We start from the raw sequence: 72089 nt of genomic DNA on the forward strand, positions 1-72089 counted from the left end.
CTCCAGTGATTTTGGAGCCCAAGAAAATAAAGTCTGAAAAAAAAAAATAGTTAAAAAAAAAGAAAAGAAAGTCTATTCTTCCCACAATTTTCAAAATATTTGAAAACAGTGATGCTTTTATGAGCAATAACTATAATTACCACCTTCCATCATAAAGCAAAAGCATCTCTTGCCCACTTTCTACCACAAAAAAACACCAATATCTCTTATCTCGTTGCTAGTGATTATCAGAAACATTAGCTTATTTACTCAACCAATAGCCTTAGCCTTGTAACTGATTATATATATATAAAAGATCAGATCAGTTGCTCAGTCATGTCCGACTCTTTGCAACCCCATGAATCGCAGCACGCCAGGCCTCCCTGTCCATCACCAACCCCCAGAGTTCACTGAGACTCACGTCCATTGAGTCAGTGATGTCATCCAGCCATCTCATCCTCTGTCGTCCCCTTCTCCTCCTGCCCCCAATCCCTCCTAGCATCAGGGTCTTTTCCAATGAATCAACTCTTCACATGATTGGCCAAAGTACTGGAGTTTCAGCTTTAACATCATTCCTTCCAAAGAAATCCCAGGGCTGATCTCCTTCAGAATGGAAAGCTCCAATAAGGCAACCATGTTATGTGTCAAAAAGTTACAACAAAATGCTCTGAGGATATAAAGATAGACAGCATTACTTCAGTTGAGAAGATACACACAGACAGAATCTCTTTATTTTGCCTAAATATGCATTATATGGGTCACACAAACCAATTGACAACATGTTTGTGTTCACAAAACCCTGATATGTTTTAAAAATTGTCTGGCTTCCTACTTTCATAAGAAGTGAATTCACCTATATATTCAACATGCAAAATAAATAGTTAAACTGAATTTTTATCCTACCTATCTTCCAGCATATATAGTCTTTATTTTTATTTATTTATTAATTTTTATTTTGATTTTTTATTTATTTTTAGTTTACAATATTGTATTAATTTTGCCATACATCAACATGCATCCACCATGGGTGTACACGTGTTCCCCATTCTGAACCCACCTCCCACCTCCCTCCCCAAACCATCCCTCTGGGTCATCACAGTGCACCAGCTACAAGCTTCCTGTATCCTACATCGAATCTGGACTGGTGATTCGTTTCTTATATGATATTAAACATGTTTCAATGCCATTCTCCCAAATCATCCCCCCCTCCCTCTCCCACAGAGTCCAAAAGACTGTTCTATACATCTGTGTCTCTTTTGCTGTCTCGCATACAGGGTTGTTGTTACCATCTTTCTAAATTCCATATATATGCTTTGGTATATTGTATTGGTGTTTTTCTTTCTGGCTTACTTCACTCTGTATAATAGGCTCCAGTTTCATCCACCTCATTAGAACTGATTCAAATGTATTCTTTTTAATGGCTGAGTAATACTCCATTGTGTATATGTACCATGGCTTTCTTATCCATTCATCTGCTGATGGACATCTAGTTTGCTTCCATGTCCTGGCTATTATAAGCAGTGCTGCGATGAACATTGGTGTACATGTGTCTCTTTCAATTCTGGTTTACTCAGTGTGTATGCGCAGCAGAGGGATTGCAGGGTCATATGGCAGTTCTATTTCCAGTTTTTTAAGGAATCTCCACGCTGTTCTCCATAGTGGCTGTACTAGTTTGCATTCCCACCAACAGTGTAAGAGGGTTCCCTTTTCTCCACATCCTCCCCAGCATTTATTGCTTGTAGCCTTTAAAAATTAGAAATTGTTACAAGGTTTTTCTACATGAGTTATTTATATATATAGATATAAGAAAATGTCTTACATTATCTAAAATATAATGAAATATATTTTATGTAATATATAAATATATATATTTCATAAAATATATTATATTATTATGAGTGCCAAATTGCTTCAGTCATGTATGACTCTTTGTGACACCATGAAATATACTACCCTACCAAGCTTCTCTGTCCATGGGATTTACCAGGTAGAATACTGGAGTGGATTGCTATGCCCTCCTTCAGGGGATCTTCACAACCCAGGGATTGAATCTGCATCTCTTATGTCTTCCGCATTGCAGGCATATTCTTTACCACTAGCTGGCAGGGAAGCCACGGGATAGTATAGGTAAATACAGTATAATTTGTTGCAGAGCAATAATAGAATAATAAAACAATAGTATCTAACATATATTGAATGCTTTCCTATATGCCTGACACTTCTCTAAGTGCTCTGTATCTGCATCGTATCTATTCATGATAAGACATTGTGAGTTTGGTTTTATTGCTATCTATATTTATAGATGAAGATTTAAAGTCAGTACTCTGACTAGGCAGTCTAATCACACGGGCCACAGCCTGGTCTAACTCAATGAAATTAAGCCATGCCCTGAGGGGCCACCCAAGATGGGCAGGTCATGGTGGAGAGGTCTGACAGAATGTGGTCCACTGGAGAAGGGAATGGCAAACCACTTCAGCAATTTTCCTTGAGAACCCCATGAACAGTATGAAAAGGCAAAATGATAGAATACTGAAAGAGGAACTCTCCAGGTCGGTAGGTGTCCAATATGCTACTGGAGATCAGTGGAGAAATAACTCCAGAAAGAATGAAGGGATGGAGCCAAAGCAAAAAGAATACCCAGTTGTGGATGTGACTGGTGATAGAAGCAAGGTCCGATGCTGTAAAGAGCAATATTGCATTGGAACCTGGAATGTTAGGTCCATGAAACAAGGCAAATTGGAAGTGGTCAAACAAGAGACGGCAAGAGTGAATGTCAACATTCTAGGAATCAGCGAACTAAAATGGACTGGAGTGGATGAATTTAACTCAGATGACCATTATATCAACTACTGCGGGTGGGAATCCCTTAGAAGAAATGGAGTAGACATCATGGTCAACAAAAGAGTATGAAATGCAGTACTTGGATGCAATCTCAAAAACGACAGAATGAACTCTGTTCGTTTCCAAGGCAAACCATTCAATATTACAGTAATCCAAGTCTATGCCCCAACCAGTAATGCTGAAGAAGCTGAAGTTGAATGGTTCTATGAACATCTACAAGACTTTTTACAACTAACACCCAAAAAAGATGTCCTTTTCATTATAGAGGACTGGAATGCAAAAGTGGGAAGTCAAGAAACACCTGGAGTAATAGGCAAATTTGGCCTTGAAATACAGAATAAAGCAGGGCAAAGGCTAATAGAGTTTTGCCAAGGGGATGCACTGGTCATAGCAAATACCCTCTTTTAACAACACAAGAGAAGACTCTACACATGGACATCACCAGATGGTCAACAGCAAAATCAGATTGATTATATTCTTTGCAGCCAAAGATGAAGAAGCTCTATACAGTCAGGAAAAATAAGACCAGGAGCTGACTGTGGCTCAGATCATGAACTCCTTATTTTCAAATTCAGACTTAAATTGAAGAAAGTAGGGAAAACCACTAGACCATTCAGGTATGATCTAAATCAAATCCCTTATGATTATACAGTGGAAGTGAGAAACAGATTTAAGGGATTAGATCTGATAGAGTGCCTGATGAACTATGGATGGAGGTTGGTGACACTGTACAGGAGACAGGGATCAAGATCATCCCCATGGAAAAGAAATGCAAAAAACCAAAATGGCTGTCTGGGGAGGCCTTACAAATAGCTGTGAAAAGAAGAGAAGCGAAAAGCAAAGGAGAAAAGGAAAGATATAAGCATCTGAATGCAGAGTTCCAAAGAATAGCAAGAAGAGATAAGAAAGCCTTCCTCAGTAATCAATGCAAAAAATAGAGGAAAACATCAGAATGGGAAAGACTAGAGATCTCTTCAAGAAAATTAGAGATACCAAGGGAACATTTCGTGCAAAGATGGGCTCAATAAAGGACAGAAATAGTATGGACCTAACAGAAGCAAAGTACATCATGAGAAACGCTGGACTGGAAGAAACACAAGCTGGAATCAAGATTGGTGGAAGAAATATCAATAACCTCATATATGCAGATGACACCACCCTTATAGCAGAAAGTGAAGAGGAACTAAAAAGCCTCTTGATGAAAGTGAAAGAGGAAAGTGAAAAAGTTGGCTTAAAGCTCAACATTCAGAAAACAAAGATCATGGCATCAGCCCCATCACTTCATGGGAAATAGATGGAGAAACAATGGAAACAGTGTCAGACTTTATTTTTGGGGGGCTCCAAAATCACTTCAGATGGTGACTGCAGCCATGAAATTAAAAGGTGCTTACTCCTTGGAAGGAAAGTTATGTCCAACCTAGATGGCATATTCAAAAGCAGAGACATCACTTTGCCAACAAAAGTCCATCTAGTCAAGGCTATGGTTTTTCCTGTGGTCATGTATGGATGTGAGAGTTGGACTGTGAAGAAGGCTGAGCACCAAAGAATTGATGCTTTTGAACTGTGGTGTTGGAGAAGACTCTTGAGAGTCCCTTGGACTGCAAGGAGATCCAACCAGTCCATTCTGAAGTAGATCAGCCCTGGGATTTCTTTGGAAGGAATGATGCTAAAGCTGAAACTCCAGTACTTTGGCCACCTCATGAGAAGTATTGATTCATTGGAAAAGACTCTGATGCTGGGAGGGATTGGGGGCAGGAGCAGAAGGGGACGACAAAGGATGAGATGGCTAGATGGAATCACTGACTCGATGGACGTGAGTCTGGGTGAACTCCTGGGGTTGGTGATGGACACGGAGGCCTGGCGTGCTACAATTCATGGAGTCGCAAAGAGTCCATCACGACTGAGCAACTGAATTGATCTCTGACTTCAGAGGCTGTACTTATGTTTGCAAAAATTTTAACAAGATACATGAGCTAGCATTTTCTAATGAATGCAGGTTGTTTGATTTTTTTTTTTTTTTCAATCAGTTTATTACAGAGTATCTGGATATGACCATAGACTAAGTAATTCCTTTGTGGCAGTTGCCTTACTTTACATTACTAAAAGAAGCAAAGCATATCATGTTAGACCCTCATGTTAAGAAGCCCAGTTAATTAATTACTAAATCGCTTAGTCAACTAAATGTTATTGAGTGTTAACTGCTGTGATATTTATTTCCAAGGTAATCTAAGATTGAAGCAAATCTGAAGTCAATTAACTTTTTTTTGAAAGAGAAACAATAAGGATGGGCCTGAGGTCAGAAAAGCAATAATCTGCAAAATATTCTCCTTTCAGTTCAGTTCAGTTCAGTTCAGTTGCTCAGTCGTGTCCAACTCTTTGTGACCCCGTGAATCGTAGCACTCCAGGCCTCCCTGTCCATCACCAACACCCAGAGTTTACCCAAACTCATGTCCATCGAGTCAGTGATGCCATCCAGCCATCTCATCCTCTATCGTCCCTTTCTCCTCCTGCCCCCAATCCGTCCCAGCATCAGGGTCTTTTCCAGTGAGTCAACTTTTCCATGAGGTGGCCAATGTATTGGAGTTTCAGCTTTAGCATCAGTCCTTCCAATTACAATTGACAAAATTCAGGACTCCAAACTTGATCACTCCAAAGGGCAGGCAGTTAGCTCACCTTGATGTTTTGCTGGACTCTCTTTAATAGATACAATTGGCTTTTGTCTTAAGAAGGGTGGTAGTGATGGGGGAAGTACATTGCAAACTCAGTGGAGATGATTTCTTAAAAATAAAACCACACAAATTCTTGTTAACTCAAATGGAGCCAGACTGCCACTAATTAAATTGTTTTCTATGTGAAAAGTTCTACTCCAAGATCCCTTCAACTAAAAACTCTGATTTGAAGCTGTTTAAATGGAGGTCTTGAGTATATCCCTATAAATGCAATGTGGAAAACCCTATATTATGACATTTTATTAAGCTAACTACAGTGAGGATAATGCTAGAGGCAGAGCAGTTATCCAGGAGGAGAGAATCAAAGACGGTATTTTCCACCCAGCTAAATCCTGTGTTCTTGCTATTTTTTAAATACAATTGACATTATTTTTTTAACTCTACCTATAAGAAGTAGACAAGCAAGTAAGCAAGGCAAGATCATAGATAAACACACAAACATGCAAAATCATAAGAATAGTTATGAAAACTTGACCACATATTAAGTGGTAGCTATGGTGATTATATGGAATTCCCAGTAGCTCAGCTGGTAAAGAATCTGCCTGCAATGCAGGAGAGCCCAGTTCGATTGCTGGGTTGGGAAGATTCCCTAGAGAAAGAATAGGCTACACACTCCATTATTCTTGGGCTTCCCTGGTGGCTCAGACAGTAAATAATCCACCTGCAATGTAGGAAACCTGGGCTTGATCCCTGTGTTGGGGAGATCCCCTGGAGAAGGGAATGGCCGAGCGGGCTACGCTCCATGGGATCACAAAGATTGGGACACAACTGAGCAACTTTCACTTTCTTTCACTTACCTTGATTATATATGCTTTACACATTTTACATATATTATTTCTATAAACCATCCTATGGTCTGTATATTATGATCACCTTCATTTTATAGATGCAGAAACTGAGCCCTGAAAAGATTACATAATCTCCTTTACACTGTGAAGCTTTTATATATCACAATCAAGATTTAAATGCTTGCATTCTGATTCTGGATCAGGACCTCTCGACCACTACCCACATTGTTACGAATACTTTTGATATATTTTTTATTTAAGCATCATAAAGATCATATATAGAAGGTTGTTTAAAAGTCCAGAGTAGCTAGGTAACTTGCCTACTAGAAGCAGAGTTCTAAAGTCGTGATTACCTATGTAAAACCCATTATCTTTTCTCAATACCTCAGTACCACATTCACAGTAACACTTGTTCAGTCACCAAGTTGGGTCCAACTCTTCATGACCCCATGGACTACAGCATCCAGGAAGCATGGATTCCATGTGAGAAGTTTCAAGGCAAAGGCTGACCTGAAAGTCTTCCTTCAATACAATGGCAGGGCTTATATATTCTGAAAGGAGAATGTTTGGTATCACTTGTAGTAAATCCCTTGTAGCAAACCCGGAATGCATAAAAGATGTATTTTAGTAAAGAATATGGCATGTTCCAGAGCTAATGATAATTGAAGTCTGAATCTTTATACTCTTCCTTGAGAAATAATTTGCTCAATTTGGCAAGGTGTTGGCCATTTTACAGAGAAGGCAATGTCACCCCACTGCAGTACTTTTGCCTGGAAAATCCCATGGATGGAGGAGCCTGGTAGGCTGCAGTCTATGGGGTCGCTAAGAGTCGGACATGACTGAGCGACTTCACTTTCACTTTTCACTTTCATGCATTGGAGAATGAAATGGCAACCCACTCCAGTGTTCTTTCCTGGAGAATCCCAGGGATGGAGGAGCCTGGTGGCTGCCATCTATGGGGTCACACAGAGTCAGACACGACTGAAGTGACTTAGCATAGCATAGCATGGGCATTTTAAAAGGCCATTAGATGCTTAACATCTAAATGTACTAGTGTTAAGGCAACGTTCTGGAGTCAAACTAAAGTAGGGACAAATTCCAGGTTAGAGCTGTTACTAAATATAGTTCTCATAGCCCAACATGCTGAAAAACAAGGTAATTGTGTTTTCAGCATCTTACATTTTTTGTTATGTTCTCAGTTTGTGACTCAATAACATCTTAGAATACTTTTACTCAAAAGAGATACTCAGGCAATCATTTCCTGTGATGTAGTTATGGACTGTATTAATTCTAAAAAGCAGTTGTCTATACCTGTTCTAACTGAATTCCATCACCATTAAATAAGATAATTTCTTTAAATTGCCAAGAACCATTTTAAAATGCAATTTACTTATAGCCTTTCTATTACAATCCAAACAATATTGCTGCAACTGCAAAATTACAGCTGGTATAATGAATTGAATCACACTGCTTTTTTTGTTTGTTTGATTGTTGTCAAAACTTAATTCATGGTTTGTAATTTAATTCTGTGATTCTAAAATGTATGATGAGTCGATGATATTCATTTACCTTTAAATAAAATCACACTGATGAATATATATTAGATATTAGTTACTTTCCAACTTTATGCAGCTCTTGTAGAATCCAATTTGTAGCAATTAAGCCAGAAATACTTACTGACAAGAATAGTTTAAGAAATAGAGCAAATTCTAGAGAAAATAATAGGGAGGGACATAGAGCTCAGCTGAGCTGAGTTTAATTAAGCAGGTTAAAAAGGGTGATTAATATGTGGAGGCAAAATAAATGAAATGTCCTATTGAGGTACATAGGCATGTATGGATGTGAGCGTTGGGCTATAAAGAAAGCTGAGCACCAAAGAACTGATGCTTTTGAACTCGGGTGTTGGAGAAGACTCTTGAGAGTCCCTTGAACCCCAAGGAGATCCAACAAGTCCATTCTAAAGGAAATCAGTCCTGAATATTCATTGGAAGGACTGATGGTGAAGCTGAAACTCCAATACTTTGGCCACCTGATGCAAAGAACTGACTCATTGAAAAAGACCCTGATTCTGGGAAAGATTAAAGGCAGGAGGAGAAGGGGAGGACAGAAGATGAGATGGTTGGATGCATCACCGACTTGATGGACATGAGTTTAAGCAAGCTCCGGGAGGTGGTGATAGACAGGGAAGCCTGGCATGCTGCAGTCCATAGGGTTGCAAAGAGTCAAACACAACTGAGAGACTGAACTGAACTGAGGTACATACCATATGAATTGAGCAATATACTCTAACTAGATACTTCCTCTAAGCCATAAACCAGGTTAGGAACAAGAATTTTTAAAATGTTATGCCTGATGTTTGGGGGAAGCTTTTGGTTTGCTGTCTTTGAATTGTATTTGTCCCTATTAGAAGACATCTGCAAAATTATTTTCCCTTATCAGCTTTGTCACTTGATGGTAAAGGAAAACTTGGCCCTTTATTCTGCCATACCTGACTTCCAACTGGAGTTCTTTCTAGCTTTCTAATTTACTTGGCACTAAGCAAGTTTCCTCTGGCACAAAGTGAGTGACTCAATGTTTGGAACCTGACACATCAGCAAAATCCAGATTGAACCTTGAAATCACTTTGATTCAGATAATGTGAGACACCTGTGCATGAGAGAAAATTACTTATTACAAAAGATGATACTCTCTAAAATAGAGAAAACCAGATAAGGAGCTCTCAATTAGCTTAAGAAAGAGAACTTTCATTGTAGATACCGTTGATGTGTTCCAGAAGATAATCTATATAGAAAATATATTTAAAAGAAATATTAGTAGAAGCCTTGGAAAAGTACAAATTAGATTTTTAAAACTCCTACTAATGTTACTTATTATTTAATTAAGACAAATTATTAAATTCTTATAGACCATATAGGCTGGAATATATCTATCTATCTAGGTAGGTAGATCTATAGACAGATGCAGATCTCAATGTTTATGTCCTACAATATAACTAAATTGATTTTGTCCTGCTGGTATTTAAAGCAGAAGGTGAGAAATAGGGGAAATTACTACTTGTCGGGAGCCCCATTAGGAATTACTGACAAAATGGAGGCACGGCCCCAACCCCCTCTCCTCATCTCGCAGGCATGGCCCCAGGATGAAGGAGTTAGGCCTTGTGATTCTGACTTGTTCTTTCCTTTCTTTGGTTGAGTTGGCTGGAAAGAATGTTAAGGTGCTTGAGAGAAGCATGAGAAAGCACAAAGGCTTCTACAGTTGTGCCCAGAAAATAATCTATAAACCATTGACTTTTGTTCAAGGATCTTTACAAAGAATGTCCCAGGATGAGCATGTAGGCTGCAGCTTGAGGCCATGGGAAGGATTATTATCTGAGACCTGTTTGTGAGGGGAATGTTTATTGCAAAAGAAGTTTGCTGAGTTTAGAGTTTAGGATTAATTAAGAATAGCTAGTACTGGATGCTTGGGGCTGGTGCACTGGGACAACCCAGAGGGATGGAATGGGGAGGGAGGAGGGAGGAGGGTTCAGGATGGGGAACACATGTATACCTGTGGTGGATTCATTTTGATATTTGGCAAATCTAATACAGTTATGTAAAGTTTAAAAATAAAATAAAATTAAAAAAAAAAAAAAAAAAAAAAAAAAAAAAAAAAAAAGAATAGCTAGAAGCCTTTTTAGGAGATAATGATCTTAAGATGCTAGGGGCAAACAGGATTTAGAAAGATAAGAAATAAACTGAGGAATGTGGCATGAGTTACAATGTAATCACAAGTTAAGTACAGTAAATCTGGGTGGGGGAAACTAAAAACATTAAACCTCTGACCTAATGCTTTTGTCAAAGTATAAAAGAGAACCTGAAGCTTGAAATAAAAATGTAGTTCCATACTTTGAGTCAGAGGCTACATCAAGATGTAGTTCCATACTGAGTCAGAGACTACATCATTGTCCTCTGGATGTAGTCCCATACTATGAGTCAGAGACTACATCATCGTCCGCTGATGTAGCTCCGTACTATGAGTCAGAGGCTACAACATCATCGCTGACAACGTCCATCTCTTCAGGTTGAATCCCTGGCTGCTGGAGATGGACTCCGGCAACTACTCTTAACTAATCGATTATTTAATCAATCTATCTATTTATCTGTTTATCCTCCACTCATTCTTTCAGTTCAATATACTTTACTGAAAGCACACAATATCTGTGTAGAGGATAATGAAGCAGGATAAAATCAATGCTCTTTCATGAGACATATAACTTCGTAGAAGGGAATAATATGTAAACAGTAATTTGCAATACAGACGTGTCTGTAGATCTGCATTCTTTATGTAAGCAGTAAAATGAAATTGTCTTGTTGCAAGAGAGCCTATCTAAGGCTACTCGTGCATCAGCATTCAACTTCTGCATATAATCTCTTACACATATGCCCTTGCAGAGACACTAGCTTCAGCATCATCTTTAAATTCTTAATCAGTATGGCAATATAGTTGATAATTTTTCATTCTTATAGCTGGATGGCATCACTGACTCGATGGCTGTGAGTCTGAGTGAACTCTGGGAATTGGTGATGGACAGGGAGGCCTGGCGTGCTGCAATTCATGGGGTCGCAAGGAGTTGGACATGACTGAGCAACTGAACTGAACTGAACTGAATGCTGTGGATTACAATATGCTGCTGTTGCTCAGTCTCTTCAGTCGTGTCTGACTCTGTGTGACCCCATAGACGGCAGTCCACCAGGCTCTCTCATCCCTGGGATTCTCAAGGCAAGAACACTGGAGTGGGTTGCCAATTCCTTATCCAATGCATGAAAGTGAAAGGTGATAGTGAAGTCTCTCAGTCATGTCCAACTCTTAGTGACCCCATGGACTGCAGCCTACCAGGCTCCTCCGTCCATACAATATGATGTATAATAAAAATTCAATCAAGTTAAATATATATAAGAGGAACATATAGGTTTGGCTGAGACTATGAATTGCTTTGCATGAAGTTACAAGAAGCATTTAATTATAGTTACTCTTATATAGTTACTACTCCATGGAAGACAGTGACTCCTAGGCAGCAGATCAATCCCAGGGTAGCCAGAAAGTCTGGAACAGCCGATTGGCTCTAGGTTGGCAGCGGCAGTGGTGAGGCTGGGGTGCTCTCCACTCCTGGACATCCTCCACCCTTCCCTAGATCCCCTTTCCAGCCACCCCAGCAGGGTCACAGCCTCGACGCCCAGCCTCACATTGACCAACACCCAATGGCTAGTGAAGGTTTACATGCTCGGTGAGGACCACCAGTGGGACAGCCAGTGCATCAGGCATGTCAGCAAGCTACTCTGAGTGGCTGAAGGGCATGTTCATGCTAGGTAGGGCCTGACAAAATGTGGTCTACTGGAGAAGGGAATGGAAAACTACTTCAGTATTCTTTCATCAAGAACCCCAGGAACAGTATGAAAAGGCAAAAATATATGAACTGAAAGATGAAACCCTCAGTTTGGTAGGTGTACAATATACTACTGGGTAAGAGCAGAGAAACAACTATGGAAAGAATTAAGATGATGAGCTAAATCAGAAATGATGCCAAGGTGTGGTTTCATCTGGTGGATAAAGAAAAGTTCAAATCTATAAAGAACAATATTCCATAGAACCTTGGAATGTTAGGTCCATGAAATTGAAAGTTAGTCAGTCGTGTCTGACTCTTTGTGACCCCATGGACTATATAGTCCATGAAATTCTCTAGGCCAGAATACTGGGGTGGGTAGACTTTCCCTTCTCCAGGGCATCTTCCCAACCCTGGGATCGAACCCAGGTCTCCTGCATTGAAGGCAGATTCTCTACAAGCTGAGCCACCAGAGAAGCCCAAGAATACTGGAGTGGGTAGCTTATCCCTTCTCCAGCAGATCTTCCTGATCCAGGAATCAAACCAGCCCATAAATCAAGGTAAATTGTGTATGGTCAAACAGGAGAAGGCAAGAATGAACATTGATGTTTTAAGAATCAGTGAACAAAGTAGATTGGGTGAACTTAATTCATATCACCATTATATCAACTACTGTGGGGAAGAACCCCTTAAAAATGAAGTAGACAACATCTAAACATGAGTCCAAAATTCAGTATTTGGATGCAATCTCAAAAACAACAGAGTGATTTGTTCATTTCCAAGGCAAGCCATTCAATATCGCAGTAATCCAAGTCCATGCCCTGGACTTGAAGAAGCTGAATTTGAATGGTTCTATGAAGATCTAAAAGACAGTCTTCTTTCTAGAACTAACACCCCAAAAAAGATGTCCTTTTCAATATAGGAGATTGAATGTAAAATTAGGAAGTCAAGAGATACCTGGAGAAAGAGGAAATATGGCCTTGGAGTATGAAATGAAGCGGGTCAAAAACTATCAGAGTTTTGCCAAGAGAATTCACTGGTCATAGCAGACAATTTTTCCAACAACAAAAGAGAAGACTCTACACATGGACATCACCAGATGGTCAATACCAAAATCAGACTGATTATATTTGGAACTCTGCAAATACTTTGCAACCAAGGATGGAGATGCTCTATCAGTTCAGTTCAGTCACTCAGTCGTGTCCGACTCTTTGCAACCCCATGAAGCTCAGTACACCAGGCTTCCCTGTCCATCACCAACTCCCGGAGTCCACCCAAACCATGTCCATCGAGTCAGTGAGTCCATCCAACCATCTCATCCTCTGTTGTCCCCTTCTCCTCCTGCCCTCAATTTTTCCCATCATCAGGGTATTTTCCAAGGAGTCAGCTCTTCGCATCAGGTGCCAAACTACTGGAGTTTCAGCTTCAACATCAGTCCTTCCAATGAACACCCAGGACTGATCTCCTTTAGGATGGACTGGTGGGATCTCCTTGCAACCAAGGGACTCTCAAGAGTCTTCTTCAACACCACAGTTCAAAAGCATCAATTCTGTGCTGAGCTTTGTTTATAGTCCAACTCTCACATCCATACATGACCACTGAAAAAACCATAGCCTTGACTAGATGGACTTTTGTTGGCAAAGTAATGTCTCTGCTTTTGAATATGTTGTCAAAATTGGTCATAACTTTCCTTCCAAGGAGTAAGCATCTTTTAATTTCATGGCTGCAGTCACCATCTGCAGTAATTTTGGAGCGCCCCCCCCAACCCCTCCCCACCCCCGCCAAAAAATAAAATGAAATAAAATAAAGTTAGCTACTGTTTCCACTGTTTCCCCATTTATTTAGCATCAAGCAATGGGACCAGATGCCATGATCTTCGTTTTCTGAATGTTGAGCTTTAAGCCGGCTTTTTCACTCTCCTCTTTCACTTTCATCAAGAGGCTCCTTAGTACTTCTTGACTTTCTGCCATAAGGGTGGTGTCATCTGCATATCTGGGGTTTTTTATATTTCTCCCAGCAATCTTGATTCCAACTTGTGCTTCTTCCAGCCCAGCGTTTCTCATGATGTACTCTGCATAGAAGTTAAATAAGCATGGTGACAATATACAGCCTTGACATACTCCTTTTCCTATTTGGAACCAGTCTGTTCTATGTCCAGTTCTAATTGTTGCTTCCTGACCTGCATACAGGCTTCTCAAGAAGCCTCTTGAGACCACCATTCAGGTGGTCTGGAATGCCCATCTCTTCTAGAATTTTCCAGTTTATTGTAATCCACACAGTCAAAGGCTTTGGCATAGCCAATAATGCAGAAATAGATGTTTTTCTGGAACTCTCTTGCCTTTTTGATGATCCTGCAGATCTTGGCAATTTGATATCTGGTTTCTCTGCCTTTTCTAAAACCAGCTTGAACATCTGGAAGTTCACGGTTCACGTATTGCTGAAGCCTGGCTTGCAGAATTTTGAGCATTACTTTACTAGCATGTGAGATGAGTGCAATTGTGCGGTAGTTTGAGAATTCTTTGGCATTGCCTTTCTTCGGGATTGGAATGAAAACTGACATTTACCAGTCCTATGGCCACTGCTGAGTTTTCAAAATCTGCTGACATATTGAGTGCAGCACTTTCACAGCATCGTCTTTCAGGATTTGAAAGAGCTCAACTAGAATTCCATCACCTCCAATAGCTTTGCTCCAAGTGATGCTTCCTAAGGCCCACTCGACTTCACATTCCAGGATGTCCGGCTATAAGTGAGTGATCACACCATCATGATTATCTGTGTTGTGAAGATCTTTTTTGTACAGTTCTTCTGTGTATTCTTGCCACCTCTTCCTAATATCTTCTGCTTCTATTAGGTCCATACCATTTCTGTCCTTTATCGAGCCCATCTTTGCATGAAATGTTCCCTTGGTGTCTCTAAGTTTCTTGAAGTGAGCTCTAGTCTTTCCCATTCTATTGTTTTCCTCTATTTCTTTACATTGATCACTGAGGAAGGCTTTCTTATCTCTCCCTGCTATTCTGTGGAACACTGCATTCAAACGGGTATATCTTTACTTTTCTCCTTTGTTTTTCATTTACTTTCTTTCCCCAGCTATTTGTAAGGCCTCCTCGGACAGCCATTTTCCTTTTTGCATTTATTTTCCTTAGTGATGGTCTTGATTTCTGGCTCCTGTACAATATCACGAATCTCCATCCATAGTTCATCAGGTATTAATCTATTTCTCAATTCCACTGTATAGTCATAAGGGATTAGATTTAGGAAATACCTGAATAGTCTAGTGGTCTTCTCCACTTTCTTCAATTTCAGTCTGAATTTGGCAATTAGGATCTCATGATCCAAGCCACAGTCAGCTCCCAGTCTTGTTTATGCTGACTGTATTGAGCTTCTCCGTCTTTGACTGCAAAGAATATAATCTGATTTTGGTGTCGACCATCTGGTGATGTCTATGTGTAGAGTCTTCTCTTGTGTTGTTGGAAGGGGGTGTTTGCTATGAGCAGTGTGTTCTCTTGGCAAAACTCTATTAGCCTTTTCCCTGCTTCATTCTGTACTCCAAGGTCAAATTTGCCTGTTACTCCAGGTGTTTCTTGACTTCCTACTTTTACATTCCAGTCCCCTATAATGAAAAGGACATCTTTTTTGGGGTGTCAGTTCTAGAAGGTCTCATAGGTTTTCATAGAACTGTTCAACTTCAGTTTCTTCAGCATTACTGGTCGGGGCATAGACTTGGGTTACTGTGATATTGAATGATTTACCTTGGAAATGAACAGAGATCATTCTGTTATTTTTGAGAAGCTCTACACAGCCAGCAAAAACAAGACTGGGAGCAGACTATGGATCAGATCATGAACTCCTTATTGCCAAATTCAGAATTAAACTGAAGAAACAGGGAAAATCACTAGACCATTCAGATATGACCTAAACCAAATCCCTTACAGATATACAGTGGATGTGACAAATAGATTCAAGGGATTAGATCTAATAGAGAGCCTGAAGAACTATGGAGAGAGGTTTGAGACATTGTACAAGAGGCAGTGATTAAGACCATCCCCAAGATAAAGAAATGCAAAAAGTTAAAATGGTTGTCTGAGAAGGCCCTACAAACAGCTGTGAAAAGAAGAGAAGCTAAAGGCAAAGGAGAAAAGGAAAGATATAGCAAGTTGAATGCAGAGTTCCAAAGAATATCAAGGAGAGTTAAGAAAGTCCTCCTCAGTTATCAATTCAAAGAAATAGAGAAAAATAATATAAAGGGAAACACTAGATATCTCTTCAAGAAAGTTAGAGATACCAAAGGAATAATATTTCATGCAAAGATGGGCACAGTAAAGACAGAAATTGTATGGACCTAACAGAAGCAGAAGATATTAAGAGGTGTCAAGAATACACAGAAAAACTATACAAAAACGATCTTCATGACCCAGATTAACCACAGTTGTGTGATCACTTACCTAGAACCAGATATCCTGGAATGCAAAGCCAAGCGGGCTTTAGGAAGCATCACTTGGAGCAAAGCTAGTGGAAGTGATCAGATTCCAGTTGAGCTATTTAAAATCCTAAAAGATGATGCTGTGTAAAAGCTGTATTCAATATGCCAGAAAATTTGGAAAACTCAGCAATGGCCACAGGACTGGTAAAGGTCAGTTTTCATTCCAATCCCAAAGAAAGGCAATGCCAAAGTATTTTCAAACTATCACACAGTTACACTCTTCACATGCTAGCAAAGTAACACGCAAAATTCTCCGAGCCAGGCTTCAATAGTACATGAACTGTGAACTTCCAGATGTTTAAGCTGGATTTATAAAAGACAGAGGAACCAGAGATCAAATTGCCAACATCCATTAGATCATCAAAAAAGTCAGAGAATTCCAAGGGGGAGGGGGATCTACTTCTGCTTTATTGACTATGCCAAAGCCTTTGACTATGTGAGTCACAACAAACTATGGAAAATTCTGAAAGAGATAGGCATACCAGACTACCTGAACTGCCTCTTGAGAAATCTGTGTTCAGGTCAGGAAGCAACAGTTAGAACTATAAATTGAACAACAGACTGGTTTGTAATAGGGAAAGGAGTATGTCAAGGCTGTATATTGTCACCCTGCTTATTTAATTTATGTGCAGAGTACATCATGAGATAGGCTGGGCTGGATGAAGCACAAGCTGGAATCAAGATTGATGGGAGAAATATCAATAACCTCAGATATGCAGATGACACCACCCTATGGCAGAAAGTGAGGAAGAACTAAAGAGTTTCTTGATGGAAGTGAAAAATGAGAGTGGAAAAGTTGGCTTGAAACTCAGCATTCAGAAAACTAAGATCATGGCATCTGGTCCCATCATTTCATGGCAAATACATGGGGAAACAATGGACACAATGACAGACCTTTTTTGTTTTGTTTTGGACTCCAAATTCACTGCAGATGGTGACTGCAGGCATGAAATTAAAAGACGCTTGCTCCTTGGAAGAAAAGTTATTACCAACCTAAATAGCATATTAAAAAGCAGAGACATCATTTTGTCAACAAAGGTCCTTCTAGTCAACGCTATGGTTTTTCCAGTGGTCATGTATGGATGTGAGAGTTGGACTATAAAGAAAGCTGAGGGCCAAAGAATTGATGTTTTTGAACTGTGGTATTGGAGAAGACTCTTGAGAGTCCCTTGGGCTGCAAGGAGATCCAACCAGTCCATCCTAAAGGAGATCAGTCCTGGGTGTTCATTGGTAGGACTGATGCTTAAGCTGCAACTCCAATACTTTGGCCACCTGATGCAAATAGCTGACTCATTTGAAAAGACCCTAATGCTGGGAACGATTGAAGGCAGGAGGAGAAGGGGACGACAGAGGATGAGATGGTTGGATGGCATTACCGACTCAATAGACATCGGTTTGGGTGGACTCTGGAAGTTGGTGATGGACAGGGAGGCCTGGCGTGCTCTGGTCCATGGGGTCACAAAGAGTTAGACACGACTGAGCCACTGGACTTATTATGCTGAAACATGTAATTGTGCATATAGTCTCTTGTCCCTAAAGATTCAGGTCCCACTCTCTTTCCTTCTATTTTCCTGGGTGGTTGAACTTTGTATGGATTTGTACATACAAATGTGTGCATACTTTGTATGTATTGCATCAATGAGAGCCATTAGCTAGAAACTGGAGAGCAGAAAACAACTGAAGCCAACATATTTATTCTTCCAGTCTCCATTTTGCTGAGTTGCTGCAGAGTTACTGCCATGGCTTAGTCCTTGTTGCTGTTGTCTTATAGATTTAATGATAATCCATGGTTCCCTTAAGTCTTAGGATGGAAAGGATAAACCACTACTGCTAATGCTAGGAAGTTGTATTATATACCATTTTACTTTCCCTAAATCTTATTGACATCACTAAAAATAGTTTCTTTATTAAATTATCTTCAGTTATCAAGTATCACTATGCTATCAGTTTCCTGCTGTGACCCTAAGACTAGAGGCATGTACAAAGTGACAGGGGTAATTAAGTGAGACACATGAGTGAGGACCTAGAAAATTCTGATGAGGCAGAGACCTCTAAAATTCCTCTAGTATCTATGAAAGAAAGAAAAAAAGAAATCCTTAAAATTTGAGAGTTAGTCTTTCTCAAGGCCTCAATGCATCAAATGTCATACTTTGTTGGAAGACAGAGAACTGTAAAAATTAAAGCTGGTATGTAGTGCATTTGAAATACAATTAACAATCAATATTCTTATATAAAAGTAAAGAACGAGCTATCTTCTAGTAGGCTATATGCCTGTAAATATATTAAAAAATAAATTAAAAGTTTATCCTTGTGGTAGCACCACCTGACACAGGCTAAGGCCAGATAAGGTTCATGGAATTAACTACTGTAGTTGCCCCCTGAAGGACATTAATTTTGGCCCAGTGAGGAAAAGAGTGAAAATGTGTTCATCCTAAGTCCAAAAATGGTCTTAATTGACATATTCCGTCACACAGGGCAAAACTGGATTCATTTAATATTAGAGAATAAGAACAGATTGCAAAATATTATTTGGAGGTAACAAGGGCTAGGTACCATTCAGGGGAAATAATCTTTCTTTTAGGAGGTAAGCAGGCTTCCCCAGTAATGGCCAATAGACTGAAATACAGAAATAGACATGGCTCTTGTTGATGAATGTGCATGTATATGGGGGCAGTGGTGGGGGAGAGTGGGTAGGGATTGTGGTGTGGATTCTAGACTAGGTAGTAGAAAAAAGAATTACTCATATCCAGGGAAGAAAGCTGGTAAAAGTCAAATGCAGGGCTGATCTAATATTGAAGTGAAGAAGTAGATAAGGAATGATAAACACTAATTCAGTTTAAAAGATGACACTATTCTCCAGGATCAAGACCTCAATAATAGGAGCTTAGATTTGTAGTCATCAAAGGATGGGATGAAAATTGATGTCTGGGTGTATTAGAGGTAAAATTCTTATGGCTCAAAACTGAGGCAGAAATTACAATCACTTTGTTTCTGTTGGAGTGGATCAAAGAACTTTAAAGATAAGCCAAGTACTCAGGTAGGGGACATAGTACAAGACAGTACACACCACCAGTAAAGAGATAAGCTCATACATTTGCAGACATTTATCTAATCACTCTGATGGACATGCTTCTTTAATGCTTGGCTTATTTGGAGGACAGTAGGTTGTATTTCAGAAAAGGTAATGGCACCCCACTCCAGTACTTTTGCCTGGAAAATCCCATGGATGGAGGAGCCTGGTAGGCTGCAGTCCATGGGGTCGCAAAGAGTTGGGCACGACTGAGCGACTTCACTTTCACTTTTCACTTTCATGCATTGGAGAGACCTGGGTTCAATCCCTGGGTTGGGGAGATCTCCTGAAGAATGGAAAGGCTACCCGCTCCAGTATTCCAGAGCTACCCCATGCCCAAGGTCAGGGGCGGTGGCCGAGAGGAGCAACCTAATGTCCAAGGAGTGCTGGTTGTGTGGGCGCAGGAGGGCCAAGAGGAACTAACTCCACATTCAAGGTCAGGAGGGGCGGACCTGAGGAGATACCCCTCGTCAAAGGTAAGGAGCAGTGGCTATGGTTTACTGGAGCAGCCATGAAGAGATACCCCATGTACAAGGTAAGAGAAACCAAAGTAAGATGGTAGGTGTTGCAAGTGGGCATCAGAGGGCAGACACACTGAAACCATAATCACAGAAAACTAGTCAATCTGATCACACGGACCACAGCCTTGTCTAACTCAATGAAACTAAGCCATGCCCTGTGGGGCCACCCAAGACGAATGTGTCATGGTGGAGAGGTCTGACAGAATGTGGTCCACTGGAGAAGGGAATGGCAAACCACTTCAGTATTCTTGCCTTGAGAACCCCATGAACAGTTTGAAAAGGCAAAATGATAGGATATTGAAAGGGGAACCCCGGGTCGGTAGGTGCCTAATATGCTACAAGAGATCAGTGGAGAAATAACTCCAGAAAGAATGAAGGGATGGAGCCAAAGCAAAAACAATACCCAATTGTGGATGTGACTGGTGATAGAAGCAAGGTCCGATGCTGTAAAGAGCAATATGGCATAGGAACGTGGAATGATAGGTCCATGAATCAGAGAAAATTGGAAGCAGTCAAACAGGAGATGGCAAGAGTGAACGTTGACATTCTAGGATTCAGCGAACTAAAATGGACTGGAATGAGTGAATTTAACTCAGATGACCATTATATCTACTATTGCAGGCAGGAATCCCTTAGAAGAAATGGAATAGCCATCATGGAGTCTGAAATGCAGTACTTGGATGCAATCTCAAAAATGACAGAATGATCTCTGTTCATTTCCAAGGCAAGCCATTCAATAACAAGGTAATCCAAGTCTATGCCCCAACCAGTAACACTGAAGAAACTGAGGTTGAACGGTTCTTTGAAGACCTACAAGACCTTTTAGAACTAACACCCAAAAAAGGTGTCCTTTTCTTTATAGGGGACTGGAATGCAAAAGTAGGAAGTCAAAAAACACCTGGAGTAACAGGCAGATTTGACCTTGGGATACGGAATGAAGCAAGGCAAAGGCTAATAGAGTTTTGCCAAGAGAATGCACTGGTCATAGCAAACACCCTCTTCCAACAAGACAAGAGAAGACTCTATACATGGACATCACCAGATGGTAAACACCAAAATCAGATTGATTATATGCTTTGCAGCCAAAAATGGAGAAGCTCTATACAGTCAGCAAAAATAAGACCAGGAGCTGACAGTGACTAAGATCATGAACTCCTTACTTCCAAATACAGACTTAAATTGAAGAAGGTAGGGAAAACCACTAGACCATTCAGGTATGACCTAAATCAACTTCCTTATGATTATACTGTGGAAGTGAGAAATAGATTTAAGGGACTAGATCTGATAGATAGAGAAACTGAAGAACTATGGATAGAGGTTCGTGACACTATAGAGGAGACAGGGATAAAGACCATTCCCATGGAAAATAAATGCAAAAAAGCAAAATGGCTGTCTGGGGAGGCCTTCCAAATAGCTGTGAAATGAAGAGAAGCGAAAAGCAAAGGAGAAAAGGAAAGATATAAGCATCTGAGTACAGAGTTCTAAACAATAGCGAGGAGAGACAAGAAAGTCTTCCTCAGCAAACAATGCAAAGAAATAGAGGAAAACAACAGAATGGGAAAGACTAGAGATTTCTTCAAGAAACTTAGAGATACCAAGGGAACATTTCATGCAAAGATGGGCTCTAAAAAGGACAGAAATGGTATGGACCTAACAGAAGCAGAAGATATTAACAAGAGGTGGTAAGAATACACAGAATAACTGTACAAAAAAGATCTCCACAACCAAGAAAATCACAATGGAGTGAACACTCACCTATAGCCAGACATCGTGGAATATGAAGTCAAGTGGGCCTTAGAAAGCATCACTACTAACAAAGCTAGTGGAAATGATGGAATTCCGGTTGAGCTATTTCAAACCCTGAAAGATGATGCTGTGAAAGTACTGCACTCAATATGCCAGCAAATTTGGAAAACTCAGCAGTGGCAAAGGACTGGAAAAGGTCAGTTTTCATTTCAATTCCAAAGAAAGGCAATGCCAAAGAATGTGCAAACTACCACACAATTGCACTCATCTCACATGCTAGTAAAGTAATGCTCAAAATTCTCCAAGTCAGGCTTCAGCAATACGTGACCTGTTAACTTCCAGATTTTCAAGGTGGTTTTAGAAAAGGCAGAGGAAACAGAGATCAAATTGCCAAGATCTGCTGGATAATCGAAAAAGCAAGAGAGTTCCAAAAAAACATCTATTTCTGCTTTATTGACTATGTCAAAGACTATGGATCACAATAAACTGTGGAAAATTCTGAAAGAGATGGGAATACCAGGCCACCTGACCTACCTCTTGAGAAACCTGTATGCAGGTCAGGAAGCAACAGTCAGAACTGACCATGAACAACAGACTGGTTCCAAATAGGAAAAGGAGTACGTCAAGGCTGTATATTGTCACCCTGCTTGTTTAAGTTATATGCAAAGTACATCATGAGAAAAGCTGGGCTGGAAGAAGCACAAGCTGGAATCAAGATTGGCGGGAGAAATAACAATAACCTCAGACATGCAGATGAAAACACCCTTATGGCAGAAATGGAAGAGGAACTAAAATCCTCTTGACGAAAGTGAAAGTGGAGAGTGAAAAAGTTGGCTTAAAGCTCAACATTCAGAAAACGAAGATCATACCATCCAGTCCCATCACTTCATGGGAAATAGATGGGGAACCAGTGGAAACAGTGTCAGACTTTATTTTGAGGGGCTCCAAAATCACTGCAGATGGTGATTTCAGCCATGACATTAAAAGACCCTTACTCCTTGGAAGGAAAGTTTCACCAACCTAGACAGCATATTCAAAAGCAGACACATTACTTTGCCAACAAAGGTCCATCTAGTCAAGGCTATGGTTTTTCCAGTGGTCATGTATGGATGTGAAATTTTGACTGTGAAGAAAGCTGAGAGCCAAAGAATTGATGCTTTTGAACTGTGGTATTGGAGAAGACTCTTGAGAGTCCCTTGGACTGCAAGGAGATCCAACCAGTCCATTCTTAAGGAGATCAGCCCTGGGATTTCTTTGGAAGGACTGATGCTGAAGCTGCAACTCCAATACTTTGGCCACCTCATGCGAAGAGTTGACTCATTGGAAAAAGCACTGATGCTGGGAGGAATTGGGGGCAGGAGGAGAAGTCGAGAATGAGATGGCTGGTTGACATCACTGACTTGAGGGATCTGAGTTTGAGTTATCTCCGGGAGTTGGTGATGGACAGGGAGTCCTGGCGTGCTACAATTCATGGGGTCACAAAGAGTCGGACACGACTGAGCGACTGAACTGAACTGAGCTGAACTTATACCACTTTCTGAGGATTCTCAACCTTTCTGAAACCTTCAAATTTCCTGTTTGGAATAACTTTTAACAATATACAGGTTCTTCATCAATATTTTAATAATTTCAGATGTCTTTGTCACTGCACACGTGTGAAAACATTCTGAAGGACTCTGCCTGTTCAACTGGTAGGAAATTTGATATGAATGCTAGTTGTCATTGTCACATGTGTTAACAACATAGTATGTTTAACACCTAGAACCAGACATGCTAGAATGAGAAGTCAAGTGGGCCATAGGAAGCATCCCTAAGAGCAAAGGTAGTGGAGGTGATGGAATTTCAGTTGAGCGTTTTCAAATCCTAAAAGATGATGCTGTGAAAGTGCTTCACTCAATAAGCCAGCAAACTTGGAAAACTTAGCAGTGGCCACAGGACTGGAAGAGGTCAGTTTTCATTCCAATCCTAAAGAAAGGCAATGCCAAATAATGCTCAAACTACCACGTAATTGCACTCATCTCACATGCTAGCAAAGTAATGGTCAAAATTCTCCAAGCCAGGCTTCAACAGTCCATGAACCATGAACTTCCAGATGTTCAAGCTGGATCTATAAAAGGCAGAGAAACTAGAGTTCAAATTGCAAACATCCATTGGATCATCAAAAAAGCAAGAGAGTTCCAGAAAAAAAAAAATCTATTTCTGCTTTATTAACTATGCCAAAGTCTTTAACTGTGTGAATCACAACAAAGTGTGGAAAATTCTTAAAGAGATGGGAATACCAGACCATTTTGGCTGTCTGCTGAGAGAGGAGACCCACTCCTGTGAGTCAAGAAGCAGCAGTTAGAACCCTGTATGGAACAACTGAGTGGTTCAGGGTTGAGGAAGGAGTACAACAGGGCTGTCTGATGTCACCCTGTTTGTTTAACTTATACACAGAGCACATCATGAGAAATGCTGGACTGGATGGGTTGCAAGCTGGAATCAAAATAGGCAGGAGAAACATCAACAACTTCAAATATGCTGATGATACCACTCTAATGGCAGAAAGTGAAGAGGAACTAAGGAGTCTCTTGATGATGGTGAAGGAGGAGAGTGAAAGAGCCAGCTTAAAACTAAATATTAAAAATATAAGATCTTGACATCATTACTTGATGACAAATAAAAAGGGGAAAAATGGAAGTAGTGACAGATTTTCTCTTCTTGCACTCTAAAATTACTGCAGAGTGTGACTGCAGCCATGAAATCAGAAGACAATTGCTTCTCATCAGGAAAGCTATGGAAAATCTAGATAGTGTGTTGAAAACAGAGACATTATTCTGCCAACAAATGCCTGCATAGTTGAGGCTATGGTCTTTCCAGTGGTCACGTAGTTGTGAGATCTGGACCATAAAGAAGGCAGAGTGCCAAAGAATTGATATCTTCAAACTGTGGTGTTGGTGAAGACTCCTGAGAGTCCCTTGAACAACAAGGAGATGAAACCAATCAATCTTAAGGGAAATAAATTCCAAATACTCCCTGGAAGAAGTGATGCTGAAACTCCAATATTTTGGCCACCTGATGTGAACAGCTGACTCACTGGAAAAGTCCCTGCTTCTGGGAAAGATTGAGGGCAGAAGGAGAAGAGGGCATCAGAGGATGAGATGGATGGATAGCATCACCAGTGCAGTGGACATGAACTTGAGTAAACTTTGGGAGATTGCAAGGGACAGGGAGACCTGGTGTTCTGCAGTCCATAGGGTTGCAAAGAGTTGGACATGATTGTGTGATTGAAAAACAACAATGAAAATGAAACTAGACCAAAGTCACAGAGCTATTTTGAAATAGAATTCCTATTGAATCATATACTGCTCCAAAGCACACACTCTTAACCATGAGAGTATGGATCATTTTAAAAATTATATTTAAAGTGCATGAAGGTTTTTCACAGGGTAGACAGACCATTTTTTAAATTGAGCGACTGAAAGCTGTCAAGAGTCAATAGTGGCCCACCTCATTTGTGCTCATCTTGCCTACATTCCCATGGATAATTCAGAGAATTTCAGCTAGAAATTAATCTTTTCTTGTATACAGACTTTTCAGTAACTTAATCATATCAGCAGAACTCCCTCAAAAGCACTTAAATAAGATAATTAACACCACTTTCTTTAAATCAGTATTTAATAAACTAGACATTTTTATTTTATTTTATTTTTTTTTTTAATTTTATTTTATTTTTAAACTTTACATAACTGTATTAGATTTGCCAGATATCAAAATGAATCCGCCACAGGTATACATGTAAACTGCTCAAGAATAAAAATTTTACATTTTATTATTTTCCTTCTAATATTAAAAGTTTACTTTCATTTATGCTTTCATTGGAAATTATGTAACTTTAATCTTTAATCAAGGACTTGGTCGTATGTCTAATCTCATATCATGAAAATAAACCTTTATAGTTGGTAACATCACTGAGTTGATTAATAAAATGCATTTTTCACAATTCCACAATAATCTATGGAACTAAAAGTTATGAGAATACAATGATAGGTTGTTTAAATATAGTGGTACATTTAAATAAATATTTTAATTGGAGGATAATTACTTTACAATATTCTGATGGTTTTGCAATACATTGACCTGAATCAGCCATGGGTGCACATGTGTTCCCCCATCCTGAACCCCTTCCACCATGCTCCCCACCCTATCCGTCTGGGTTGTCCAAGAGTGCTGGATTTGATTGTCCTGCTTCATGCATCTAATTTGCACTGGTCATCTATTTTACATATGGTAATACACATTTCAATGCTATTCTCTCAAATCATCCCACCCTCACCTTCTCCCAGAGTCCAAAAGTCTGTTCTTTACATGTATGTCTCTTTTGCTTCCTTGAATATAAAATTGCCATTACTGTCTTTCTAAGTTCCACATATAGGTGTTAATATAAGTATTGGTGTTTCTCTTTCTGACTTACTTTACTCTGTATAATAGGCTCCACTTTCATCCACCTCATTAGAACTGACACAAATGGTTATTTTTTATAGCTGCATAATATTCCATTACTGTGGCCTGCCACAGGAACAAGGGCTCTGGCTGAAGCAGACCTGAGTCATATAGCATGTGGCATAAGCCCTCTTGGAGGAGGTTTCCATTAACCCCACCTTATAGCTGCTGAGCAGATGACCCACAAATTGCGGAACTTATACCAAATAAATTATCATGCTGTTAAGAAAGTTCTAGGACCAAAAATAGATTCCAAACCTGGGAATCTAGCAAAGGGACTGAGAACCCTCAGGGAATTTGACTTTGGAGGCCCAATAGGATTTGATTACAAGACTTTCACAGGACTGGTGAAACAGACTCTTGGAGGGCACAAACAAAACCTTGTGCACATAAGAAACCAGAAGAAAGGAGCTGTGTCCCCACAAGAGACTAAGTCAGACTTAGTATAGTCTGTGAGTTTCCCAGAGTCTCCAGTAGATTTAGAGCTTGGCCTCAGGCCAAACAACTGGGAGAGAACACAGCCCCACTCATCAACAGAAAATTGATTAACGATTTACTGAGCATGGTCCCACCCACGAGAAAAAGATCTAGTTGCCCCCACAGCCAGTCTCTCCCATCAGGAAGTTTCCATAAGCCTCTTATCCTTATTCATCCGAGAGCAGACAGAATGAAAACCACAGTCACAGATAACTAATTAAACAGATCACATGGACCACACAGCCTTCTCTAACTCAATGAAACTATGAGCCATCACGTGTAGGACCACCAAGATGGATGAGTCATGGTGGAGAGTTCTGAAAAAACATGGTGCAGTGGAGAAGGGAATGGCAAACCACTTCAATATTCAAGCTTGAGAACACCATGAACAGTATGAAAAGGCAAAAAGATAAGACACAGAGAAATGAACTTCCCAGGTCGGTAGGTGTGGGCACCAATATGCTGCTGGAGAAGAGTGGAGAAATAGCTAAAGAAATAATGAAGAGACAGAGCCAAAGCAAAAGCCAACCAACAAACCAACCAAACAAACAAAAAAATACTTAGTTGTAGATGTGACTGGTGATGAAAGTAAACTCCAAAGCTGTAAAGAATAATATTTCTTAGGAACCTGGAATGTTAGGTCCATGAATCAAGGTAAATTGGAAGTGGTCAAACAGGTGACAGCAAAAGTGAACATCAACGTTTTAGGAATCAGTGAACTAAAATGGACTGGAATGGGGGATTTTAATTCAGATGACCATTATATCTACTACTGTGGACAAGAATCCCTTAGAAGAAATGGTAACCCTCAGAGTCAACAAAAGAGTCTGAAATAAAGTACTTGGGAGCAATCTCAAAAATGACGGAATGATCTCTATTCATTTCCAAGGCATACCACTCAATATCACAGTAATCCAAATCTATGTCCCAACCACTAATGCTGAAGAAGCTGAAGTTGAATGGTTCTATGATGATCTACAAGAACTTCTAGAACTAACACCAAAAAAAGATGTCCTTTTCATCATTGGGGAATGGAATGCAAAATAAGGAAGTCAACAGATAACTGGAGTAACAGGAAAATTTAGCCTTGAAGTACAAAATGAAGCAGAGCATAGGCTAACAGTTTTGCCAAACAATGCACTAGTCATAGCAAACATCCTCTTCCAACATCACAAGAGACATCTCTAAACAGGGATATCATCAGATGGTCAATACCAAAACAGATTGATTCTATTCTTTGCACCTGAAAGTGGAGAAGCTCTATACAGTTAGCAAAAACAAGACAAGGACCTGACTGTGGCTCAGATCATGAACTTCTTATGGCAAAATTCGGATTTAAATTGAAGAAAGTAGGGGAAACTACTAGACTATTCAGGTATGACCTAAATCAAATCCCTTACAATCATACAGTGGAAGTGACAAATAGATTCAAGGGATTAGATCTGATAGACAGAGTGCTTGAAGAACTATGGATACAGATTCATGACATGGTACAGGAGGCAGTGATCAAGATCATTCCCAAGAATAAGAAATGCAAAAAGACAAAATGGTTGTCTAAGGAGGACTTACAAATAGCTGAGAAAAGAAGAGAAGCAAAAGTCAAAAGAGAAAAGGAAAGATATTCCCATCAGAATACAGAGTTCTAAAGTATAGCAGAGAGAAATAAGAAAGCCTTCCTCTATGATCAGTGTAAAGAAAGAGAGGACAACAATAGAATGAGAACGACTAAAGATCTCTTAAAAAAATTAGAGATAACAAGGGAACACTTCAGAAAAAGATGGGCACAATAAAGGACAGAAATGTTATGGACCTGACAGAAGCTTAAGATACTAAGTGGCAAGAAAACACAGAATAACTATACAAAAAAGATCTTCATGACCCAGATAACTACAATGGTGTGATCACTCACCTAGAGCCAGACATCTTGGAGTGCAAAGAGAACTTTCAGATGTTCAAGCAGGATTTAGAGAAGTCAGAGGAACCAGAGATCAAATTGCCAACATCCACTGGAGCATAAAAAAAGCAAGAGACTTGGGAAAAAAAAAACATCTATTTCTGCTTTATCAACTACACCAAAGCCTTTAACTGGTAGATCACAAGAAACTGTGGAAAATTCTTAGAGATGGGAGTGCCAGACCACTTTACCTGCCTTCTGAAAAATCTGTATGCAAGTCAAGAAGCAATGGTTAGAAACGGACATGGGACGGACCAATTTCAAATTAGGAAAAGAGTACGTCATGGCTGTTTATAGTCACTCGGCTTATTTAACTTATATGCATAGTTCTGAGTTCAGAGTTCAGTCTCTCAGTCGTGTCTGACTCTTTGAAACCCCATGAAGCACAGCACGCCCGGCCTCCCTGTCCATCACCAACTCCCAGGGTCCACCCAAATCCATGTCCATTGTGTCGGTAATACCATCCTACCATCTCATCCTCTGTCATCCCCTTCTCCTCTCACCCTCAATCTTGCCCAGCATCAGGGTCTTTTCAAATGAGTCAGCTCTCCGCATCCAAGTATTGAAGTTTCAGCTTCAACATCAGTCCCTCCACTGAACACCCAGGACTGATCTCCTTTAGAATGGACTGGTTGGATCTCCTTGAAGTCCAAGGGACTCTCAAGAGTCTTCTCCAACACCACGGTTCAAAAGCATCAATTCTTCAGTGTTCAGCCTTCTTTATAGTCCAACTTTCATATCCATACATGACTACTGGAAAAAACACAGCCTTGACTAGACTGACCTTCATTGGCAAAGTAATGTCTTTGCTTTTTAATATGCTATCTAGGTTGGTCATAACTTTTCTTTTAAGGAGCAAGTGTCTTTTAATTTTATGGCTACAATCACCATCTGCAGTGATTTTGGAACCCAGAAAAATAAAGCCAGTCACTGTTTCCCCATCTATTTGCTATGAAGTGATGGGACCAGATGCCATGATTTTAATTTTCTGAATTTTGAGCTTTAAGCCAACTTTTTCACTCTCCTCTTTCACTTTCATCAAGAGGCTCTTTAGTTCTTAACTTTCTGCTGTATGCATAGTACATTATGGGAAATGCAGGACTGGATGAAGCACAAGCTGGAATCAAGATTGGCAGGAGAAATATCAATAACCCCATACATGCAGATGACATCACCCTTATGGCAGAAAGTGAAGAAGAACTAAAGAGATTCTTGATGAAAGTGAAAGAGGAGAGTTAAAATGCTGGCCAAATACACCATATTCCAAAAATGATGATAATGATATCAAGTCCCATCACTTCATGCTAAATAGATGAGGAAACAATGGAAACAGTGATATACTTCGTTTTCTTGGGCTTCAAAATTACTGCAGATGATGACAGCACCCATGGAATGAGAATATGCTTGTTCCTTGGAAGGAAAGTTGTGACAAACCTAGACAGCATATTAAAAGGCAGAAACATTGCTTTACCAGCAAAGGCGCATCTAGTCAAAGCTATGGTTTTTCTGGTAGTCATGTTTGGCTGTGATAGTTGGACTATAAAGAAAGTTGAGCGCCAAAGAATTAATGCTTTTGAAGTGTGGTGTTGGAGTAGACTCTTGAGAGTCCCTTGGACTGCAAATAGATCCACCCAGTCAATCCTAAAGGAAATCAGTCCTGAATATTCCTTGGAAGGACTGATGCTGAAGCTGAAGCTCCAATACTTTGGGCATCTGATGAGATGTACTGACTCATTGGAAAAGACCCTGATCCTGGGAGAGATTGAAGGCAGGAGGAGAAGGGAAAGGCAGAGGATGAGATGATATGATTGTATTACAAACTTGATGGACATGAGTGTGAACAAGCTCTGAGAGTTGGTGATGAACAGGGAGCCTGGCATGCTCCAGTCCATGGGGTCACAAAGAGTTGGACACGACTGAGTGACTGAACTGAACTGAACTGAATATTCCATTGAGTCTGTGTACCATAGCTCTCTTATCCATTCATCTGCCAATGGACATCTCAGTTGCTTCCATGTTCTAGCTATTGTAAACAGTGTTGCAATGAACATTGGGGTACATGTGTCTCTTTCATTTCTGGTTTCCTTGGTGTGTGTGCTTAGCAGTGGGATTGCTGGGTCAAATTCCCAGCTTTTAAAGCAATCTCCACACTGTTTTCCATGGTGGCTGTACCAATGTACATTACCACCAAGAGTGTAAGAGGGTCGCATTTTCTCCACCCCCTCTCCAGCAAGTAATACTGGTTATTTAAATAGCCCTTATGTATGAATAAAGAGTGCTATGCAGCCTTCAAGATGACTCTCAGTGATTCCTGTCTCCTATAATATGTGCCATGGAGTAATAGAATATTAAATTTGGAGTCCAATTGGCATTGGCATTGCTAGCTCATATTCATAATTCTGAAGATAATCCATTAGACACAGGATGGGATAGAGCAAAGCAAACTGGAATACTAATTAACATTTTAAAAATATATAGTAATTCACTACCAGGGTCCAGCCATGGTTGGATCCAGGGGTTCCCTCTGGAGGACGGCGTTGGCGAAAAGAATAGCAAAGCCTAGAGATTAGAGGCTCATTATAACTGGTTTACATGGAAAGTCAATAAAACCCGTGACATCAGGTTTGCTCTGACCACGGAGGCCACAGGCGCCCTCTCCAATCACTGAAGGTGCCCCACCTTAGGCACCTTCTCGAGTGAGTCTTAGAAGCCCAGGCAAGTAAGTGGTCCCAGAGGACCCCCACGCTCCAATTTAATGTCCTGAAGGAAGAACAGAAAAGAAAAGGAGAGAAAAAGAAACAAGAAAGAATGACACAGGGAGATCAAGCTTTGGGCAAGGCCCGTAGCTTTATTTTCAAAGGGAGCTTATATACCTTAAGTTGTGCATAGAGGATAATAGAGGGTGTGAAATCATGCAAAGTCAGCAGTCTTTGATCCTTATTGAGACCAGGCTTTCCTTTCTGCAACTTATTGTATACAAATGGTTTAGGTGATTTACATCATCTTCTGGCCAGAAGGCCTGTTAACATTTTATGACTCTGATATAGGTTTGTCAACCATAAGACTTATTTTCTCTAAGAGTAATTATTTTAAAATTTGGCGCGATCCTCTAAAGGTGTTAGATAAAGTTGCATTCCTATAGGGCAAAGGTGCAGTGGGCTTACAACAAAGGAAAGAATTTATTACCTTAAGGGTCTAAAGTTGTTAACACCAAGGCCACTACTTATTTTTTCTATATACCAACTATATTAATTAATACACTTCCAAAGATACAATACAGGGAATGTGGAAACTTGGCAGCAAGCATTGGCTCAACAATGAAATCTTCTACTAGTTATATTCTAACAATTTCTAACTCCAAGAGGCTCTATACTATTTGAATATCTTAAGCTTCCTGTGTCTCTCGCAGTTGGGAGACTGTAAACAATCGTATGTTAGCTGTAAGAGTCCGGGTAAACTTGTCAGGCAAGTTGGAGAGCCATCTGAGGGGTTTGAATTTAAACACTCCTATTATGCCCACGAGGCTTATTAACTAGAGCTTTAAGTTGATTTCCTTCAGAGAAAGGTGGGTGGGGATAGCCCCCCATTAATATCAGGGGAGTTGGTGAAAGTCGTAAAATAGTAAAACAGACAGATTCTGGATTTGGGGTATACTTTCAGGCAAATCCAGGGAGGGCGGGGTCCTCGAGCCCTGACTCGCCTTGCCTGTCAGGGTTCTCCCGCATGACCTTGTCATGGGTGGAAACTCTCGTGCTGGCTCCCGGCAATTCACCATGACAAATTTTGTCAACAGAATGGACAGCTAGAAGCACAGAAATATCAGGGTACTATTGTTATATAATTATGCAGTATTCATTCAGTTTACTCACTTTTATGAAATGATACCCTAAATACTTATACAATATGAGCCATACCTGGATAGATATGTCTCCTGAGATAGGCTTTTATAAGTATTACTTATCAGGTTTTATTTAAGCAGGACATAATAATTAGAAATAACATATTTTATTCAAGTATCTATAGTAACCCATGGAGGAATTGATTAATTTACAACTTTTGACAACAGGACAATATGGTGATAATAATGGAGCTGATATTGGATTACATAGCCTAATATAATGGCAACCCACTCCAGTACTCTTGCCTGGAAAATCCCATGGACAGAGGAGCCTGGTGGGCTACAGTCCATGGGGTCACAAAGAGTCAGACACGACTTCACTCTCACTTTTTACTTAATGTACACATAAAAATACTGTTTGTTGTTTAGTTTCTAAGTTGTTTCTGAATTTTTGTGACCCCATGGACTGGAGTGCACAAGGATGCCCTGTCCTTCACTATCTCACAGTTTGCTCAAACTCACATCCATTGAGTCAGTGATGCTATCCTACCATTTCATCCTCTGCTGCCCCCTTCTCCTTTTGCCTTCAGTTTTTCCTAGCAAAGGGGTGTTTTCCATTGAGTCACTTCTTCACATCAGGTGACTAAAATATTGGAGCTTCAGCTTCAGTATCAGTCCTTCTAATGAATATAAGGGTTGATTTCCTTTAGAGTTGATTGGTTTGGTTTCTTTGTTGTCCAAGGGACTCTCAGGAGTTTTCTCTAGCACCACAATTTGAAAACATCAGTTTTTTGGTGCTCAGTCTTCTTTATGGTCCAACTCTCATCTGTACATGACTGCTGGAAAAACCATAGCTTTGACTAGATGGACCTTCATCAGCAAAGCGATGTCTCTCTCTTTTTTTTTTTTTTTTTTTTTTTTAATATGCTGTCTAGGGCTTCACTGGTGGCTCAAACAGTAAAGGATATGGGATATCTGGGTTCAACCCCTGGATTGGGAAGCTCCCCTGGAGGAAGGTATGGCAATCCACACCACTATTCTTGCCTGGAGAATCCCTGTGAACAGAGGAACCTGGCTGGCCATAGCTGTAAGTTGGCAAAGAGTCCGACATGGTGGAGCGACTAAACACAGTGATTTTGGAGCCCAAGAAATAAAATCTGTCACTGTTTCCACTATTTCTGCTTCTATTTGCATTGAAGTGGTGGGACCAGATGCCATGATCCTAGTTGTTTTTTTTTTTTTTTTTTTTTGAATGTTGAGTTTTAAGCTAGCTTTTTCTCTCTCTTCTTTGACCCTTGTCAAGAGAGTTTTCATTTCCTTTTGTCTTTCTACCATTAGAGTGGTATCATCTGCATATTTGAAGTTGTTGATATTTCTCCCAGCAATTTTTATTCCAGCTTGTGGTTCATCCAGCCAGGCAGCTTTTTTTTTTTTTTTTCTCTCTCTTTTTTAATTGGAGGATAATTGTTTTTATAATATTGTGTTAGCCTCCTGCCATACATCAACATGAATTAGCTACAGGTATACATATGTCCTGGAGAAGGAAAAGACAACCCACTCCAGTGTTCTTGCCTGGAGAATCCCAGGGACGGGGGAGCCTAGTGGGCTGCCGTCTATGGGGTTGCACAGAGTTGGACACGACTGAAGTGACTTAGCAGCAGCATACATATGTCTTCTCCCTCCTGAACCTCCTCCTATTTCCTACCCCATCCCACCCCTCTAGGTTGTCACAGAGCAATGGATTGAGCTTCCTGTGTCCCACAGCAAATTCCCACTTGCTATCCATTTTACATGTAGTACTCTATATGTTTCTGTGTGATTCTGTCAATTTGTCCCACCCTCTCCTTCCCTTACTGTGCCCACAAGTCTCTTCTCTAGGTCTGGGTCTCCACTGCTGCCCTGCAAATAGGTTCACACAACCACTATGAAGAACAATACAGAGATGCCTTGCAAAACTAGGAATAGACCTACTATATGACACAGCCGAGCATTTTGCTTGATGTACTCTTCATATAAGGTAAACAAGCACTATGACAATCTGCAGCCTTGTCATACTTCTTTCCAAATTATGAACCTGTCCATTGTTCCATGTCTTGTTCTAACCATTGCTTTTTGACTTGCACACAGGTTTCTCAGGAGAAAGTACAATGGTCTTGTATTCCCATCCCTTTAAGGATTTTCTACAGTTTGTTTTGATCCATGCAGTCAAAAGTTTAGCATAGTTAATGGAACAGAAATAGATGTTTTTCTGGAATACCCTTGTTTTCTCCAGGATCCAACAAATGTTAGCAATTTGATTTCTGGTTCCCCTGCCTTTTTTAAAGTTAGCTAGTACATTTGGAATTTCTCAGTTCTTATACTACTGAACCCTAGCTAGAAGGATTTTAACCTTTGAATCTAATCATCACTTCCACTGTATTTGTTATGTGATTTGATTTAGGTGATATATGAATGGCCTAATGACTTTCCCTACTTTCTTCAATTTAAGCCTGAATTTTGAAATAAGGACTGAAGACCCATCCATCTTGGGTTGTCTTGCATGGCATGGCTCATAGCTTCATTGAGTTATGCAAGCCCCTTTGCCATGACAAGGCTGTGAACCATGAAGGGGACACATAAAAATAGGCATATATATATATATATATATTTTTTTTTTTTAAGTTAGTTTTTTTTTTTTTTCCTTCAGTAGCAAGTAGATGGAAAACTATAATAAGCATGGCTAGAAATATTATCTCTGTTCAACTCTAAAACATTTTTCTATGTACTTCTATCCTCTTGGTGTTTTTCATACCATTCATATTTATCCTTCATCCAAGCTGGACAAATCATTTCCATATTATTATATCCCTTAGTTGAATGTCTTCTTAATCAGTTTTCAGCATGACATTTGCTCTCTAACCTTAGTCCTCTATGTCAACATCCCTTGTAGAAGACAAGGGTTATAAGAAAGCAGGTTCTTTCATTAACTTTTGAAAAGACTAAAATTAAAAATATCATAGAAATTTAAAATTTATACATGCCAAATTTTATCCCATTATCAGTTCAGTTCAGTCGCTAAGTTGTGTCCATCTCTTTGCTACCCCATGGTCTACAGCACACCAGACTTCCCTGTCCATCACCAATTCCGGGAGCTTGCACAAACTCATATCCATCCAGTCGGTGATGCATCCAACCATCTCATCCTCTGTCATCTCCCTCTCCTCCTGCCTTCAATCTTTCTCAGAATCAGAGTCTTTTCCAATGAGTCAGTTCTTCACATCTGGTGGCCAAAATATTGAAGTTTCAGCCTTGCAATCAGTCCTTCCAAGGAATACTCAGGACTGATTTCCTTTAGGATTGAACTGTTGGATCTCCTTGCAGTCCAAGGGACTCTCAAGAGTCTTCTCCAACACCGCAGTTCAAAAGCATCAATTCTTCAGTGCTCAGCTTTCTTTATAGTCCAACTCTCAAAGAACAAATTCAAACAGACACACAATTGATCACAAACACTGAAATGAATATGCAAATGAGTGCAGCTGGTAGTTATCTACAGGGGATAATCAATTGAACATAACCAGACAAAATTAATTTGCATTTCTATATATATGAGCATAGTTTTTAGCTCTATCAGCTTTCTATAGAAAATCTGATAGAATTATCAGTTCCATCAGTTTGTGATGGCTTAAAGACTGATAGGTGAAGATAACCCATTTTCTAGATGTGCTATAAAAGATATCTAATCATCTTCTTGATCATTTCAAACTCTTTTGCTATTTTTCTTAGAGAAAAATGTCATGACACTTAATTGGCAGCATCAAAACATCCCTCTGGCAGCAGCAATGCAGAGAAGTTAATTGTCTCACTATTTTATATATACTGCAATCTATGCTGCCTGTAAGACTCTTGAGAGTCCCTTGGACTGCAAGGAGATCCAACCAGTCCATTCTGAAGGAGATCAGCCCTGGGATTTCTTTGGAGGGAATGATGCTGAAGCTGAAACTCCAGTACTTTGGCCCCCTCATGGGAAGAGTTGACTCATTCGAAAAGACTCTGATGCTGGGAGGGATTGGGGGCAGGAGGAGAAGGGGACGGCAGTGGATGAGATGGCTGGATGGCATCACCGACTTGATGGACGTGAGTCTGAGTGAACTCCGGGAGTTGGTGATGGACAGGGAGGCCTGGCATGCTGTAATTCATGGGGTCACAAAGAGTTGGACATGACTGAGCGACTGAACTGAACTGAAGGCATACTTAGGACACAAGTGTATTTTATTACTGTATTTGCATGTGCTCTATTTATTTCTTTTGTAGTGATTATTGCAAAGCATTGAAGGCACTATTCACTACTGATAACTTTGTGTTTTGGAGATCTTGACATCCTCAACCTTTCCCCAAATTCCCCTAAAAGGTCACCAGTATTGAAGGTTACATTTTAGTCATATGGTGCCTTCTTGATTGTACTTCATTCTTTTTCCCACTTTTTATCTTTGCTTGTGTCATTGTATCTTTTCTCCAAATCTAAACCTGACAGATTAAGTTCAGTGCTGGTTCTTGGTGAAAGGCTTCCAGTTTATTATCTGTTTATTGGAGCTCTATTTTTCAGGAACAATAATTCCACAGATTTGCCTATCAGTAATGAAGTTTGGTTATACTCTTTCACCTTTGTGTTCCTTTGTACAATGGATATCACCATTCACCATAATCAGCTTCAAGGTCTGGATATGGAAACAAGTATTCCTAGTTTGTTTGATTCCATGTAAGTATTTATTTTCTGTACAGAAATATCAGCATTGACTTTCCTTTAAATAAAATAATTACAGATAAGCAAAGACTAAGTATCTCCACAAGCCCCACTAGGGTAAAACAACCAGAGAACCAGAACTAATAAATAACTTATTATATTAGTTTCTGGCTTGGTGTCCATATACATGACAATTTCCCCAGCCTGCCAGATGGAAATAATTCAACATTGTGCTAATGAAATAAACACTAGGGGAAGAAAACCTTTTTTAAAAATAAAGAATAAAATATTAAATAAAATAAAAATTAGAACAATTATTCACTTCTTTAAAATAGGGTGATAAATGCTCCTTTTTCTTCCCATGGCATCTGACAGATTAGGCTAAAGTAAAGAATATTTAAGATATCAATATGTACTAGAAAGTCATGTGCAAAGCTGACATCCTGTTGAGCAGAGTTCCTGCTGAATGGTTTTCTTCCTTTGGGTAGCCTACTTTCCCCAAATCATGTATTGCATAGTTTACTTGGTATTAGATTTATTGCATCCAATTCGATTGCTATGGAAATCATATCTAGGTTTAAATATATTTTTCTTAGCAGCTGGGGCATTAAAATTTTTAATAAGAGCAGGATGGGGAAAACTAATTAAAATGCTTTACATATTCAGATTAACGTTCCTTGTTAAAACGGATTTTTCCAATTCTTCTCAGAAAATGGGAAAGAAGGCAAGCAAAAGTTTACTAGGAAAATTGTACTGAAGAACCTATTTGCAGAGCAGGAATAGAGACACAGACATAAAGAAGGGACTAGTGGGCACAGAAGAGGAGAAAGTGGATAAATTGAGAGAGTAACACTTACATATATACTCTTCCTTGTGTAAAATAGATAGCTAGTGGGAAGCTGCTGTATAGCACAGGGAGCTCAGCTTGGTGCTCAGTGATGACTGAGAGGAGTGGGCTGGGAGATGGGAGGAAGGCTCAAGAGTAAGGGGATATATGTATACTTATTCCTGATTTATCATGTCGTACAGCAGAAGCTAAAACAACATTGCATATCAATTATACTCCAATTAAGACAAAAAGTTTTATGGCAACTATATTAGAGATGTGATAACCGAGAGGCAGATTATTTTTTCTACCTCATTTATTGGAGCATATTTTAAAATATTACCTACCCCTTTCCTATACACAATTGATGGGGGGCGGGTCTAAGAAGTATAATAACAGAAGTATACCATGAATACCCACATGATGGAGAAAAAAGAAAAGAATGACTATTTCCCCCAAAGCCTAAGACAGAACCCAAGTCTAAGGTATAGATTTTTATTTATTTATTTATTTTAATTTGAGGTTAATTACTTTACAATATTGTATTGATTTTGTCATACATGAACATGAATCTGCCACGGGTATACATGTGTTCCCCACCCTGAACCCTCCCCGTATCATCCCTCTGGTCATCCCAGTGCACCAGCCCCAAGCATCCTGTATCATGCATCGAACCTAATTGCTGCATTGTGAGTACACATTTGTACCCAGAACATCAAGGAAATGAAGATAAATCTTTTCTTATGAGACAATTGAGAGACAGAGAAAAATAGTAAGGAGGGGTGCCTCATAAAGATGAGGATTTTGTGTTTAATAGGAAGAATCTGATGATGAACTTCAGCTACATTTGCTCTCTACTCTTTTTTTTTTTTTTACTTAAATGGGAACAGTAAGCTGATTTGATTTTGTTTGTGTTTTTCTGTTTGGAACATGAAAGATTTACAGGAGTCATCTTTTCTCAACACCAATCTGTCCCTCTGTTTTTGGAAAGCATATGGTGATAGAATAGAATGATGTAGAAGTTATTTAAATATGCTTGCATCTGAGATCTGGTCAAGGATAGAGAAATATTTACACATATTTATAATATGGGAGAGAAGAAGGTAGAAGCAACAAAAATATTTTTAAGGTGGGAAAGGATGCAACTTTTCCATGTTCAGTGAACCATGAATATGGAAAAGGAAGCAGAATTAAGACAATATACGGTGATTTTACTCAGATAAGTAAGCAAAAAGTGTCATGTGTATTTGGATTAAATTAACCAATGTAAATCAATTAAAGTCTTCTCCTGTATTAAGACTACCCCTCTTTACAGATATTTGCATGGTTGGACACTGGGAAAATTGATATCAAATTTATCTTGAAATGTGATGCATTATTATTAAATAAAATATGACTCTATAGAATCACATAGAACAGAGTAAATTATTTTATATCATAATTTGTTTTTTCTTTTGAAAGTGAGCTTCTATTTGTTTCCTATTTTCTTTAGCTTTCTACTATACAGTTATTCACGCTATCTGAAAATCAATTTGCATTAGAACCTTGAGAAACTGAAACTGAATTTCCCATAACCTTAGAGCAGAAAGACAAGAGTGATTCTTTAGATAGAGTTGCCCACTGTGAATTTTTATTAACTTAGAGGAAATGCTGGTTTTGACTGTCTCCTTTTTGACAAACAATTCCTACAACCTCATTACAGATACATTTCCCTCACAAACTTAGCCTCCCTGGCTGTACTGACACCAACGAATTAACCAGTTCAGGAAGTGCAGGCATTTTCTCAATCTTTTCCTGGATGCTTCAGAGCTGGTGCCATATTATAGTTAATCCAATGAGTCTTGGGGATGTCCTGGCTGTTAGAAAACTTGCCAGCTGATGCAGAGCTCTGGCCCTTCTCTGGGAAATTAGGGTCCTGTTATCTGCCAGACAGAGTCTTTAAGAGCCTCAGAATTCAATAGAAAATGGGAGAGGGAGGCAGCTTTTGCTTTGTCTTTAAATATTCTTTAATATGTGTTAAATAAGTAATTTTTAATAATGGTAATTTTTAAGTAAATATATACATCATTCTACAAACCTAACTTCTTCACTGTTTATTTTTCTCTTTTCCAAGTCTTTTCAATTTTCTAGTTTACTCAGTTTAAAGGTACCCTTATAATAGAATGCTTCTCCTTGCTCATTTCACTTAAAATTACAGCTTAATTATACATCATAATTTACTAAAACCATCTTACATAAAATGGAATTTAGACTGTTTCTAATCTTTTACTACTAATAAACAATGTTTTATATGAACATCTTTCTGACTACAAATCTCTACTTCCACATAGCCACAAAGTGGTTTCTAAAAAATGTTCTCTAGTTGCTAGTTATAATACATGATTTTATCAATTTTGAGATAAAAAAAATTCATATACCCAGACCGTCTCAAAGACTCCTATTATATTCTGATGATTAACTATTCTGCTTTCAAATTACTATATCATGTTATAGTCTATTAGAAAATTGCATAATGCATCTTGCACATCATAAATTCAGAATTTTTAATGAAATTAATTTGTGTCCTACTGGTAATATGTAAAATTATATTTAACTGCAAAACTACTACTCATACTTTTTATTTTAACTCAAAACTTAAAAATACATCAATTGCTTCCCATCAGTGATGATAGCATTTATATTAATATATGCCAAATCTCTAAGACAAAACTTCCATTCTTTGACTATCCTCTGGTTCTAGGAAAGTAGCAAATATATTAAAATATTTGCTATTATTCAGGAGGAATTCTCCTGCAGAAATCTGGATATATCTGATCTTAAAAATAGCAGAAAAGGACAAGGGAACAATAACTCTATAGTCTCATTATTAACTGCATATGCAACAACAGATCAGTATTGCAGAGGGACTCTGGTTTGTTTATATAGACAATAAGGTTTACATAACTCTATTTGTACAGTAACATTTTTAGATTTATCTACAGCACAACCAGCTATATGAAGAAGAGCTTATGCTTTCTAGACAATATCTACAAAATTAAAACAGCAAAACAATGCATGGTTCTTTAGGGGAATAGGAAAAAGCCCATCAAATCAGACTGTAACTGTGTAAACAAGACCTTTGGCTTTAATGGCCCACTTTTTGCTTTGTTTCTCACCTGTTTATTTTGGCAACATATTAAGATATTCTGGAACATCTCACTTGCTTCTGACTATTTGCAAACATGGCCCCTTCATAACCCATAAATGCTCTTAACAAAGACATAATTAAAGATCTAATTTATTGAGAAAGAACAAAGTAGATTCTGTTTCTGTTTTTTTTTTAATTATAGCAGCACTAAATTACCTTTCTACCACTGTTAATTTAATATATACATTTAAGTATGAAAAGAATACATTTATATATTTTTGTTTGTGGTCCTGCATGCTTTATTACTGCTACTGTTTCATTAGCTCTTGTGTCTTCTCACAGGAAGCTGCACATGTTCTTCTCCATTGATCTAAAGGCTGAAGGAGAATTTTCCATCACCTGAAGATCTTCAAAACCAGTAGGCAACATTTCCAGTCAGGCAGGTAATTATAACCAGCTCTAGCTGGCTCTCCAGATTAAAGTTTGCTGATCTTGCAGTACAAAAAAAAATTATTTGCAGCTGTGGACAATTAACAAACTCAGTCGACCAGGCAAAAGTGCAGCCCTCTTCTGCACAATTCCACTGCCAGCTCTACTTTGACAGCTATATAATTACATGGACCATAAATTATGCTCAGTAATCACCTTGTTTATAATTTCATTCCCTGTAAATTAGTAATGCAATGAAATGAGATTTCATAATCACCAGATGCATACTGAGCTGTTTACCATAGTCTGGCAATGGCTAACAGGCAAACCCTTCCTAAGGAGAGGTGGGCTGCTTTTGGCTGATCACAAAGTTGACAAGTCATCCAGGGCTCTGAGCTCCAGGCTGCCAATGACATTCAAGGAGCTCCAGAATGGAAACTGTATGATATATCAACAGCTATGAGAAATGGCACTCTGAGAGGAAACTTTTACTTTTTTAATGTCGCATACAGCAGCTCCATTTATTGGATCTATAATTTGCATGTTATTTAATGAGCGCATATAGAGATTGCTCAAGAGTTCATCTTAAAAGTAATGATAATGGGCTTTTAAAGTGATCCATAAAGAACTTACCTCACTATAGGTAAGTGGGTGGTCTGTTTTTATAACATGAGGGTAAAGTAAGTGAGCAAGAAATGCAATTATATTTCTCAAGGTTATTTTTTTTCCACATGAAACTTTTTTTTTTTTTCTTTTTGGGTGGGGGGAGTCCTCTGTATCATACTCAGATACCATAAAAGAGAAAGAAATAAGAATTTAAGCAATGAAAATGCTTATCATGTTTGTTCAGGGGTTTCTACAAATAACCCACCTTCTGATACAACTTCCCACTATTTCATAATAAAATAATGGCAAATCATATTTTCTTAGAATCAGTGGCATGAAACTAAGAATTATACACTTTTATGGAAAATAAGAAAAATTTATAAGCCCAGACAAGTTATTTGAAAGCGATTTATTAGAACTTGAATGATTACTGCAACAAGAGTTGTGCTGCAAGTAAAAATAGTATTTTTCATTGCTTGTAACAAGAGTTGGGAATGGAAAATGCATGAATCTAGAAGCTTTAGTTATTTGCATAAAAGTGAGTTGGTTATGCAGTACCTATTTTAATTATCATTTGATTAAAATTAGTCCTAGCTAGGAAAGCAGAAAGTAGAAAAAATAAAAATGTAGTCTGAAGGTTAGTATTCCAAATGCTACCAAATGCAAACAAGTAAAGGAGAGAATATCTGGTTGAAGGACAGGTATTGAGGTTTACTCTCTGAAATGTGAAATATGTTTTTAAATATTTGTTGTTTTGACTCATGCTTTCATATTTTCTGACCTTATGGGCAAGCCACATCTTTTATCCTTTCACTAGAGACATCTCTATATGGCAACATTTTCCTCAGATAAAAGCATTCTTAATGAAATAAAATTATTCCAAGGTATTAGAGACATTCCTGGGATGTTTACTCCAATTCTAAATGGCTATTTCCTTCAATGGCAAACCTAGAATGTAGAGAAAAGCAGCTAATGTATCATCTTTCTTTCCTGTGATATTTTTAGTGACATTTTCAAAGATGTAGAACATGGTAACTTCTTTGAAAGTCATGACAAATATTCCAAAAGCTGATATGTATATATAGAGGTGTATGTGTGTGTGTGTGTGTGTGTGTGTGTGTGTGTCTGTGTTTACTTACACCAGCACCCTTGGTGGCAACATCAGGCAAGCTAGGGAATATCACTAAGAGATCAACTAGTTTAACTAGTTTCTGGTCAATACTGGAGCTTAAAACTGTCAATCCCTTTTGTAGATAGGTAATTTTCAACTGACTTGCCATTGATAAGATTCGAACTTTGTGTTGATTTTATATTTGAAACAATAGATTTGCACTCAAACATCGGTCCTTAGCCATCAGTCACTCTTCTGATAAAAATGAGCATTTCTAAGAATACTTTCATAAATAAGGATATTCATTAAGAAACATAATAAATTACCAATTAAAACAACGCTTGAGATTGCAACTTTCATTGCTATTATTGCCATAAATAGCTTTAAAGCTAAGTGAGAAATATCGTAATCAATACAAGTTCTATTACTGCCATAATGCAGCTGGAATCATAAATATATTGCTAACTAAATTTTGGTAGTTGAAAAAATTTGAAGATTAAATCAAAATTCACAGAACCCATCTTACACATCTAAAGGAAATAAAAATAGCAAATAGAAACTAGTAACACCTTGTCTCAACTTTGTGAGACAAATTCTGTACCAAAAATCTTACAAAGTATTGTCTAATAGTAAAGGAATAAACTAATGAAAATTGAAAGTAAGCAATAATAATCTGCAGAAATAACTTTCTCATCAGTCCAGGCCTGCCATCCCCACCAATCACTATCAGACATTAGTACTGTGTGGAGAAAGATAATTAAGTAAAATTAATTTCACTAGTTTATAATGTGTTTTTGATGATTATGACCTGAAAGGAAAGGATATTAAGGTGGTAGTGGGCCAGATGGGAAAGGAGTGAATCTAAATATTGAGGAAAAATATATACAATATATTTCTTTGTTTAGGCTACTTACTTGCTAGAAACTGGCTTCATTATTAGAATTTGTCATTTAGTTTCCTTCTGATGAGAGAAAAGCAACAATACTAATTATCACCAACATTTAAATAATTAATGATTAACAAAAAGCAAATTTAAAACCCTATACATGTATGTGCTAAAACACAAAAACAGTAGCCCAAGTTAGGGCCATCTGCCACTGTGAGCAAAAGTCCTCTTTTATCTCTTGTGGTGGCCTTGGAATAAGAAAGAAATGAATATTATTCAAATATTAGAATCACATTAAGCCAGGGTAATCATACAAGTCAAGACTCTCCCACCAATACTCACATTATTTTATATAATAACTCCAACAAGGCAGTATGAACTTTAAAAATATAAGACATAAGTGGAAACATTTACTTGCTATAAAACCTTTTGCTAGCCTCCAGTCCCAGCCCCAAGCTGATTAAAAAAAAAAAAAAATCATAAAATGGTTAAATACCAGAACCTACAACTGTCATTTTTTGATCTAAAACTCTGGAAGAAAAACCCAAACACAGAACTCATCTAATGTTTCACGTGAGACAAAAACTAACACACTCACAGTACACTTGATCAAGTGCAAGATCCAGGGGAAGCAGTGTATTTAACAAAGAGTCTGGAAAGATATGACAGGACAAAAATACTAGAACAAATTATAATGGAAATGAAAGGAAATGGAATCGATGAAATAAAAAAAAAAGGAATAAAGGTGAAAAAGAAATTAGTTCTGGAGGAATTTGTTTTTTCTAGGAAATAAAACAAAATTTCTCAAAAATAGTTTTGTACAGGAATTAGGGAAATCACAAAATACATGGAACTATATTTAACAAAGAAATATTAAGGTAACAAACTAATATTAAAACACTAAGAAAGCAATTTGTTCATAATAAACTATACCAGAGCAAAATAATACAGTGAAAAGGGAGTAGAAATCACATGACAGAAGGTTACATTATGACATAGAGGACAGTAATTAAAATATTGCCACTAGTTGAAGGTAGACATCTAGGCTCCTTACTGAACTTCCATTGCCACCTTAAAGTGGTATATTCCTTGTTACTATTGGACAGAAGTGAGAATTATGGTTCCTTTCATGGTCCCATGAACATGATAAGGGTTGCCTTGGTACTAATGGTAACAGTGAAAGACATGATTCACCACTGGGATCCTCAGATAGCATCCCAACTGGGAAGTTGAGAAACGCTTCATTAATGTTTAATAGAAATCTTGGTTCCCTCAGTTATTTCCACTTACACCGAAGAGTGATGGCTTGTTACTGGTCAATGAGGATGAAAATGTGGTTTCTGTAACATAGGCGCAGTGGGGATATGGCACAGTCTCACTACATCCAATAATACTGGAAGTTGAAGAAGGCAATGGCACCCACTCCAGTACTCTTGCCTGGAAAATCCCGTGGACGGAGGAGCCCGGTAGGCTGCAGTCCATGGGGTCGCTAAGAGTCAGACACGACTGAGTGACTTCACTTTAACTTTTCACTTTCATGTATTGGAGAAGGAAATGGCAACCAATTCCAGTGTTCTTGCCTGGAGAATCCCAGGGACAGCGGAGCCTGGTGGGCTGCCGTCTATGGGATCGCATGGAGTAGGACACGACTGAAGCAACTTAGCAGCAGCCCCAAGATCCCTCACTTGGCCTTTGCTGGAATGGATTAGGAGGCAGGTCCATGGTTTTATTTTTGTTTTGTGGTGATTGCCTAGAGTAGAAAAGTTACTGTCTAAAAACTTCCTTTTTAATAAGGCTGTCACTTTCTGAGTCTTTTGATTAGAGAGAACAAATTTTTGTTAGATATCTTTTTGTCTGCATCTGTGGTGTTTGAGTTATAAGAGTTCTTTATCTCTAAGTCTGGGAGACGAAAATAAAATAAAATCCAGGGTAATCACACTGTGTAGTCCCTTAATCCAAAGGTCCATAGCAAGGCTGCCTGGTTGAATCTAAATTTGTTGTTCAGTTACTCAATCATGTCTAACTCTTTGCCACTCCATAGACTCCAGCAACCCAGGCTTCCCTGTCCTTCACCATCTCTCAGAATTTGCTCAAACTCACATCCATTGAATCAGTGATGACATCCAACGATCTCATCCTCTCCTTCTGCCTTCAATATTTCCCAGCAACAGGGTCTTTTCCAATAAGTCAACTCTTTGAAACAGGTGGCCAAAGTATTGGATCTGAACAAGCCCAAAGTGAAGCACTCTTCTTTCTTCTTCACAGTTTATTAACAATGTTTGTTTAGCTTCAGATGTACAGAAAGTGATTCAGTTATATATACACATGTAATTATTATTTTTAAAATTATTTTACCAATTATAATGCTACATAATATTTAGCAGAAATGCCTGTGCTGTACATTAGGTCCTCATCAGTTACTCATTTTAAATATAGGAAGGTGTACAAATCATTCCCAAGCTCCCAGTCTACCCCTTTTCTCCCCATTCTTCTTCCCTGGTAACCATGAGTTCATCTTCTAATTTGTGAGTCTTATTTTGTTTTGTAAATAAGTTTATTGTATCAGTTTTTTTAATTAATTTATCTATTTTAATTGGAGGCTACTACTTTACAATATTGTGATCATTTTTGTCATACATAGACATGAATCAGTAATGGGTGTGCATGTGTTCCCCATCTCTGGATGGAACCTCATTATGGTTTTGATTTACATTTCTCTGATAATGAGTGATGTTGAGCATCTTTTCATGTGTTCGTTAGCCATCTCTAGTCTTCTTTGGGGAAATGTCTGTTTAGTTCTTTGGCCCATTTTTTGATTGGGTCATTTATTTTTCTGATATTGAGCTGCATGAGCTGCTTGCATGTTTGTGAGATTAATTATTTGTCAGTTTCTTCATTTGCTATTGTTTTCTCCTGTTCTGAAGGCTGTCTTTTCACCTTGCTTATAGTTTCCTTCATTGTGCAAAAGCTTTTAAGTTTACTTAGGTCCCATTTGTTTACTTTTGCTTTTATTTCCATTACTGTCAGAGGTGGGTCATAGAGGATCTTGCTGTGATTTATGTCAGAGAGTGCTTTGCCTATGTTTTCCTCTAGGAGTTTTATAGTTATTGATTTTACATTTAGATCTTTAATTCATCTTGAGTTCATTTTTGTGTATGGTGTTAGAAAGTGTTCTAATTTCATTCTTTTACACATGGTTGACCAGTTTTCCCAGAACCACTTTTTAAAGAGATTGTCTTCTTCATTGTATATTTTTGCTTCCTTTGTCGAAGATAAGGTGTTCATATGTGTGTAGATATATCTCTGGGCTTTCTATTTTTTTCCATTGGCCTATATTTCTATCTTTGCACCAGTACCATATTGTCTTGATGATTGTAGCTTTATAGTATAGTCTGAAGTGAAGCAGGTTGATTCCTCCAGTACCATTCTTCTTTCTCAAGATTGCTTTGGCTATTCGAGGTTTTTTGTATTTCCATACAAATTGTGAAATGATTTTTTCTAGTTCTGTGAAAAATACCATTGGTAGCTTGATGGGGATTGTATTGAATCTATAGGTTGCTTTGGGTAGTATACTCATTTTCACTATATTGACTCTTCTGATCCATTAACATGGTATATTTCTCCATCTATTTGTGTCATCTTTGATTTCTTTCATCAATGTTTGCTAGTTCTCTATTTATAGGTCTTTCATTTCTTTATGTAGATTTATTCCCAAGTATTTTATTCTTTTCATCACAGTGATGAATGGGATTACTTCCTTAATTTCTCTTTCTGTTTTCTCATTGTTAGTGTATAGGAATGCAAGGGGGTTCTGTGTATTAATTTTATATCCTGCAACTTTATTATATTCACCAAAAATATAGAGATCTAATACCTATCATACTTAAACTTTTCCAGAAAATTTCAGAGGAAAGTAAACTCCCATACTCATTCTGTGAGGCCAACATCATCCTACTATCAAAACAAGACAAAGTTGTCAAAAAATAAATAAATGGAAAGAAAGAAAAGTATAGGCCAATATCACTGAATAACATTGATGCAAAAGTCCACAATAAAATTCTAGCAACCGGAATCCAAAAACATATTAAAAAGATCATACATCATGACCAAATGGGCTTTATCCCGGGGATGCAAGTATTCTTCAATATTCTCACATCAAACATTGTGATACACCATATTAACAAATTTAAAGATAAAAACCATATGATTACCTCAATAGATGCAGAGATAGCCTTTTGAAAAAATTCAACACCAGTTTATGATGAAAACTCTCCAGAAACCAGACATAGGAGGAACATACCTCAAGTTAAAGCCATATACAACAAACCCACAGGAAACATTATCCTCAATGGCAAAAAAATTAAAAGCATTTCCTCCACAATCAGGAACAAGACAGAGGTGCCCACTTTCACCACTACTATTCAACATAGCTTTGGAAGTCCTAGCCACAGCATTCAGAGAATAAAAAGAAATAAAACGAATCTCAATTGGAAAAGAAGAAATAAAACTCTCACTGTTTGTATATGACATGGTCCTCTACATAGAAAACCCTAAAGATACCACCAGAAAATTACTAGAGATCTTCACTTCTTTTAATGTTTTTTTCTTTATTTTGTTCTGCAGGAGTTTTTTTGTTTTTCTTTTCTTTTTTCTTTTTTTTTTTCCTGCAGGAGTGTTCTGCAGTTATGTCCTGGAAGATAGGACACCATTCTGTCTTTCAGGTGACTTATCTGTTCTACTTAAGTTCTTTTGCTATTTATTCTTTCTTGTGTATTCTTCATTTCAGTTATTCTATTATTTATCTATTTTCTTTGTTCTTTAATTCTTCTAGATTTTTGATAAACATTTCTTGCATTTTTTTTTTATATTTACCTCCATTTTTTCCCCAATGTCTTGGACCATCTTCATTATTACTTTTCTGAATTATTTTTTCAGAAGTTTGCCTATCTCCACTGTACTTAGTTGTTCTTCTGGGTTTTTCTCTTGTTCTTACATCTGGGATATATTCTGACATTTCTTATTGTCTCTCTGTGATTGTGTTTTCCAGGCTACAGAATTATAGTTCTTATTTCTACTGTCTGTTCCCTGGTGGATGAGGCCACCTAGGAGGCTTTTGCAGACTTCCACGTGAACGAGAATGGTGATGCATGGAGCTGGGTCATTCCCTCTTGTTAGCAGGGCCCTGCTCAGTAAATTTTTATTCTGCTTTCTGTTGACGGGGGGAGGGGGGTGGGGGGGTGGGGTGGGGGGTGGGTGGGGGGGCTGTGTTTGCATCTTGTTAGTTATTTGGCCTGAGGTGACCTGTCGATGGCGCCTACAGACTGTTTTGTGGAGCTAATGGTAGCCTCCAGGAGCTCTCACACCAGGTAGTATTTCCCAGGACTGTTGCTACCAGTATCTTTGTCCCTGTACTGAGCCCACAGCTACTGCTAGCCTCTGTAGGTCTCTTGAACACTATCAGATAGGTACGGCCTGGGCTTCCCAGGTTGCACTAGTGGTAAAGAACCTGCCTGCCAATCCAGGAAACTTATGAGATGTGGGTTCAATTCCTGGGTTGGGAAGATCCCCTGGAAGAGGGCATGGCAACTCATTCCAGTTTTCTTGCTTACAGAATCCCATGGACAGAGGAGCCTGGTGGGCCACAGTCTATAGGGTCACAAAGAGTTGGACATGACTGAAGCAACTTAGCATGCATGCATGCATGTCTGGCCTAGTCTCTTGTAGGGTCACTCCTTTTTCTTCCCCTGGGCCCCCTCTAAGAAATTTGTGTTCACCCTCTAAGAGAGGGGTTTCTGATTCACCCTGCCCTGCAATCAAATCACTCTGGCCTTCAAGGTTAGATTCTCTGGGGACTCCTTCTCCTGGACAGGTACCCCAGACAGGGACACAAGTCCCATGGAATGTGACTGGGAGCTAAATCATGGGAGTTGGAGAGCAATCCCAGGGCGGGAACTGCTGCCAACTGCAGGTAGACTGACTGAGGGGATAGGAGGAAGGAAATCTGCAGCAAGGAATGCCTTTGGAGGAAACCAGGTTGCCATGGAGGCAGGATGTAATTGCTGAGTCGCATGCAGGGAGTGGAGACATCACTATACACTCTATCCCCACATGCTGGCACCTGCAGCTGTGCAATAGAGAAGAACTCCAGTGAGGGTGACCTTTGAGCACTTACTGTGATGAGAAACAGAGAAGGACCTTGGCTAAGGCTGCCTTTTGTGAAATCAATAGAAAAGTACCAGCCAGGTAGGCCCTTTGAGCACTAGCTGCCAGAGGATAAAAAAGAATCATAATAGAGCCATATCTTCTGCACCCACGGCTGCTGGTTTTACTGTGCACCTGGCGCTGCCAGAGTCCCATTAATCCAAGCATCATGCCATCTCCATACCGAGTCATCTCTGGGGAAGACTCAAGTACTTCAAGGCAGCCCCAGAGAATGAACTCTTGGAGATGACTGACATGTAGAAGAGGGGATAGAACCACAATTGACCTCTGGACTGACTGGATCTCCTTGCTCCCCAAAGGACTCTTGAGTCTTCTCCAACAACACAGTTTAAAGCATCAATTCTTCAGTGCTCAGTTTTCTTTATGGTCCAACATTAACATCCATACATGACTACTTTTAAAACCATAGATTTAAATATGGACCTCTGTCAGTAAAGTAACATCTTTGCTTTTTAATATGCTGTCTAGGTTTGTCATAACTTTTCTAAGGAGCAAGAGTCTGAGCATGGTCCTGCTTAACAGAGCAAGACCCAGTCTTCCCCACAGCCAGTCCTTCCCAACAGGAATCTTGCACAAGCCTCTATACTCATCCATCAGAGGGCAAAGTGAAAACTACAGTCACAAAAGACTAACCAAAACATTCACATGGATCACAGTCTTGTGTAACTCAATGAAACTGTGAGTGATGGCATGTAGGGCCACCCTAGATGGATGGGTCATGGTGAAGAGTTCTGAAAAAATGTGGTCCACTGGAGAAGGGAATGGCAAATCACTTGAGCATTCTTGCCTTGAGAACCTCATGAACAGCAGAAAAAGGTAAAAATATGTGTCCCCTCCTGGTCAGTAGGTGTTCAATATGCTCCTAGGGAAGAGCAGAGAAGTAGCTCCAGAAGGAAGAAAAGAATGAACCAAAATGGACACCACAGTCAGTTGTGGATGGGTCTGATGGCAAAATTATAATCTAATGCTATAAAGAACAATATTTATAAGAACCTGGAATGTTAGGTCCATGAATCAATGTAAATTGGAAGTGCTCAAACAATAGATGACAAGAGTGAACATTGACATTTTAGGAATCGGTGAAGTAAAATGGATGGGAATGGGATAATTAAATGACCATTGTATCTACTACTGCAGGCAAGAATCTCTTAGAAGAAAGGGGGGAAGCCCCCATAGTCAACAAAAGAATCCAAAATGCAGTACTTGGTTGAAATCTCAAAAATGACAGAATGATATCTGTTCATTTCCAAGGCAAACCATTCAACATCACAGAAATTCAAGTCTATGCCTCAACTACTAATGCCAAAGAAGTTGAATGTTTCTATGAAGATCTGCAAGACCTTGTAGAACTAATACTAAAAAAAAAGATAGCCTTTTCATCATAGGGGACTGGAATGGAAAAAATAGAAAGTAATGTGTCACCTGGAATAAAAGGCTAGTTTGGCCTTTGAGTACAAAATGAAGGAGGGCAAAGTCTAACAGATTTTTGCTAAGAGGGCATTTGGTCATAGCAAACATCCTCTTATAACAAAACAAGAGACGACTCTTAGCATGGATGTCACCAGATGGTTAATACCGAAATCAGATTGATTGCATTCTTTGGATTCAAAGATGGAGAAGCTCTATACATGTCAGCATAAACAAGACTGAGAGTTGACCGTGGCTCAGATCATGAGATCTTTATTGTAAAATTCAGACTTAAACTGAAGAAATTAAGGGAAACCACTAGATCATTCAGTTATGAGTTCAGTAAAATTCCTTGTAATTATACCGTGAGAGTGACAAATAGATTCAAGGTTTTAGATATGTTAGAGAGAGTGCCTGAAGAAATATGGATAGAGGCTAGTTATTGTAATGAAGGGGGTGACCAAAACCATTCTCATGAGAAAGAAATGCAACCAGGCAAGATGGTTTTCTGAAGTAGTCTTACAAATAGCTGAGAAAAGAAGTGAAGCAAAAGGCAAAGGAGCAAAGGAAAAGCGTAACCATCTGAATGCAGAATTTCAAAGAAGAGCAAAGAGAGATGAGAAGGCCTTCTTAAGTGAACAATGAAAATAATTACAGGAAAACAATAGAATGGGAAAGACTAGAGATCTCTTCAAGAAAATTAGAGATACTAAAGGAACATTGCATGAAAAGACGGGCACAATAAAGAACAGAAATAGTAAGAACCTAACAGAAACGGAAAATACTAAGAAGAGTTGTCAAGAATACACAGAAGAACTGTAGGGGGAAAAAAGTCTTAATTACCTGAATAACCACAATGGTGTGATCACTTACCTGAAAGAGATGGAAATACCAGACCACCTTACCTGTCTTCTGACAAACCTGTATGCAGGTCAAGAAGCAACAGTTAGAACCAGACATGGAAAAACAGACTGCTTCAAAATTGGGGAAAGAGTATGTTAAGTCTGTATATTGTCACCCTGCTTATTTAAATTATATGCAGTGTATATTATGCAAAATGTTGTGTTGATGAAGCACAAGCCAGAATCAAGATTGCCAAGAGAAACATCAATAAACTCAGATGCACAGATGACACTATCTTAATGGCAGACTAAAGAGTGTCTTGATGATTATGTTTCCAACTTTGTTCTTTTTCATCAAAATTGCTTTAGCATTTCTGAGTCTTTTATGTTTCCATATAAATTTTAAGATTATTTGTTCTAGTTCTGTGAAAATTTTAATGGGTAATTTCATTGATTGCATTAAATGTGTAGATCATTTTGAGTAGTATGGTCTTTCCAGCGATATAAATTCCTCCAATCCAATATCATAGGATATCTTTGCGTTTCTTTGTTTCATCTTCAATTTTCTTTATAAATATTTTAAAATTCTCAGCATATAAGTTTTCACATTCATGATCATGTTTTATATATATATATATATATATACGCATATATATATATATGCATATATATATATAAATTAGAGGATACTTTTATTTATTAGAGAATATATGTCCCCTCCATCTTGAGCCTTCCTCTCCCGCTCATTTCACCCCTCTAAGTCATCGCAAATGTTATGCTGGGCTCCCTGTGTTATACAGCAGTTTCCTGCTAGTTATATATTTTACACATGATAGTGTATATATGTCAATATTACTTTCTCAATTTGTACTACCCTCTCCCTCTCCCACTGTACCTACAAGTCCATTGTATACATCTGTGTCTCCATTTCTTCTCTGTAAATAGGTTCATCAGTTCGATTTTTCCAGATTTCATGTATAGGCTTTAATATATTTGTTATTCTCTTTCTGACTTACTTTACTCTGTATAAAAGGCTTTAAGTTCATCCACCTCACTACAACTGATGCAAATTCCTTTCTTTTTATGGCTGAGTAATATTCCACTGTATATATGTTCTATGGCTTCTTTATCAATTAATCTGTTGAAGGGCATCTAGGTTGCCTCCATATTCTGACATTGTAAATAGTGTTGCAATGAACACTGGGGTACATGTGTCTTTTTTAATTGTGGTTTCCCCAGGATTTGTGCCCAGTAGTGTGATTTTTGTGTAATATAGTAGTTTTATTCCTAGTTTGTTAAGGAGTCTCCATTCTGTTCTCCATAGTAGCTCTGCCAATTTACATTCCCGCCATCAGTACAATAGCATTCCCTTTTCTCTGCATCCTCCTCAACATTTATTGCTTGTAGCTTTTTTGATGATGACCATTTTGATGATTGGTGTGAGATGATATCTCATTGTAGTTTTAATTTGCATTTTTCTAACAGTGAGCAATGTTGAACATATTTTCATGTGTCTATTGGTCATATGTATATTCTGAGAAATGTCTCTTTAGGGCTTTTGCCAATTTTTTGATTGGGCTGCTTGCTTTTCTGATATTGAGTTATATGTTTATGTATTTTGAAGATTAATCATTTATCAGTTATCTCATTTGTGATTATTTTATCCCATTCTGAAGATGGGCTTTTAAGCATCTTTATAGTTTTCTTTGTTGTGCAAATGCTTTTTAAGTTTAATTACGTCCCATTTGCTCAATTTTTTTTTTTTTTTCCATTTCCATTACACTAGGAGGTCAGTCAAAGAGCAACTTTCTGTGATTTATGTCAAAGACTGTACTAAGTTTTCCTCTAAGAGCTTTATAATTTCTGGCCTTAAATTTATGTCTTTAATTCATTTTGAGTTTCTTTTTGTATTGTTTTAAGAAGGGTTCTAATTTCATACTTTTACATATAGCTGTCCAGTTTCCACAAAATCATTTAATAAAGAGCTTCTCTTTTCCCTGTTGTATATTCTTGCCTTCTTTATTAGAGATAAGGTGATCATAGGTGCCTGTGTATATTTCTGGGCTCTATTCTGTTCAGTTGGCCTATATGTCTATTTCTGTGCCAGAACCATACTGTTTGGATGGCTGTTGTTTTATAGTAAGAACTACAAGACCTTCTAGAACTAACACCAAAAAGAAAAGTCCTTTTAATCATATGGGATTGGAATGCAAATGTAGAAAGTCAAAAGATACCTGGAGCACGTTTGACCTTAGGGTGCAAAATGAAACAGGACAAAGGTTAACACAGTATTGTCAAGAGAACAGGCTGATCATTGAAAACACTATTTTTCAACAACACAAGAGACGACACTAGGACATCACCATAAGATCAATACCAAAAACATATTGATTATATTATTTGTAACCAAAGATGGGCAAGTTATGTATATATATTCAGCAAAAAAAAAAAAAAAAAAAGACTTGAAACTGGCTGTGGCTCAGGTCATGAGCTTCATATTGCAAAGTTAAGAGTTGAAGAAAGCAGAGAAAACTACTTGGCCATTCAGATATTATCTAAATCGAATCCTTTAAGATTATACAGTGGAGGTGATGAATAGATTCAAAGGATTATTTATTTAGACAGTGTGCCTGAAGAACTATGAACAGAGGTTCATAGCACTGTATAGGAGGCAGTAATCAAAATTATCCCAAAGAAAAAGAAATGCAAGAGAGAAAGGTGGTTGTCTTAGAAGGCTTTAAAAATAGCTGGGTGTTGGGATCCTTTAATGGACTGGAACCTGGCAGTCCAGAGTTGATGATAAGAAAGTGAAAGAGAGAAAAAGAGAGAGAGAGAGAGAGACACGGGGACCCAAGATCTGATGGAGCAAAGGTGTTTTAATGATGTTTCTGTGAGTATATATAGGCTGTAGTACAAGAAATTTCTTTCAACAATGATAAAGATCAGAAAACCAAACGTACAGCAACCATTACCAAGGGAACAAGGGATTAATAATGGTCACAAGGTCATGAGACAATCCATAGCTCAAGGAAGAGGATCGAGACTAAGCAGTTTTGTCATAAGGAGAATGTTTACTGAAGGAGATTCAAGCCTGTCTCATCCTATGACCTCAGTCCTGGCAGCGGCGTGCCATTCCACTGGCTTCTGGCAGAAACTGATAAGGAACAGAGGACTTATGAGAAACAGCATGTAGGAATCCTCCTATTAAACATTCCCTGACAACTGGGGAAACAAGAAAAGCAAAAAGCATGGAAGAAAGGGAAAGATATGACCAACTGAAAGGAGAATTTCAGAGAATTACAGCAGATAGAAAAAAGAAGGTCTTAAATGAAGAATGCAAAGAAATAGATGATACCAATAGAATGGAAAAGACTAAATTGGAGATATCAAAGGAACATTTCTGCAAGGATGAACACAATTAAGGACAGAAATGGTAAGGATTTGACAGAAGCAAAAGAGATTAAGAAGAGGTGGCAGGAATAAAAAAGGACTATACAATAAATGTCTTAGTTACCCAGATAACAACAACAATGTGGTCATTCACCTAGTATCAGACATCGTGGAATGTGAAGTTAAGTGGCCTTAGGAGCATTGCTATGAACAAAGCTAGTGGAGCTGGCAGAATTCCAACTGAGCTAATTCAAATCCTAAAAGATAATCCTGTTAAAGTGCGGCACTCAATATGTCAGCAAATTTGGAAAATTCAGCAATGGTCACAGGATTGGAATAGGACTTTTTCTTTTTTCCCAAACCCAAAGAAAGGTAATGCCAAATATTTTTCAAACTACCATACAATTTCACTCATTGCACATTCAGTAAGTTCATGTTTAAAACTTTTCAACCTAGGTTTCGGCAGTATGTAAATCAAACGTCGAGAAGTTCAACATTCAAACAACTAAGATCATGACATTCAGTCTCATCATTTCATGGCAAATTGAAGGAGAAAAATATAAACAATGACATATTTTATTTCTTTGGTTTTGAAATCACTGTGTATTGTGACTTAAGCCCAGAAATTAAAAGATGATTGCTCCATGAAAGGAAAACTATAACAAACCTCAGATCAGATCAGATCAGTCACTCAGTCATGTCCGACTCTTTGTGACCCTATGAATCGCAGCACGCCAGGCCTCCCTGTCCATCACCAACTCCCGGAGTTCACTCAGACTCACATCCATCGAGTCAGTGATGCCATCCAGCCATCTCATCCTCTGTCGTCCCCTTCTCCTCTTGCCCCCAATCCCTCCCAGCATCAGAGTCTTTTCCAATGAGTCAACTCTTCTCATGAGGTGGCCAAAGTACTGGAGTTTCAGCTTTAGCATCATTCCTTCCAAAGAAATCCCAGGGCTGACAGCATATTAAAAAACAGAGACATCATTTTGCTGACAATGGTCTGTGTAGTCAAAGCTGTGGTTTTGCCATTAGTCATGTATGGATGTGAGAGACTGAGTGCTGAAGAATTGATGGTTTTAAATTGTGGTGCTGGAGAAGATGCTTGAGAGTCCCTTGGACAGCAAGAAGATCAAACAAGTCAATTTTAAAGGAAATAAATCCTGAAACTTCTTTGAAAGAATTCATGCTGAAACTGCAGTTCCAATAATTTGGTCACCTGATGTGAAGAGGTGACTCATTGGAAAAGTCCCTGATGCGGGAAAAAACTGAAAGCAAAAGGAGGTAGAAGCAGAATATGTGATAATTAGATAGTATCAATATTCAATGAGAATTAATTTGAACAAATTCCAGGAGCCAGTGAAAAACAGAGCAGCCTGGAGTGCTCTAGTCTATGGAGTCACAAAGTGTTGGACACGACTTAGCAACTGAGGACACACATACACACACACACACAAATTCACACACACACACATAATGTCATGTCATCTGCAAATTACTAAGTTTTACTTTTTTTTTTTTTTCCAATCTGGATCCCATTTATTTATTTTTCTTCTTTGATTGCCATGACTAAGACTTTCAAAAGTATATCAAATAATAGTAGCAAGTGTGGACATCATTGTCTTATTTCTTATCTTAGAAGAAATGATTTGCATTTTTCAACTTTGAAAATATTGTTTGTGGTGGATTTGTCATGTTGGCCTTTATTATGTTGAAGTAGGTTCCTTCTATGTCTCCTTTTTGGATATTTTTAAATTACAGATGGAAGTAGAATTTTGTCAAAAGTTTTATCTGCATCAATTGAGATGATCATATTGTTTTCCAACTCTCAGTTTTTTAATATGATTGATTTATGTATATTGAACTGTTATTGCACCTCTGGGATAAACCCCATTTGATCACAGTGAATGATCTTTCTACTGTTTTGTTGAATTCTGTTTGTTAGATTTCTGTTGAAGATTTTTACATCTATTTTCATCAGTAATATTGGCCAATTTTCTTTTATTTGGTATCTTTGTCTAGTTTTGGTATCAGGGTGATCACAATCGCATAGAATGAGTTTGGGAGTTTTCCTTCCTCTACAATTTTCTAGAAAAGTTTGAGTGATATAGGTGTTAGCTCTTCCCTAAACATTCAACAGACTTTGACTGTGAAGCCATCTGGCTCTGGGAAATTGCTTGTTGAAAGATTTTTTATTTTTTTTTAATCACAGCTTTGATCTCAGTTTTGCAATTCTTCTGTTCATATTTTCTTTCTTTGTTTCTTCTTCTTCTTCTTCTTCTTTTTTTGAATGCTTATTTTGCCCATTTCAGTTTTTTTTTTTTTTTTGCATTCATTTTCTTTACAAGTAAGAGAAAAGAAACATTTAAATCTGTAAGAAAATTGCATTGTACATTCAGAGTTCTCAATTTGGGCACCAAATTGAAGTGTTTTTTAGCTATGCCTTTAAATAAGCATTAAGCACATTTTATGAAATGAAAAAGAGAGAGTCCAAAACTTTGTGTGTTTGAATGATATTTAGAAGATTATTTTCTGGGTGATGAATCCTGATGGGCTTCATATATGAATAGAAAGTTACCCAGAGCATTTACGAGTTTGGAGTTGGCCATCTTTCTTGCTCTGAGCTAGAGCATTTCCTTGTTTTAAATGTTAGTCTTTTTGATGATGCTGGAGAGGACAGTGAAGGATCTCAGGGAAATTGAGGAGCCTCCTGTTTACTAGACCTACATCTTGCATCTCTATTGAATCCTTTGCTTTCCCCCTACAGTACCAGAACCAACAATGAAGGGATGAAGGCAACTGATATGAATTAATGGATTATTGGGGCTTTCCAGGTAGCGTGGTGGTAAAGAATCTGCCTGCCAATACAGGAGACACAAGAGTTGCAGTTTAGATCCCTGGTTCAGGAAGGTCCCCATGAGTAGGAAATGGCAACCCATTCCAGTATTCTTGCCTGGAAAATCCCATGGACAGAGGAGCCTGGTGAACTAATGAAAAATCAGGTGTCAATCTCTGTAAACATTACCTCCTGAATCAGATAAGTGCAATAGGTTTAATGTTCATTTTGAAGAAACTGGAGTCTCTAGGAATTATGCAATTTTTTGCTCATATTTTCTATTTTTTCCTGATTCAATCTCAGAAGGCTATAATTTTCTAAGAATTTGTCCATTTCTTTCAGGTTGTCCATTTCATTGGCATAGAGTTGCTCATCAGTTCAGTTCAGTTCAGTCGCTCAGTCGTGTCTGACTTTTTGTGACCCTATGAATCGCAGCACGCCAGGCCTCCCTGTCCATCACCAACTCCCGGAGTTCACTCAGACTCACGTCCATCGAGTCAGTGATGCCATCCAGCCATATCATCCTCTGTCATCCCCTTCTCCTCCTGCCCCCAATCCCACCCAGCATCAGAGTCTTTTCCAATGAGTCAACTCTTCCCATGAGGTGGCCAAAGTACTGGAGTTTCAGCTTCAGCATCATTCCCTCCAAAGAAATCCCAGGGCTGATCTCCTTCAGAATGGACTGGTTGGATCGCCTTGCAGTCCAAGGGACTCTCAAGAGTCTTCTCCAATACCACAATTCAAAAGCGTCAATTCTTCGGCGCTCAGCCTTCTTCACAGTTCAACTCTCACATCCATACATGACCACAGGAAAAACCGTAGCCTTTACTAGACAGACCTTTGTTGGCAAAGTAACGTCTCTGCTTTTCAATATGCTGTCTAGGTTGGTCATAATAGTGGTCTCTTATGATTTTATGTACTTCTACAGTGTCTTTTGTAACTTCTTTTTCATTTCTAATGTTATTTATTTATGACCCCCCCTCCCCGGCATTTTATGTGCCTGTCTAATGATTTGACAATTCTGTTTATCTTTTTACAGAACCTGCCCACATTTTTATTGATCTTGATGTTGTCTCCTTCATTTATTTTTCATTTATCTCTGCTCTGATCTTTATTATTTCTTTCCTTTGACTAACTTTGTTTTGTTGTTGTTGTTGTTGCTGTTCTTCTTCTTCTACTTCTTTTTCAAGAAGAAAAGGTTAGGCTGTTTATTTGATGCTTTTATTATGTCTTGGGGTAAATTTGTGTTGCTATTAATGTCCTTCTTAGCACTGCATTCTGCATCCCAAAAGTTTTGAGTACTCATATTTTCATTGTCATTTGTTTCAAGGTAATTTTTACTTCATCTTTGATTTATTCAGGGACCTCTTGGTTATTCAGAAAAGTATTGTTTAACCTCCATGTGCTTTTATTTATTTTTTTTAATTGTCTTCCTATGTTAATGTCTAATTTTATAGTGTTTTGGCCAGAAAAAAATGCTTGATACAATTTCACTTTTTTTTTTTTTTAATTTACCAAAGCTTGATTTGTGACTTAATGACATGATCTATCCAGGAGAATGCTCTGTGTGCACTTGAGAAAAATGTGCATTCTACTATTTTGGGATGAAATGTTCTGTAAATATCAACTATGTTCATATGATCCAAAGTGTCATTTAGTGTTTGTGTTTCTGTATTAATTTTCTGTCTGCTTGGTCTTTGTATTGTTTTGAGAGGGGTGTTAAATTCCCCTATTATTATTTTGTTTCTGTCAATTTTCACTTTTATGGTTGTTACCATTTGCCTTATGTATTGAGGTTGTTCCTATGTTGGGTGCATAAATATTAATAATTGTTATATCCTGTTTATGGATTAATCCAGTGATCATTTGTAGTGTCCTTCCTTGTCTCTTGTAATAGTTTTCAGTTCAAAATTTATTTTATCTGATATAAGTACAGTTACTCTCACTTTTATTTTCCTTTTGTGTGAAATAACTTTTTATATTGCCTCACTCTCAGGCTGTATTTGTCTTTAGATCTGGATTGGGTCTCTTGTAGACATCAACTATTGGGGTCTATTTTTGGTATCTATTCTGCAAGTCTGCGTCTTTTGGTCACATCATTAGATCCATTTACAGTAATTATTGGTGTATATTTTCCTATTACTGGTTACTTTATTCCTTTGTGTTTTGTAGGTCTGCTTTTTCTCTTGTATTTCTTGTTTAGAAAAGTTTGTTTAACATTTGTTGTGAAGCTCGTTTTGTGGTGCTGAATTCTCTTAATTTTGCTTATCTGAAAGGACTTCCCATGGGATGCTAGTGGTAAGGATGTCGCCCCCCAAGGCAGGAGATGGAACAGACATGGGTTCAATCCCTGGGTTGGGAAGATCCCATGGAGGAGGGCATAGCAACCCACTCCTGCCGGGGACCAGCCCCGGCTGATCCAGGGTATTCGAAGGAGAGACGGCTAGGCGAGGGTCAGGGAATAACTGCTTAATTACACTTTAATTAAGGATACAAAGAGTAATAGAATAAGGATAGCTCAGTGAGGAAATTCAGTGGAGAAAAGCGGCTGAAATAAGGATAGCTCAGTAGGAAAATTCAGTGGAGAAAAGAAGCTGAGTGGCTTGGTTTACGCGGAAAATCAATATAACCCGTGACACCAGGTTAGCTCTGACCACGGAGGCCGCAGGCGCCCTCTCGAATAGCAGAAGGTGCCCCACCTTAGACACCTTCTCGAGTGGGTCTTAGAAGCCCAGGCAAATAAATGGTCGCAGAGGACATCCGCGCTCCAGATGGACACTCAGCTGGAATTTGGGAGAGAGAGTGACATGGGGAGACCAAGTTTCAGTGAACAAGGCCCGCAGTTTATTTTCCAAAGTAGTTTTTATACCTTAACTTATGCATAGAGGATAATGGGGGAAGGGGTGGAGTCATGCAAGGACAGCAGTTCCTGGTTCTAATCTAAGCCAGGCTTTCAAACTTATCATATGCAAAAGTTCAGGTGATTGACATCATCTTCTGGCCCGGAGGCCTGTTAACATTTTAAGAAACTTATTTTTCTCTAAAGGTGATTATTCCAAAGTCAGGCACCAGCCTTCCAAAAAGCATTGGACAAAGCTGCATTTTACATTTCTATACACCCATTATATCAATCAATACACTGCCAAGGACACAGTAGGTAAGGAGTATGGAGACTTAGCAGCAAACATTGGCCCAACAAGTGAAAAACCCTTCACCAATACAATTTCTAATCAATCTCTTAACTACTCAAAGGAATCTGTGTTTAGGCAGTTTAGAACATCTCCTGCCTCTCACAGTTGGGAGGCTCTGAACAATCACATGTGGCCGGAAAAACCCATTCAGGCAGGCTAGAGGATTTCCAAAGGAGTTTGTAGGTTGAAACACTGTCACATCCAAGAATTATTAACTGGAGCTGTAAGCTAACTCTTTTTTCAGAGAGAGGTAGTGGGGGGCAGCCCCCCGTAAAGTCAGAGGTGTAGGTGAAAGCACAAAGCAGAAAGTAGGCAGACTCTGGTTTTCGGGGTAGATGCTCGAGAATTTCCAGGGGGACTCCTGAGGCTTGATCCTGCCTTTGCGTATGCCGAGCCTCCTTCCTCATGACCTTTGTCATGGGCGGAATTCCTCACGCTGGCTCCCGGCAGTGATAGAATTCCAGTTGAGCTATTTCAGATCCTGAAAGATGATGCTGTGGAAAGTGCTGCACTCAATATGCAATATGCACTCAATATGCAATATGCCGGCTCCTGGCACACTCCAGTATTCTTGACTGCAAAATCCCATGGACAGAGGATCCTGGCAGGCTGGTCAGACATATCTGAAGTGACTTAGCACACATGCATGAATATTTTATATGTCTGTGTCAAATCTGAGTGAAATTCTTCCTGGGTGGAGAAATCTTGGTTGCAGCTTTTTTTTTTTTTTTTTCCCCCAATTAATTTAAGTATATCCTACCAGTTTCTCATGACCTATGGAGTTTATGTTGAACATAGCCTTATGGGGCTCTTCTTACATGTTATTATTTGTTCTTTTTCCTTTATGATTTTAACTTTTTTTTTTTTTCCTTTGTGTTTAACTTTCTTTATTTTTATTATTGAGATGTTTCTTTATCTTTTTTGGGACTCTGGGCTGACTGGACTTGGGTATCTATTTCTTTTCTCATGTTCAAGAAGCTTTTGACTGTAATCTTTTCAAATATTTTCTCATACCCTTTCATTTTCTCTTTTGTTTCTTTGACCCTTATCATTTGAATGTTGGTGTGCTTAATGCTGCCTCAGACATATCTGAGACTTTCCTCATTCCTTTTCAATCTTTTTTTTTTCTCTTTTATTCTGTTCTGCATCAGTTATTTCCATCATTCTATCTTCCAGCTCACTTATCAGTTCTGCTTCAGTTGATCTACCATTTTTTTTCCTCCTAGATTTTTTTTTTTTAATTCAGATAGTGAGATGTTCATCATTTTAGTTCAGTTCAGTCACTCAGTTATATCCAATTCTCTGTGACCCCATGGACTGCAGCACGCCAGGCCTCCCTATCCATCACCAACTACCAAAGCCAACTCAAACTCATGTCCATCACATCAGTGATGGTATCCACCCATCTCATCCTCTGTCATCCACTTCTCCTCTGGTCCTCAGTCTTTCCCAGCATCAAGGTATTTTCCAATGAGTCAGTTCTTTTCATCAGGTGGCCAAATTATTGGAGCATCAGCTTCATTTAAATGTTCCAATTAATATTCAGGATGGATTTCCTTTAGGATGGACTGGTTAGATCCCCTTGCAGTCCAAGGGGCTCTCAAGAATCTTCTCTAACACCATAGTCCAAAGCATCAATTCTTCAGCACTCAACTTTCTTTATAGTCCAACTCTCACATCTATAAGTCAATCATAGCCTTAACTAGATGGACCTGTGTTGGCCAAGTAATGTCTCTGCTTTTTAATATGCTGTCTAGGTTGGTCATAGCTTTTCTTCCAAGAAGCAAGCATCTTTTAATTTCATGGTTGCAGTCACCATCTGCAGTGATTTTGGAGCCCCCCACCCCCACCCCAAATAAAGTGTGTCACTGTTTCCATTGCCTCCCCTTCTGTTTTCCATGAAGTGATGGGGCCAGATTCTGTGATCTTAGTTTTCTGAATGTTAAGTTTTAAGCCAGCTTTTTCACTCTCCTCTTTTATGTTCATCAAGAGGCTCTTTAGTTCTTCACTTTCTGCCATAAGGGTGATGTCATCTGCATATTTGATATTGATATTTCTCCCAGCAATTTTGATTCTGGCCAGTGCTTCATCCACCCTAGCATTTCTCATGATGTACTCTGCATATAGGTTAAATAAACAGGGTGACAATATAGAATCATGACATACTTCTTTTCCTATTAGTCTATTCCTTGTTTCTTCTAGGTCCTTGTTCAACATTTCTTGTATCTTCTCAGTCCGTGTCTCTCTTCTATTTATCTGTGCCCTCAATTATACTTCTGAGATTTTGAAACATCTTTACTATCATCACTTTGAATTATTTTTCAAATGTTGGTGTTTTTCAGTCTCTCAGTGATGTCTGACTCTTTGTGATCCCATGGATTGCAGTACGTCAGTCTTCCATGTCCTTCACCATCACAAGGAGCTTGCTTAAATTCATGTCCATTGAACTGGTGATGCCATCCAACCATCTCATCCTCTGTTGTTCCTTTTTCCCCCTTCCTTCAATCTTTCCCAGCATCAGGGTATTTTCCAATGAGTTAGCTCTTCACATCAGGTGGCCAAAATATTGGAGCCTCAGCTTTAGCATCAGCCCTTCCAATTAATATTCAGGATTGATTTCCTTTAGGATTGACTGGTCTGATCTTACTGTCTAAGCAACTTTCTAGAGTCTTCTTCAGTGTCATGGTTTGAAGGCATCAATTCTTTGGAGCTCAGACTTTTTTAATTGTTCAGCTTTTACATTTGTACTCGACTATGGGTAAAACCATAGCTTTGACTATATGGATGTTTGTAGGCAAATGTCTCTGCTTTTTAATATGCTGTCTAGGTTGGTCATAGTTTTCCTTCGAAAGAGCGAGGTTCTTTTCATTTCATGGCTGCAGTCACCATCTGCATTGATTTTGGAACCCAAGGAAATAAAGTCTGTCACTGTCTCCATTGTTTCCCCATCTATTTGCCATGAAGGGATGGGACTGGATGCCATGATCTTTGTTTTTGAATGCTGAGTTTTAAGCCTTCTCTTTCCTTTTTCATCTTCATAAAGAGGCTCTTTAGTTCCTCTTCACTTTCTGCCATAAGGGTGATACCATCTGCATATCTGATGTTATTGATATTTCTTCTGGCAATCTTGATTTCAGCCTGTGATTGATCCATCCTGGCATTTCACATGAAGTATTCTGAATAGAAGTTAAATAAGCCGGGTAAAAATATACAGCCTTGACGTACTCCTTTCCCAATTTTGAACCGGTCTATTGTTCCATGCCCAGTTCAAACTGTTGCTTCCTTACCTGTAAATAGGTTTTATAGAAGGCAAGTAAGGTAGTCTGGTCTCCCCATCTCTCTAAGAATTATCCACAATTTTTTGGTGATCTACACAGTGAAAGGCTTTTAGGTAGTAAGTGAAACAGATGTTGATTTTTTTTTTTTTTCCTGGAATTCTCTTGCCTTTCTCTATGATTCAATAGATGTTGGCAATTTTATCTCTGGTTTCTCTGACTTTTATAAACCCAGGTTGTACATCTGGAAGTTCTTGGTTCACATACTGTTGAGGTATAGCTTGAAAGATTTTGAGCATTACTTTGCTAGCATACGAAATGACTGCAATTTTATGGAGTTTGAACTATGCACAATCTGAAGATATCTTTGTCAAATAGATTGTTATTTCCTCTTCATTTGTTTAGTCTTGTGCTTTTTTTTTTTTTACCATGTGTTTTCATCTGCTGCATGTTTCTTGGTCTTTTCGTTTTGTTTAATTTACTATATTTGGAGTCTCCTTTCTCTAGCCTGGAAGGTCATCATTCTACTTATTTGTGGAGTCTGCTCCCAGTGGATGGGGTTAGACCAGTATCTTTTGAAGGTTTCCTGGTGGGGGGAATGGTGTCTTTGTTTTCTTGTGTGGAGCTGCTTCTAATATCCCTGAAAGGGAGTGCTGGTATCCTTTGTTGTTTTTGGGTATGTCTTTGGACTTGGTGTGGCTTTGGGCAGCCTGTCTGCTAGCAGGCCCAATTGTACATGTCTTGCTAATGGTTGGCATTAGACATCCATCACTGTAGCCAGCTGACTTTTGAATAGGACCTAGTTTTTGTGTTGAGATAGAGGTTTTGGGGAGAGCTTGTGCTGATTAATGTTCTGTATTGTCAGGAGTTCTCTGGTGGCCCCACATCCTAAATTCAGGTGTCCCAACTTGGAGGTTCAAGCCTGAACCCTTACTGTAGCAACATGTCCCAGAGCACAGATGAGAAAAAGAGAGCTAGAGAAAACAAAACAAAGCAGAGTAAGGAAGAAAGGAAAACAAAAAGAAAGATTATAAAAACAAAAACAAAAACAAATAGGGGAAAAGCAAGTCAAACAAACATACAAACAGAAAAAGAATGAGTGGACAAAACTCCCAGACAAGTTGTGAAAATAACATTTAGTAGACAAGAACACCCAGGGAAACTCACATTCTAGCAAAAAGAAAATAATAGAAAAAAGTGAGGGATTTTTTAAAAGAATAAAAACAGGAACCAACAATGAAGAAAACAATCAAAAGTCAATTAACAAATCTTTAAGTGAAAATGAATACTAAAAACTAGGCTACAAAAAATACAGAGCAAAAAAACATGAAAAAAGGCAATATACTGAAACAGGACTCTAAACATAGAAATAAAATAAATTCATTTAAAAATAAATGTGATTAAAAAATGAAAAAAAAATCAAGGAATTAAAATAAAGAATAATAGCACAATACAAAAAAATAAAAAATAATAATAATATATATATACACAGAGAGAAAGAGTGTTAGTAAGAAGAATGTCCTCCTATGTCCTCCATTTTCCTTGCACCTGAGTACCAGCCCATCTGCCTTCTCAGGAAATCATCCAATATTTCTAGGAACATCTCTGGGTCTACTGTGGTTGCTGTGGATTCAGTTCAGACTCAGATCTGACCTTACACTAGATTGTATTTGCTTTCAAAATTCACAATGGCCACCCCCCACCCCCACCCTCCCACCCCCCCCCCCCACCCCCCGCCAAAGTCCACAGTCTCAAGCTAATTGTGGAGTCTTAATCTGCTGCATCTATGGATGCAGGAGCAAATTTCTTTTCTTTAGCCCCTGGTGCTCAGCTTTGGTTTTTGCCCCCCTTCTGTTTGTAGGTTGCTCTCTGGTGTCTGTTTCCACCCAAACAAGAGAGGGCAAGTGTGGAAGCTTATCAGGGCTCACTAGCTTGTTGGGCTGGGAAGAGGAAGGGACATGGCAGACACAACTGGGGTGTGTGAGGAATTTCTACAGTGGCCAAAGCCTGTGGGAAGTTGCTACACTCTGAGGTGGGTCATGCACTGTCCCATGGGAATTGACCCCTGGTTTGAGTCCCTTAACAGAGCCAAGCTGCATAGGCTCCCAAGAAGGTGTGGGCATGACCTGTTCTTGCTCACAGCTTGGTGGAACCTGTAAACCCTGGTGTTCAGACTGCAGTGGCATCGTGTCCTCCACCTCTGGCATTTGTTCAAGCTTTGATAGCAGCCAACCAGACTGCATTCCCCACTCTGGGATTACAAATTGCATTCATGGCTAGTCCTGCCTCTAGCACATACACAATAGCCTTAGCAGTGGCTGGTCAGCATGTCTACCTCTGGGGTCACAGTCCACAGTCACAGTTCATTCCACCTATGGCACATGTGATGGTGGGGACCCCCAGTCTGTTTGTGAGCAGTTAGAGGGTCCCTACAACAATGATCTCTTGCCTCTTTGGCAGGTTCAGGGTTTTCCTTGGACTCCCTCAGCAGCATCATACTAGGGCTCTCAGAGTGTCTTCATGGCAGATAATCTTAGTGCTTTATTTGTGGTCCAACTTCAGAAGCCTGAGGCTCAGCTCCCAGCCCCTACTCACTGCAGCAAGCATGCAAACAAGCGTTTCAGACTGGGAAGTGCTGGTTGGCACTGATTTCTGTGGTGAAATCTCTCCATTTTATCTTTTGAGTACCTGTAGCTGCATTCTCTTCTAAGTTCCAGTGCTCCCCCTATCATCAACTATGATGGATTCTCAAGTAAGCAGAAACCTTTCCTCCTTCATAGCTCTCTCCCTAAGGAACAGGTCCCCATTCCAATTCCTTTGTCTCTCTTTCTTTCTTTCTTTCTTTTTTTTTTTTTTTTTTTTCTTATATATTTTGCCTTACCTCATTCTGTGGAGATTAGCTTGCCTTTTGGAAGTCTGGGATCTTCTTCCAGAGTTCAGAAGGTGTTCTGTAAGAGTTGCTCCACATGCAGATTATTTTTGATGTATTTGTGGGGAGGAAAGGGATCTCTACATTTTACTCCTCTGCCATGTTGAAAGTCCCCATAACAGCTTCTTAGGTATAAATTAAATAGAAAGTAGTCATCATCATCTATTTTAGTCTAGCAAAGTTGTATTTGCTTTCCCATTTTCTATAACTGCATAATAATACACCTTGAGATATAACATTTAAAAATGTGATGAGTTGTTGTTTTTTACAGGGAATTCACCCCAATCATTCCAATATCCATTTAACAATGTTAACTTACACATAATGAGATTAATTTTTGAACTCTTGTAATACTGCTGTGGGTTTAACTGTATTTTCACCTCAGTTCAGTTGCTCAGTCATGTCCAACTCTTTGCGATCCCATGGAATGCAGTAAACCACCCTTCCCTGTTCACCACCAACTCTCGGAGCTTGTTCAAACTCAAGTCCATTGAGTCAGTGATACGATACAACCATATCATCCTCTGTCGTCCCCTTCTCCTCCTGCCTTCAATCTTTCCCAGCATCAGGGTCTTTTCCAATGAGTCAGTTCTTAGCATCAGGTGGCCAAAGTATTGAAGCTTTAGCTTCAGCATAAGTCCTTCTAATGCATATTCAGGACTAGTTTCCTTTAGAATTGACTAGTTTGATCTTGCAGTCCAAGGGACTCTCAAGAGTCTTCTCCAACACCGCAGTTCAAAAGCATCAATTCTTGGGTATTCAGCTTTCTTTATAGTCCAACTATCACATCTATACATTACTACTGGAAAAACCATTTTTGGTTTTTTGTTGACAAAGTAATGTCTCTGTTTTTTAATATTCTGTCTAGGTTGATCATAGCCTTTCTTCCAAGGAGCAAGTGACTTTTCATTTCATGGTTCCAGTCATCATCTGCATGATTTTGGAGCCCAAGAAAACAAAGTTTGTCACTGTTTCCCCATCTATTTGCCATGAAGTGGGTGTGAGAGTTGGACTGTGAAGAAAGCTGAGAGGTGAAGAATTGATGCTTTTGAACTGTGGTGTTGGAGAAGACTCGTGAGAGTTCCTTGGACTGCAAGAAGATCCAACCAGTCCATTCTGAAGGAGATAAGACCTGGAATTTCTTTGGAAGAAATGATGCTAAAGCTGAAACCCCAGTACTTTGGCCACCTCATGCGAAGAACTAACTCATTGGAAAAGACTCTGATGCTGGGAGGGATTGGGGGCAAGAGAAGAAGGGGACGACAGAGGATGAGATGGCTGGATGGCATCACTGGCTCAATGGACGTGAGTCTGAGTGAACTCCAGGAGTTGGTGATGGACAGGGAGGCCTGGCGTGCTGCAATTGATGGGGTCGCAAAGAGTTGGACACTACTGAGCGACTGAACTGAACTGATGGGACTGAACACCATGGTCTTAGTTTTTTGAATGTTGAGTTTTAAGCCAGCTTTTTTACTCTCCTCTTTTACATTCATCAAGAGGCTCCTCAGTTCCTCTTTACTTTCTGCCATAAGGGTGGTGTCATCTGCATATATGAGGTTATTGATATTCCTTCCATCAATCTTGATTCTGGCTGGTGCTTCATCCAGCCCCATGTTTCACATGATGTACTCTGCATATAAGTTAAATAAGCAGAGTGGCAATATACATCCTTGATGAACTCCTTTCCAAATTTGGAACCAGTCCATTGTTCCATGTCTGGTTTTTAACTGTTGCTTCTTGAGATGCATACAGATTTCTCAGGAGGCAGGTCACGTGGTCTGGTATTCCCATCTCTTTAAGTATTTTCCAGTTTGTTGTGATCCACATAGTCAAAGGCTTTAGCATAGTCAATGATGAAGAAATAGATGTTTGTTTGTTTGCTTGTTTTTTCTGGAATTCTCCTGCTTTTTCCATGATCCAATGGATTTTGGCAGTTTGACCTCTGGTTCCTGTGCCTTTTATAAATCCAACTTGAATATCTGGAAATTCTCAATTCATGTACTTTTGAAGCCTCACTCGGAGAATTTTGAGCATTACTTTGCTAGCATGTGAGATAAGTGCAATTGCGCTGTAGTATGAACATTCTTTAGCATTGCCTTTCCTTAGAATTCAAATGAAAACTGATCTTTTCCAGTCCTGTGGCCACTGCTGAGTTTTCCAAACTTGCTAGTATATTGAGTGCAGCACTTTAATAGCATCATGTTTTAGAACTTGAAATAGTATAGCTGGAATTCCATCACCTCCCCTAGCTTTGTTCATAGTGATACTTCCTAAGGCCCACTTTACTTTGGACTTCAGGATGTCTGACTCTAGGTGAGTTATCACACCACTGTCATTACCTTGATCAAGAAGATCTTTTTCTGTATAGTTCTCCTATGTATTCTTGCCACCTCTTCTTAATATCTTCTGCTTATGTTAAGTCTATACCATGTCTGTCTTTTATTGTGCCCATTTTTGCATGAAATGTTTCCTTGGTATCTCTAATTTTCTTGAAGAGATCTCTAGTCATTCCCATTCTATTGTTTCCCTCTATTTCTTTGCATTGATCACTGAGGAACTCTTTCTCAATCTCCTTAATAATTGCTCCAAATTAAGAAAACATTTAGAAACAGGAAAAAAAAAGAATAATCAATTTATATTAATAACAATTATACTTAGGAAAAGTTTTTCAAATTATTATTTTATTTTAATTGGAGGCTGATTACTCTACAATGTTGTGAGGTAAAGTTTTAAATGCACCTCGTACTGCATTTTCTCATTCCCAATTGACTTCTGATGAAGTATTTACAGGCCGTAAATCTTGTGCTGAAGTTGTTTATCTGCTTTTTTCTTTGTAAGGTAAAACTGTTTATAAACTATAACAGGAATAGCCGGCTGAGCCAAGACCAGATGAGGCATTAGAGGGGACTGTAACCAGACCAGGATAAGAAGACCCTGAGTTAACTTCTTCTCATTAGCACAAGATTGCAGCTAATTACATAAATACTCTCTATAAGAAAAATGTGAAGATTATCAGGAAAAGATTTTCCACAACTCTATATATAAAGGAAAAACTAAAGCAAGATGTGTATGCAGGGAAGATAATCTGTAAAAACTCACACCTGCTGGAAGGCAACTGACAAATGAGAGGGCTATCATGATTGCAGAGGTTTTCCCTAAGTATGAGGAGTCCAAGCCCCACATCAGGCTCCCACATTTGAGGTCCTATATGGGGAAGACAAGCATTCAGAACGTCTGGTTTAAAAGGCCAATGGGATTTGTGTATAGGAGAGCTATAGGAAATGGAGACCTTGTTTGTAAAGATATTTATCCTCAGAATTCCATCACAGAAGCAATAATTTTAAAAAAGCCCAAGTCAGACTCACTTTCTGATCTTAGATAGCTTCCTAGAAAGAGAGGAGGCAACTTGGACTCCAGGTGGGAACACAGACACTGACAGAAGCTCTTTTCATGATGTCATTCTATCTTGAGAATACTGGTGAATACAGGAAACATTTTGGAGTCTTCTCTTTAGGCTATTAGTGCCTATCAGTGGGCCAACACGTTAGCTATGAATCTCAAAGGCCCTGTAGCAAGCTTCACTAGGGCCTGGTCCCAAGAACCAACAAGCTCACATCAGCAGTTGGACCCTCAAGGCTCCACAGCCAGCATCCCTGGAACACAGCCCAATTTACCAGTGTGCCAGCACTAGCCCCAAGATGCCCCCGGCCCCTTGGCCAGTCACCTCAGATCTGGTAGCAAACTGTGCCAGGGGTATGAGCATGCCTGCAGTAGTCAATCACACCGCAAAAGAAGGGCCCATACAACTCACATAGGGGGCATCACTTGAAGATGTAACTTTGCTCACAGGAGGGGAGTTGTTGCTAGTCCCCAAAGGATATCTTCTATAGAAGCCCAGCTCTCAAGATGGGAAACATATCCAGTATACTCAGTATGTAAATGGAGGATTAGTTAAAATGAGACAGATAAATAAATTCCAAATGATTTAACAAGATAAAATCCCAGAAGAACTAAGTGAGATAGAGATA

This window comes from Bubalus kerabau, chromosome 4 (genome assembly GCF_029407905.1).
Source record: "Bubalus kerabau isolate K-KA32 ecotype Philippines breed swamp buffalo chromosome 4, PCC_UOA_SB_1v2, whole genome shotgun sequence".
NCBI classification, from domain to species: Eukaryota; Metazoa; Chordata; class Mammalia; order Artiodactyla; family Bovidae; genus Bubalus; species Bubalus kerabau.